This window comes from Gossypium hirsutum, chromosome A13 (genome assembly GCF_007990345.1).
Source record: "Gossypium hirsutum isolate 1008001.06 chromosome A13, Gossypium_hirsutum_v2.1, whole genome shotgun sequence".
In the NCBI taxonomy this organism is placed as follows: Eukaryota; Viridiplantae; Streptophyta; class Magnoliopsida; order Malvales; family Malvaceae; genus Gossypium; species Gossypium hirsutum.
The window spans coordinates 3,500,055-3,560,674 of record NC_053436.1 but is presented as its reverse complement, the minus strand read 5'-3'; the positions used below and the strand labels follow the sequence as shown (position 1 = coordinate 3,560,674).

The following is a 60,620-nucleotide window of genomic DNA, read 5'->3' as shown; positions in this document are numbered from 1 at the left end:
ACAGTAAAGTTAGTTGATTGTATCTTAGTTCGATTAGTATGAATATTGTTATCAGTACAGAAAGATGTTGCTTCAAGTGCATAATCCTTCTGTTTAAAGGATTGGGGAAGGGTTATAAATAGTCGTAGGTACTCTATTAAAAACAGTAGATATAATCAGAACGTATAATAAGATTATTAAAAAAAAATCTAACAAAATTAAAAAATTAAAAGGGAAAAAACCAATATTATTTGATAACGGCGCAAATATCCTTAAGAAATCACTATGTGTTTCATTTATTTATTTGTTTTTTTATTATTTTAAATATCAATTAAAGATATTTCGTAGTCTTTTTTTTAAGACTTAAAAAATTTATCCACCAATGTATAGAGGTGAAACCAAAATTCATTTACATGGGTCGAAATTAAATTATAATTTTTACGATAGAAAAAATATAATTTTACTGTTTTAATAGACTATATCTTTATAATTTTTAAAAAATTAAATCAAATTTTTATATTTCAAGGAGGTTAATATGTAATTTTACTTAAATTTAAATTGATTATATAGAAAAGTTTTTATTTTAAGGTGGAGGTGGGGCCTTGCCAGCGCCCTAATTTTGCAACTACCAATGTATAAAGTAATAACCTTAAATACAAATATAATATATATATATATATATAAAATAATAGAGATAACAATTCAAATTTTAAGTTAAAAAATTATTTAAATTTTATAAAAGTATAAATACTTATCTAAGAATTAAAAAATAAAAACTTTTATTTTTATTTAAAACCTACGTTTTAGTATATTTTTAAATTTTATCCTTCTATTTATTAAAATTAAAAAGTTAATCCTTTTATTTTAATTTCTCAATATTTGATTTTCATATTTTATGAAAATTAGTAATTTATATACAACAAATGAGAAAATACCAACAGTTTGACTTTTCGGTTTTTATAAAATAGAAGAAATTAAAATAGAAAAATTAATAATTAAAATTGAGGGATAAAATTTGGAATTAGACCTTTATTTTCAGATATGATACGGGTAGATCGAAGGCCGTAGCTCAACACGCTTTGCATGCACGAATTTTCTACACGCAATTTTGCTACTCGAATAAAACCCAGCACGTGATTCCACTCGTCACAGGAGCCGTCCGATTTAAATCTTAAGCCCCTAGTTTCCGTCAGATAAAGAAAGCCTGACCCTTGGCGCGTGCTAATAAAACCTTCCAAAATTAGGAAAAAGAAAGAGCGGCAATTTGCGTAAAGGCCAAGATTAACGCGGCAAAGCAAAGCAAAGCAATCCTAATATTGTAAATAACCTTAAATTCGTGTGCTAAGTTCGGAAATTTCAAACCTCCCAAGAAAAATCAAAATGACGGCGGTTTCGAGGATAGTTCATTATACCTTTTTTAGTGTTTTGAACTTATCTTAGCGCCAGTAATCGCCTGTCACAATCTCCCGCTCACAGACCAATCATCAACAGCAAATTAACCAACTTCGACCATAAATCAAAAAGGCTTAATTCTGGTTTTAGTCCCTCTACCATGCTGAAATTTTAGTTTAATTCTTCTATTTTAATTTGACAAAATTCGATCTTTTATTTTTATAATATTATTATCAGTAGGTCTAAGTTGATAAAATCAATAGTTGTTTTCATTAAAATAATGACATTTAAACATTCAGTTGATGGCTTTAATTGTATGATTGAATAGTAGTAAAAAATTCAAATAATTGAATTGTTAATTATTAAAGGTGGTTGCTTGATATAATAAAAGTAAAAGGACTAAATAATTAAATTTCAGTGAAAGAGGGAGTAAAATGAAAAATAGACCTAAGTAGAAATTTTGATGGAGAGACATAAAAAAGGATAAACCCATTAACTCCAGCATTAGTTTCGCCCACGAACAAGCCTTCAACCATTTGCTCACCTTTTCCATCAGTTTAGTCTTCGTTCCTACATTTGTTCTTTATTTTCTTTACCAGGTAAATCATACTTTCATATAATATATATAATTTATGGGGTTTAACTGAAAATTGATGTTGAATTTGATTTGGTTTTTGGGAATAGAAACGGATTGTTGCATGGATTTGAGAGCTTTGAAATCGAGTGTAAGAGAACTGACCATGCAAAACACCCACCACGTTTTCGATGATTTCTTGGTCATGAATGTTATGAACGGCGCCGTTGCGGGTGAAGATTTCTCCATCGATTGCTTCCTTGATTTCAATAACGGAGAATTTGATGAAGGTTCCGTTGAAGAAGAAGAAAAAAACTCCGTTTCTACTTCATATCAACAACGTGTTGCAGATGATGGTAGTAACTCTAATTCCACCAGTTTTACACTCTCCGTACCGGTAATTTTTCATTAATTAGAAGTAATTTAAAAAAAATCCCTCCTCTTTTTGAATTCAAAATTTTGAATTTTTTGTTTTTGTTTTCTTTAGGATGATGAAATAGCAGGGCTTGAATGGGTGTCTCAGTTTGTGGACGATTCGGTACCGGAGATTCCTTTGCCATGCCCTGTTTTTAAGCAGGAAACTGATAACCATGCAGGAACTCGGTTTGAAGCGGAAACCGGCCCGGTTTTTGTGAAAACGCCGTCTCTTTCATCGTCGGTTCCAAGTAAAGCGAGGAGCAAGAGGTCTAAACCGACAGTCCCGACATGGTCGGTTGGGTCACTGCCTACTTCCGAGTCATCGTCTTCGACAGCATCATCTTCGAGTACTTGCTCGGGGTCTTCCATGACTTCTACGGAGTTGGCTAATGGTTTCGGAGTACCGCCGACAAAGAAACAGAAGAAAAAACCGGTGGCGGTTCAAGGTAGTGGGTTGTCAAGTGGGAACCCTTTCCAACGGCGATGCAGTCATTGCCAAGTTCAGAAGACTCCACAGTGGCGAACCGGTCCTCTTGGTGCCAAAACCTTGTGCAACGCTTGTGGGGTTCGTTACAAGTCCGGTCGACTTTTTCCTGAATATAGACCGGCTTGTAGTCCCACATTTTCCGGTGATTTGCACTCCAATAGCCATAGGAAAGTTTTGGAAATGAGGAAAGGAAAGAACTGGCAGTGAACGATTCAGTCGAGTCAACCCGGTTGGTTCCGAGTTTTTGAAGTTAGGTATACTAGGATAGGTTTGAGGTTGAACCGGGTTTAATTGTTATTGGATTAAATATTTTTAGGGTTTGTTATACTCTTAGTTTTAGATTTTTTTGTCAATTTATTTACGAGTCTGAATTTTATGTTTTTGATATTTTTTTCATTCAAAATGATTCACTTGGCTTGAGAATTGATTTTCAAAATTGTTTATGCCGTAAATACATATATGTTATGATATTTCTCATTATTGATTCGAAACTTGAATACAACTTGAAATGTCAACTCGCGAATACATTAAGGGCTTGTAGGGAAGGTTTGCAAGTCAAGTTTGCATGTTTTTGAGTGTTTGCAGGTAGAGAATATGAAGTTAAACGACACGTGTTAAGTATAGAATAGTATACATGTCTATTTGCGTGGAATTTACCTAAGATGTCATTTTGATCAACAATAACTATATCTTATAAATATTGAATCTCCCCCATCATTAGAACACAATAAAAACAGTTAACAATATATAATAACGTTTTATGTTATATTCAAGTAAATATTTAATGTTTAAAATGAAGTTAAAATCCACCAAAAAAATTTATTGATTAATATTTTGAAATTTTAATTAGATTATTATTAAAATTTAGAGATTAATTTAAAATGTTGGATGAAATTAATTTTTTTTTTATTTTTTAAAAAGGTACGAAAACTTTGAAAAATAATAGAGATGTGATTTTTTGAGAGGGAGAAATGAAAGGTGGCCAAGTGGTTGGAATTTATGGAATAAAAAGGAAGAAAAATGGGGAAGGGGTGGGGTCGGAGGCAGAGTGGCCTGAAGAAGAAGCAAGAGGCCAAGACCATGTGTCTGCAAAGTCCTAACAACATTGAACTGGACCACTTTTATGATTACAAAATGGTACATCTGGTAGGCCCAACTACTCTATCTACATTTCATTCTGATTGGGAATTCTAAATTACCCCTTGTTTGGTTTTGATATATATATATATAATCTCGTTATAGGCTTAGATTATATTTTTTTTTGACATAATATCTAGAACTAAGGGTAAACATTCGATCGAGTTGAGTCAAAAAATTTTGAGTTAATCGAGTTGACAAGTCTTATTTTATCATCCTAACTCGATTTGAATTTTTTTCGAATCAAGGGAAATTGTTTGAGTTAAATTAAAAAAAAATTAAACATTGTCAAATTAAAATATTGTTACAATGTAACTAATTTCATGTTAGAACACATAAATTTGAAATTTTTTTCAAAGCAAAATAATAAAAAAATACTTTAGTATGATAAACTTGAATCATTAATTAACTTATTTAGGTCCCCAAAATTATTATTCTAGAAATTTTTTAATTTTCTTTATATATATTTTATTTATTTTTGAAATTTTTTAATTTTTTCAAAATATTAATTTAAGAATTTTTATAAATATTTTTAATTTTAAAAAATATTTTTGATTTTAAAAAATATTTTTGATTTTTTTTTGTAAGTTTTGTTGAGAAAGAGACAAACTTATTCATTTTCAAACTTGACAAGGACCAAAAAGGTATTTACACAAATCTGTTGTTCGAATTATAAAATTCAACTCGATTTGAACTCGAAACTCGAATTACTTATTCAAGTTGACTTGAATAATTCGAATAACTCGATTCGATTAATTCAAACGAACTAAGATTCAATCGACTTGATTTAGATATTTGTTTTAAATAAATGTTGAAATTTCTCCCTTTCTTCTAAGAATTTGATTATAAACTCTTCTTCTCCTTTTTACGTCTCAATCCAATTGGTTGGACTTCTTGATTTGATTATAAACTTTTCATTTCTTGTTTTCATGTCTCGATTCAATTGGTTGGAATTCTTGATTTGATTATAAAAAGTTTACCAGTTATATTCTGTACTTCCAATAATATATTTTTAGTTCTAATCATGATACTCGTTATTGATAACAAAGACAAATCTTTTCTTATTAGTACATTTTAAAGAGATAATAATTAATCATAAAATATATTTCATTCCTATGAGCGAGAATCGAAATCTGTATTGAAAACATAAATAATTAAAATTATCAAAAATCGAATTTCAATAATAAAAAATTACACGATTTTAGTAAGATTGTTTTTTTTTTCTATCTTTTTTTGGGTATAAAAAGAAATATTGGTCGAAATATGACAAGAGAGTAAATACTTGAGCTGTAGACTTCCCTTGTTTATACGCATTTACTAAATATATCCTTAATATTAAGTAATTAAGTTACTAAATCTTAATAGTAATTAAGTTACCATAAACCATAAAGATTTACCATCAATGGTAAGAATGAAATTAACAATATTAATTGCGGATTGAGTCTTAACACGATTGGTATGAGTATTGTTGTCAGTGTAAGAGGACGTGGGTTCGAGTGCGCTGAAGCATATTATTAAAAATAACAGATATGATTAGAACCTATAATAATATTATTAAAAAAAATTATATATTTAGAGCTTTGTGTTAAAATAATTTAAACTGAATTATTAAGGATTAAAAAAAATTAAATTAAATTCTTATTAAGATTAATTTTTTTTTAATTATTTAACCAATGGGTCAAAGCTCTTGTCAACTTTCGGCTTTTCTTCTACACAATTATATTAATGATGCCAATGGAGTGAGACGGAGGTGAGTGTTGTCAAAGTCACCACTGTTCTACAGTTGACATGCTCTACTTCACCACCTGTCCCGCTACACTATGGATGTTGGATACATTTATCTACGTCCCATTGCTCTCTGCTTCAATTTAATTTTTGTTACTTATCTTTAATATTTTCAACCTTTTTAAGTCATATTTTTTTATAATATGTTATTACATTTTTATCCTTTTAATAATTATATGTATAAAGATAAAATTGTAATTTCATATAGTGGATTTGGGTAGGATGGCTAAGCAATTACGATTATTGCTCCATACCCATTGTCCAAAAAAAATAATCCACCCCACCTTGTTCCGCATCCACTTCTTAAAAAAAAAAATTTCTCTAAATTTAAAATTTATTGAGCAGTTCGAGTTTTGCCATTCTAGATAATATTCTTAATTTACTTTTTATAAAATAAATAGTGCCTAATCACTGTTGTTTTATAATAGGTTAAATTGTAAAGATTGTCCACAAACTTATCAATTTATACGGATTCAATCCTTTTATTTTTATTTGTTCAAAATTGATATTTCTATTTTTCAAATTGTACATTTTCACCTATTTGGTTAACTTTTTTTTTTCCTTTTACTTCATTTAAAAATTAAGCATAATCACAAATTTAATCTTCAATCCTTATAACTATTGTCAATTTGACCCCTATTTTTCTTTTTATTATATTTGACTTTCAGACTTTTATTTTGTCAAATTGGACAATTTTTGTTACAATGAACCATTAAAAAAATTATACTAGCTACTAATATGACAGTTTACGTGGTAATTCACATTATTGATGTTAGGTCATAATAAAAAGAAAATTCTAAAAAAAATTGAATTAATTAAAAAATATTTTTTTTACTAAAATAATAATAATGTAACCATTATTTTTGCAGATGTAGATAAATCTCTTAACCCCAATTTGTGCTTACTGCTGTAATGAACAGTTATAGGACCAAAATGATATTAAAGATTAGGTTTTTAACAACAAAACGAAATACGTAGATTTTATTATAGCTCAAAAATTTTCGAATCTAAATAATTAAAATTTCCTCCCTTTATAAAAAAAAAATTGAATACAAGAGAAAAACAATAAACTCATTCATTTAAAACAAATGACAATTGTCGATTGAGTCATAGTTCAGTTAGCATCGGTATTGTTGCCGGTGTAAGAGGACGTGGGTTCGAGTGCATTGAAACACATTATCCTCTTATTTAAGGGTTGGAGAATAACTAAGAGTTAGAAAGCATAATACTTAATCAAAGAAAATGAAAATTTGAATATATCAACACATAATTAATTCATGTTGTTAATTGAAAAACAATAGTTTGGTAAGAATTTTACATCTACCACCTCAGGTGTGGTTTGGGTTTGAGTCGCATTAGTCGCGTTACTATTAGGGTTTTACCCTCCTCTTGTAATTAAAAAAAAAAATATTTTAAGCAATTATTATTAGCACAACAAATTCAATATAGTATATGAATTTATTTTATATCTGGTATTGGAAAATTCACTCTTGGGTACTTAAAAATACCTAAAATTGGTTTTATCCTATGCTATATTTTGGGAAGAAAATTATCACATTTTATTTTTACCATAAAAATTATGAAAAAAATACAATGTTCTATTAATGAAATTTATTAACTTTCCATTCATGATATTTGGCTAGAAGGAAAAGGAAAAAATGATTAATCAATTACCTAGTAGAGACTAAAAGTTCTAGTTTTAGTGCCTAATTTTTGTATTCTAAATCGGTCGCATGATTGGAGCTATTTGCAAATTTAATTAACCCTGTTTAACAAATAATAAATTTATATGTCAACAATATGTTTTAGATTAATTCAAAAAAGTTCTACATTATCGGTTTAATGACAAGTAACATTGTTATCAATTTGAACCTATTGATAACATTATAAAAATAAAAAAGTCAAATTATATCAAGTTAAATATTTCTTTCCAATATGCAAAAAAGAATAATTAATATTATACTAAAAAAATCATGGTTAAAAATGCTCGTTCGGTTGCTACAATAGACACGAGTATATGTATGGGTATGGGTCAATTTAATTAATTCTGAAATTCGGCTTTAAAGTCCGTATTGGGCCTCTAAGCTTAGTCTTTCAAGGCCCATCACACATTAATATTTGATTATTATTAAAGTTAAATAATTAAAAACTGAAAAATACTTTATTAATATAAAGTATAACCTTATGGCTTAAGGGGGCGAATTATATAAAATACAATTTGACCAAAAGGGGCTAATGTTATACAATATGGGCACCAAATCTAAAATATATGATAATTTATATATAAAATTTAAAAATCTGAAAATTTCAAAGGGGCGGTCCATCCCTAAGTAGAAAGATTAAACTAACAAGTTTTGGCTGTAATAGTATTGCACTCATAAAGAAAGAATTCATATGTGAACCCTAGAAACAATATTTTTGGGAGTAGTAGCCATAAGCCTCGAAAGAATTAGTCTTTATAAATCGTAAAATTGACATAAAAGATATTGTAATTTGTACTAAATTAATTATAATTGGAATATTGTAATTATTTTATTATAATTACAAAAAAAATTAGAAATGAGAAAATCACACTAGGATATTTAATTATGACTTTTAAATTAATTTTCTATTTAAAAAACTTAAAATTTCTTGTCATTACGTAATTATTATTTTAGTGTAATATTATATGTTATTGCAATTATTTCATGGTGTCGAAACACATTTTAAATCCCAAAAGGACTAAATTAATAATTATACCGAAATCAAATTATGAAGAAAAAAACAACCCTCCAAATATAGAAGTAAAATGTAGCATTAGCTGTCACCTCCTTAGAAGCCCTCAACCCTTTGAGTCTTATGTCTTGAACTATTAGAGTGTTTAGACTTTAGCCCTCTGTTAAGGCTACCCCTCTCAAGCTCTTAAATAAACCAGCGATTATCTGTATCTAAATTTCATGAATAATCTAATGGATTCTTTGCAAACTCTGTTATCTCCTCAATCACCCCCCATCTTCTTCCTTGTTTCAGCACTGTTGGTTTCCTTTGTTTTCATGTTCGGGCTCCCCAGGAAAACCCCATACCCACCAGGTCCCAAAGGCTACCCCATCATCGGCAACATGATGATGATGGACCAATTGACTCACCGGGGCCTAGCTCACCTATCTCGACAGTACGGTCACGCCGGTCTCCTCCACCTAACCATGGGGAAGCTCCACATAGTGGCTGTATCGACGCCGGAGATGGCGAGAGAGGTCCTACTCACCCAAGACAGCATATACTCGAACCGACCCGCAAATGATGCGATAGTGTATTTAACTTACGATAGAGCTGATATGGCCTTTGCCAACTACGGTCCATTTTGGCGTCAAATGCGTAAAATCTGTGTCATGAAAGTGTTCAGCAGGAAACGGGCGGAGTCATGGGCCTCCGTCCGTGAAGAAGTCGGCTCGACGGTTCGAACAGTGATGAAAAGCCTGGGTTCGCCTCTCAACGTCGGGGAGTTGGTGTTCGCTTTGACGAGAAACATTACTTACAGAGCAGCGTTCGGGTCGTTTTCGCGTGACGGGCAAGAGGAGCTCGTGAAGATATTGCAGGAGTTTTCGAAGCTATTTGGGGCATTCAACATAGCGGATTTTTTTCCATGGATGGGATGGATCCATGGGGGAGAGTTTCAGAAGAGGTTGGTGAAGGCTCGGGCATCGCTGGATGGGTTCATCGATCATATTATCGATGAACATTTGGTGACGAGGGAGAGGAGGAAGACGGGTGATGATGCAGCAGCCAAATACGATGACGACATGGTGGATGAATTAATGGCGTTTTGCAGCGAAAATGTTTTCAAAGGAGATTATAATGAGTCCTCCAATTCTTCCATTCAGCTCACCAAAGATAACATCAAAGCTATCATCATGGTAACATCTTTACACCTACATATACATATAAACACACAAACATAGAGATACAACAATGACTTGAATCCCATTGATATATTCAAACTATAGATGTATATCTCTATAAAAATCGTTAATTTAATACGTAATTTTATATGATATAATCTAAAATAAAAATTTTACTTTATTTTTAGTTTTCACTTTTTAAAAGTTATGTCGCAATATTTTATTTGAAAAAAATTATTTTAAATTTAGTTACATAAGGTTTAACGTTTCATTTAACGGTTTAATAAAAAAATTACTTGATTGATATAATTTAGATAGTTTAAGATGTACTTAAAATATTTTAAAGTTTAGGGACTAATTTAGAATGATGATCATAAATTAGAACATTTAACTCTTTTTTAATTATATTTTTGTTTATTTTAACCACTAGTTTATTACAATATTGAGGAAGCGAGATAGAAAGATTTATAAACTCCGTATTATCTAGATATTAGATAAAACAAAAATTTTAATCACTACTTTAAAATTAGAATTTTAAATAAAAAAAGGACTCAAGATGAGGTTGGGGCGGGATATACAAAAATCGAGCTGAAGATGGCACGGCAAAAAACCTTCTCATTACGTTGCAATCCCTACAAAGATTCATGCATGTGGTGAAGAATGATGTTTTTATTTGGTGAATTTTAATTTTGGTTTCTCTATTATATTAAAATTTAAAATTTAATTCTTATATCAAAATTATAATTTAATACTTTTAATTTGGTAAATTTATCAATTAACTCCTTCAAAATTTATGAAATTATAAGTTAATATAATAATTTGGTCTATGATTAAAACAATTTTTTAACTTTTGCCCCTCTGTAGGACGTAATGTTTGGTGGAACTGAAACTGTGGCGTCGGCAATAGAATGGGCAATGGCGGAGCTAATGAACAGTCCGGAAGAGCTCAAGAAAGTTCAACAAGAACTTAGTGACGTGGTTGGATTGGAGCGGGTCGTCCATGAATCGGATCTTGAAAAGTTAACCTACCTAAAATGTGCCATTAAAGAAACCCTACGTCTACATCCACCTATCCCTCTCCTCCTCCATGAGACAGCCGTGGACTCCGTCCTTGGCAGGTATTGGGTACCCGGGAAATCGCGAATAATGATCAATGCATGGGCTATTGGGCGTGACCCGTCATCATGGAAGGACCCGAATGTGTTTAAACCTAGTAGGTTTTTGGATGAGGGTGCACCTGATTTTAAGGGCAATAACTTTGAATTCATTCCATTTGGGTCGGGTCGAAGGTCCTGCCCAGGAACGCAACTCGGGTTATATGGGTTGGAGTTAAGTGTGGCTCATTTGCTTCATTGCTTTAACTGGGAGTTACCTAATGGAATGAAGGCCACGGAGCTTGACATGAGCGATTCGTTTGGACTCACTGCTCCACGAGCGACTCGACTCGTCGCTGTGCCGAGTTACAGACTGAGTTGCGCATTTCCTCCGGAGTGGAAAATGAATGGGATTGAAAAGGCAGAAATAGAAAGCAAAGCAAATTAATGGAGTTAACTGTTGTTCTGTTGGGTTTTTTAAAATAAAATAGAACCCATGTTTTAAATATATTTTTTTAAATAAATTATAATTACATTAAATTTATATTTATTTATTACGAAATTTATTAATTTTGTAGTTATAATGTCATATTGATTTAAAATAGTGTATATAATTTATATTTATTGAACAATTTAATTTTTTTCATATAAAATAAGTTGTTTTCAATTTTTAATTCACATAAAATTTAACATGTATAATCTATATCAATAAAATATAACAGTTGAATTGTTAGAATTTTAATCTACAAAAATATATAAAATCGGTGTAAATGAATATTTTCCCTACACTAAATATTAAATTTATAATTATCTTAATTCTATAATATGTTTTCAAATTAGATTTGTTAATGGACCGGGTCACTCAAAGGCTTGACTGAAAAGTGAGAGGATTTGCGCAAAAATATAAATCCAAAAAATGAGTTTGGGCAAAAAAAAGACTTATTTTTTAAACAGGTTAGACTACGAATAAACTTTTTTGACCCAGACCGGCTCGAATTTATAAAAAAATCTACTATATCTTTGTTGTTCTGTCATTGTTTTTCATTGTTTTACTATTATTTCGCTATTAAATTATTATTATTTTATTATTAATTTTGCTACTATTTTAAAAGTATTTGCTCACCAAATTGCATTTATCTTAGTGTTATTTAGTATATTTTTTAATTTTTTTAATTTGTTTAAAAATATTTTTATTTTAATGTTTTTAGTATATTTGAAGTATTATATTTTTTTAAATTTATTTTTATATACAAAATAATATATATTTTTTAATACGGTATTTTTTTAATACGGACAGGCCGAGCTGAACTTAAATTTTAGCATTTTTATCCAGTCCAAACTTAATCAAAATTTTAAACTCATTTTTCGAACTAATCTAGCATAAAAACAAACCAAAATTTTTACTTTATCCAACCCATGAACAACTCTAATAAAATTTAACAGTCTATATAAAAAAAACGATATAGCATGAGAGGAAATATGAGTTAAAAATATACAAAATCGTGCACCTTTATATATAACATAAATATAACATATAATCATAAATAGTAAAAACTAAAACCAACATTCTCAGTTAAATCTTCAGCTCAAGTCAGTAGTGAACGAAGAGAACCAGTATATAAAATTTACTGTACCGTTTGACATAGTAAAATATTCTTATTCTTTAAAAAAAAAAGAACCTAATAGAATAAAAAAGAAATAATACGAATCATGCTTTTGCAATAATCAAACAGTAAAAACAAAAAGAGGCCAAACAAATCATGTATAAATTATAATGAATTAATCATAATTTCACATATTTCTCTTCTTTTTTTTTATTCTATATCCACGTATATCAGCTAGCACAAAAGGCAAAATCATCAGTTCGATAAAAAGAAAAACCAACTTAGAAGCATAACACAATTGCACCATTGCCTGGGGTAGCTATGTTGGATGATTATCTCTTTGCCTTTCCTAGAATACAATAACAGAACATACGGAGTAAATCGAATAAGTCGTGCTTAATCCTAAAAGAAGCACAAATAATTGTTCCGATCAACTGGGATTTGTCATTCCTTGCCAATTATACGAAAAATCTTGTAACCATTAAGTAATTCCCACCCTTTTTACTCCCAAAGCAATCCAGTTGCCAGAAAAAAAAGAATGATGATATTGGAGGTTCAAGTTGGAATAGTTGGCACAACTTAAAGCAGATGCGAGACTACATCAAGATGCGCAGTACAGCTAGCCCAACGGCAGATATGGAGACGAGGGTACCTATGCAGTACTTAATTACATCATATTTCGCAGCTTCTAACTGGGCTCTTAATGCATGAATTTCCTGCAGATGATTCATAACATCATGTTTATGCTGCATGTCAAAGTATCTAAATATAGACTTTCAAATGATATAAGCAACCAAACGCTCACCCTATCTAGCTTGTTTGTCAGGTTGGTAGTTTCTGCATTCTGATTGGCCAGTTCATCACGTATGCGCCTAGAATCAGTTAGGAGTTAAGAAAATAAAGCAAGCAAGTGCAATCATGAAAAGAAACAACTGAAAATAAAGTCTACCTACCCTCTTTCAAGATTTAAATCCAGACGCTGCCCTGCAGTGACCTTATCAATTTCATACCTGTTAGAGAGATCAGTTTTACAAAATCAAGCTATCAAATTTTTTGGAGAAGTATTAAACAGTTCAACTCTAATCCAGAGAACATACCTTAGTTCACTTCGCATCTTCTCAATGTCACCTCGAAGTTTCTCAGTTTCACGTTGCAACATAGAAAAATGATGCTCCTGCATTACAAGGAAATAGCCATTAAGAAAGAATAAACGAGTATGAACTAAAGAGAACATTAAGAATCATTTATTCCAAGAAAGACATTTACATGAGAAAAAGAGAACAAAAAAAAAAAAAATTGGCCATCAAAGAACACTAAGCAAGGAAGAGGCATGATGTAGCTCAGATTGCAATGAACACAACTATATTTCAACTGAACAAATCACTAGTTCTGGTTTCACCAGAATGACATCGCAGTAAACCCAAAGAACTACATATTTTAGCCAAAGTAAGATGGAAAGGAGTAAAAGTACATACAAGGGCAAAAATATTTGTGTATTTTTTATATGGATGAAGTTGTTAATTGACTGCAGAAGTTAAAATATACAGTGAACTCTGCAAATGAAATCTATTCACATGAAAAATCTTTCCACAAAGGGTTCAGTATGATAATTTCAACATTGATCCGATTAAAGATCTACCAAGAGAGTATCTCCATTCTACACAGGCACTCCATCTTAGGATAACTTTTGAACTTAAAACTTAATATGTTGTCAATAGTTAAGCTTAGTTTAGTTCCAAAACCTCATGGTTTTCTTTTGCCGAAGCATCGTCACCTGAACTTCAAATATCCATCTAATGCTACCCCAACTTGTAGTGTTCTCTAGCCTACATTTCACCATTAATACAAGATTTGTCATTCCCACTTCCATCTTCTTCACCTCTTTCTTTATCTACATCTGAGAAAGGGAAAAGGAAAAAGTGCTAGGAAAAAAGGGGCACTAAAAAGCACATAGTATCTGGATAACCCCGAGCCTACCCAGCCTCACAAACAGCAATATTGAGTTGACACACAAGAAAGGAACAAAATGAAACAAACACTTATGCAGTGTTACATCATTAGTTCAAATTGAACTAGGTACGAGATTTCAGCGTCTGCCACTAATGAAATTTCTAAAGAATCCCAAATAATAGAGTCAATAAGAGACAGATTGAAGTGATCACTTCGTCAAATGGCAAGTTCCAAATAATGATATTAGCACATAACATAAATTTCCTCCTTCTTCTTTGCCACTTAGTTTTTTGTTAAACGTATAAATTTGTACCTGGGAACTTTTTACTTCCGATTTAAACTTGGACAAATTGGCTTCTTGAAGCATCTCAGACTACAAGAGGTAAAATAAAGCAAAATTTAGTATCAACACACTCGCAATGAACACAAATGATCTAGAAAACATGGTAACAATTACAAAAACATCACCAAACTTACTTTCTGCATTTCTGCCTTTGAAACAAAGGACTGGGACACATTCTCCAAGCTGTCGTTCAATACTTCCGTGATTGCTGATGTTATTGCCTCCGCTTGTTTTGATGGCACGCCTTGCGCTTCCAAACTCCGAACCTATTAGTATAAAAACAACTGAAAGTTAACAGAGGAAACCCAAATCCAAGAGTTCCATTACTAACTTTTTTCGTAAAATAATCAAAATAAATGCCGAATCGTTAAGCAAAAAACGATTCCAGTCGAATTAACCAGGAAACAGATTCAAATTTACTTTCCTAATCGAAAGAGATTAAATTCGTCGTTATTCCTAGGTTTTCTCGACAACCAAACAGGAAATTGAAACGAAATAAAGTAAGGAAAAGGGAAATGACGTACCAGAGCCAATGTATCGACGAGAAATGCACGCTTTCCATTGGATTTCACGAGTTGAGAAATCTGCCGGTGCCCGACCCTGTTCACAGTGGAACTCGAATACGCATTGAACCCTAACTGTACCACGCGCTTATACGCGCTCATTTTTGCTTCGAATCAAAAGAAAAAGGAAATGAAAAAAAGAAAAAACGAAATTGGCCAGGAGGAAAAGGAGAAAAACTCAATGATTCCAATCGCGGAATGAAGAAGAGAAAAAATATAAAAAAGAAAAAGACAATTTTATAGAGACGCCATGATCGATTGAAAAGAATCTTTTCTCTTCCTTTGCAAGAGGCGGAGAAAGACGCGGCTTATGGGGGAAAATGGTTAGTTGAGAAATAGGGAAGGAAATGGAACTTAATTGTTGAAATATGTTGGGAATTTAGGATTATAATTAAAAGGCATTATCCTCTTTATTTTTTGTTCCTCTAGTCTTTCACATATTTTCAGTTTAGTCTCTTTTATATTGGATCATATTGAGTATTTATGCGTGTATCATCTCCAAATGGGTTAAACTATGTATTTATATTATACGGTTATTAGTCATAGATGTGATATAATAGGTAGGTTAACATGCACATCGACACATATCTTATTATAATGTTAACATGTGTTTATACGATGTGGGTTTGCCCTATATGATGGTGTGGACCCAAATCGTGCCATCTCATAAAAGGGTGCGAACACTTTACACATGAACTCAATGTACGAACCGTGTAGAATGCGGGTCAGAACCCAATCAAATAGCGGGCCAATAATAATAAATATCATAACTGATTATATGACATTTTATTAAAAAAAAATCCTCATGTAACCAATGTTGCATGGGTGAAATGCGGAATAAGCAAATAAAATATTGAATTTGAGATTATAAAGCTTTCGATTCTAAATTCAATATCGCTATTATTGAAACATAGAATAAAAGTAAATACTTCTCTTTTGCTTACATGGCTTCCACACGGTTATATGATCAAACTTTTTTTAGAAAGAAAAAACTGCATAATTTAATTTAATGAAATTATTTTAATGGTACTATCAATTGGATTTCAATGATTAAATCTAAACAATAAGATAATGAATTCCTGCAATTACAAATAAAAGGACTAAATTTCAAATACTTGAAAAGTAAAGAGATTGAAAGCAAAATTAGACCTAGACTGACGTATGGGGAATAGTTTTGCTTCGTCCCAACAAAAGGAATTCCGTCTAGTCCATTTCCGATTTCCTTGTCCCTCAAGTAAAAATTTGTAAAAGCTAAATTATTAAATAATCTTATATTTACTTTTAAAAATTAAAAAAATAAAAATTTTAATTACTCTTAGATATATATTTGGTAATAATTAACCTAAGTATTATTTTTCTTTCAAAATTACTTAAAATATTATTTCTTTTATCTAAGCATTGATAGTAAAAAATTGTTTAATGGTTTTTTTATCAATATATATAAACCATATATAACTGATATTTAAAATGATTTTATGAAAACTTAAAAGTAATTATTTATTAAAAAATAAAAATGTTGATATAATTGATATTTTTAGTACTTCTATAATTTTACAAATGAATTTTATGTTTGGAATTTACTTGTAAATAGAAAAATTAATCCCTTTACTTAAATTTCTTCAAATTCAGTCCTCATAGTTTATAAAATTAAATAGTTTGTCTAATTATTGATAAATATTAATGTTGTTAGAATCGAATCGATTAATCTATTTGATTGGTGCCTGAAAAGATTTAGAACCGTTGTTAATTGGTAATTAAAAATCGAAACAAAAGAATAGCTAAAAACGTATGTACCGATTTTAAAATATGTTTTTGGTTATTTATTTATTTATTTTGGTTTATATGTATTATCCAAAATATAGAATTTCTTTTTATTAATTTTTCATTTTTTTATTCTTTTGTACTAATTGAGTCAAAAATTGATGGACTAATTGATTTGATTACTTGTTTGATTCTTACAACGTTCATAAATATATGAACTTCAACTATTGATTTGATGATCAGTGCCATTGTCTTAGGGGTAAGCAAAATCCGATTCGATTAGAAAAACTCGATAAATTTTCAAATTTTGAATTAAATAGTTCGAGTTATTTGAGTTAATCAAGTTATTTGGATAAACTCGAATAAAAAAAATTAAGTTTTTCGGTTTAACTCGAATATGAATTACAAAATTTTGAGTTATCCAAAAATCCGAATACGAAAATGTAAAACTACACTATTTTGATAAATGTTTACCTTTTCTAAAGTTAAAAGGCAAAACTATGTTGTTTTTTATAAATGTTTACTCATTAAGTTAAAAGGTAAAACCATTATATTGTTTATGTAGTTAAATAATTTTATACTTCGTTTACTAGTTAAATAATTGGTACATGTAAACGCAACATTGAGTATAAATAATAGGATTCGTTAACTAGACTCGACTTGACTCGAAATTTTTTGACTCAATTCAATCCGATTCGAAAAAAATTCAAATTGAGTTCGGTTGCTAAAATATGATTCATCAACTCGACTAACTCAAAAAATTTTTCTCGATTCAACTCGACTCGATCGATCAAATACTCACCCCTAAATTGCTCCCAAAATGATAAATTTTAAGTGCTCAACATTAAAAATAATAATAATAAATTTGATATTTTTCCAATTGAGTTAAATGATTAATTCGTAACACCAACCTAGTGAAAGAATTTATAAGTAGAATAACTATCTTTATCTATTTAGAGAGTGTTTAGATGAAGAATTTAGAAATTCGAAGATTTTTAAAATGTTTGCATTTTAGATTTCATCAATTCAAAATGCTAACGATTATAATTATTATTTTTAAATAAATAATAATTTTAAAAATTGTTAGGGTATTAGATTTTAATGAATTAAAGAATAATAATTATATTAAACATAATATAAAACATATTCAAAATGTATATCATTATAACTATAAAAAATTATAATTAATTTTAATAAAATAATTTTTTTAAATATATATTAAAATTAAATAAAAATGATTTTTGAAGTTTTAGTATTTATTAGAGGCCATGTTTATTAAATGCAATAAAATTAGAAAAATTAAGTGGAATTTGAATAGGGAAATTGAGATATTAAAATTCCCTCTAATTTTGAAATTTTTCAAAAATTTTACCTAAATAAGTAAATTTATTTTTACAATTTTAAAAACTTTGATACAAATAAAATTATTTCTTTAAATCCCTCATCTAAACACACCCTTAAAAATTTATTTAACACATACCTAATAAATAAAATAAGTATTAAAAATGGGCATTTGGCAATATTTTAACTTTGTTTATGAAATTAATATATTTTATTATCAGTCTATCAAATGCTATTTTTTTTAACATTCAAATTAAAGTTAGATGGTTATTCTATTATTTCTATATGTGAGTGAAATAAAAACAATTTCATAAATAAATTTAAGATAGGGTTAATATTCGGTACATTAATAGTGTATTTTTTTATTCTACAAATCGTTTTAAAAAATTATCATGTGTCATTTTTTTAAAATATTTATTTATTTTAAATATTTTAGTGTACCCCCAAGACATATGATAATCCCTTGACTTATAGTCTAAAAATTTCACTAACAATATACTGAATATTTTCCTTGTTAAGATATTACCATATGCTTTTCATAAAAATAAAGGGTAATCTACAAAAATAGTCAATTTTGTTTGCCTCAGGTTACATTTTAGTCACTTATGTTTGAAATGTTACGTTTTAGTCACTTATGTTACTATTTTGTTACGAAGTGATCACTCTACCGTTAAGTTCCATTATCTCTCTAACGGTAATCCTACGTGACAGTCCAACTAGATTTTAGATGCCAACTTGGATTTCTAAATGGGATGAAAAAAGATTTTTAATTACAAAAATTAATTAATTAAAAATTTTAAACCTAAACCTTAACTAAAAAATTTGTTCATCTCCTCTTTTTAATTTTTCTTCAGTCTCTTCTTTTTTTCAATGGTTTTTTTTTCATTTGATTGGAAAAACTTTATTAAGATTAAAATAGTTGAAATCAAATTGACTACTTCATAAAGATGGATTCAATGGAGGGTTCAGGTATGTCTTCTTTGCATTCCTCTATCTCTTTTATTCAATACTGAAAAACAAAAGATTTGATTTTTTTATTGTTTAATGAAAACCCTAAATTAAAATTCTTAATATGAATATTAACAACTAAAAGAATTTCAAATCAGAAAAAAAAGGGATACCCACAAAGGGATTGTGAACAAACAAGTCGATTCAGATAAAAAAAATCGGATTGAGAAACTAATTATTCAAGAACGTGAAGAATTGGAAAATACAATGATTAGGAACAAAAATGATTACCATATTCTTATTTGTCGACAACCACTTCATTTTAAGTTTTAGAACATAAATTTGTCGGTGAAGAAGACATACTTGGACCTTCCATTGAATCCTCTTTTGTTTTCATACGTGAATAAATTTTTTTGATGATAATAGCTTTTTTAGTCAATCGAAAAAGAAAACTAAAAAAAAGGGAGATGAACGGTTTTTTAACTAAGATTTAGGGTTTAAAATTTTAATTAATTAAATTTATTTAATAAAAAATCTATTCTCATCTCATTAGGAAATTCAAGTTGGCACTTAAAATCTAGTTGGACTGCCAAGTAGGATTACTGTTAGGGAGATAACGGAACTTAATGGAAGAGTGATCATTTCGTAACAAAATAATAGCATAAGTGACTAAAACGTAACATTTCAAACATAAGTGACTAAAACGTAACCTAAAACAAACAAAAGTGATTATTTTTGCAGTTTACCCAAAAATAAAATAAAAAAAAGACAAGTAATAAAGTGACACTTGTAAAACTCCCAACCCACTTCTAAAGTATAAAAAAAAACTCTACTAACATAATATCAAATAATTATCCTAATATCTCAAATAAAAATTTTTATTTCGTTGTAAGTAATTATTCTTTTTTTTTAAATTTATTTCTCAAGATATTTATCGAAACAAACTCAATAACTATTTTTTTACATCCTTTAAGCTTGTTAAGGAAACAGATGCTGATCACAAAATTTAAAACTACTCGTAATTAATTATTTTTTATTTATGTATTATAAAAGCATAAAGCAGCAGCACCGCCCCTTTTGGCCATGTTGGGGTATGGGATAAGAATATATTGCAGCTCTTTGTCCTCACCCTTAAAATGTTACCTACATTCTTGGATACCCCATTTGCTTATCAAATTTCAAGACAAAACCTCCAACATTTCTTTTTGTTGAAATATATTATAATATAACATTCTACACTCTCACTTAATCCTTATATGCAGAGAAATTTAATCCTTATCTGTAAATATTACATCTAAAATCTCAATACGAAACAATACCTTAACTTTGTTAAGAGTAATCGATTAATTATTTGAGGGATAACACTTTAAATTTTTTTTAAAGGAATCAATATCGTCACATTAATTATATATATATACTTTCAGTGATTTAACCCTGTGATTTAATAACAATCTACTAAATAGATATAAAGTCAGAATTCGATTACATATTATATATGTTCAGGCATTCTCTTCTTAATTAGTTCATAATAACCCTAAAACTACCTCAAAAAAAAATATGCTATCTATGGATGTTTGCTTAAGAGTTGCTTCCTACAATAGGCAAGTTATCTCGGGGACACTTAGCAGCCTCGAATAGATGCTCGTGTTATGGTTCAACAATTGAAACCCTAATGCACAGTTTCTGAGACTGCTTAAAGGCCAGGGTAGTTTGGGTTCGACTGACAACAACAAAATAACCTAATTCATTTTCTATACATCTGTTACTGAGGTTTATTAGAATGTAATGGTAGTTTTGAGCGAATCACTATAATAGCAATTTGGGTCATTTGGTTAACCGTAATCTGTAATGCTGTCCCTCGTTCTGCTCTTATGAGTAGAGTGATGGAGCCAGCAAGCCAGAACTATTGAACATACGACTTTGCAGTCCATATAAGCAAATAGCATTCGAATTTGGGTATCCAAAGAGCAAAAGCCAAATGGTCTCCTAGTCCTCCACCTACACTCCATTGTCTGCTTTGGCCGTATTTGTTTTACTTACCAGCAAATTGTGCATTCACGTTTCGCGATGCATGTGAACTCCTTCACTGACAAATATAAAAACCCCAAATAAGTGTCGGCGCTTTCGCTTTCCCCACTCCTACTCACATTATAAGCAAAGTCTTTCCACTCTCCCTCGTGACTTCTCGTCCCCCCCTTAATCTAATATATAATAAACCAGGCATTAAAGCAAAAGACCCAGACACCCCAAATCCTATTCCTCAAAACAAACCCCATGAAATTCCATTATGTTCTTCTTTTTCTTCTTCACCATCATCATCGTCAGCAGTTTTTTCTTTTCGTTTCCCTTGTTTTTTCCCCTTTGGTTCGTTGCGGTCACCATGATTACTCCGATGCATTGTCGAAATCGATTCTGTTTTTCGAGGGGCAGCGTTCTGGTGTTCTGCCCCGGGACCAACGTATGAAATGGAGGGAGGATTCGGGATTGAGCGATGGCCGTTCCATGTACAGCATGGACTTAACTGGCGGATATTTCGACGCCGGCGACAATGTTAAGTTCGGTTTCCCGATGGCTTTCACGACGACGATGTTGGCTTGGAGCGTGATTGAGTTTGGAGAATTAATGCCGCCAAGTGAACTTAGAAATGCCCTTGTGGCCATCCGTTGGGGTACTGATTATTTGCTTAAAACTGTCTCTCAGCCTAACCGGATTTTCGTTCAGGTATTTAGTAAACTCCATTGCAGTTTAAGTCTAACTTCGGATTTTGCTCATCTCGGTTGAGTTAAAATTGTTCATTTCTTCTACACTGTACTCTTTAGTGCTCTGCCAGTAGCAGCAATGGTAATGGCCCTTTCATTTCAGTGGTTTGAGTGGGTAAAAACGTGATTATCGGCTATGGTTCTAGTGCATGGTTGTCGTTTACTAACAAAATTTTCCCGGAAAATCCTACTTTTTTTTTCTTCCATTCTTGGGATACGCATTTGACAGTAGCCACCTGCTCTTGAAATTTTTGTCTGGGAGTTGTTGCTAGCTAATAGCAATATCATCTGAAGAAAAGAAACAGAACCCAAAGTGAAAATGACATGAAATACTGTTAGAATTGTGTGACCCAAATTCTAAGAGATTGCTTACAAGTCAAGTTAAACAAAAATATATTTTCTTTCTAGAAGATTTAGTATTTATTAGTATAATATATTTAGCATTTATTAGTATAGTTTATTTGACTTACTAATTTAGCCTATAAATAGGCTCCTTTACAATCTTAAAACGAGAGACACCCATTAGATTAGAACTCATAACACATTCAGAGAATTTTGTGTTTACGTTTGAAGGTTCTTTGTTTTTCGGATTTTCGAGGTTTAGTTTTTATCTCCATCTTTTGTACTCTTCATTCTTTTGTCATTATAGTAAAATTATCTTTGCCCGTGGTTTTTTATCCTCTTTTGAGGGGTTTTTCACGTTAAATTTGTGTGTTCATCTTCTCAATTTCTTCTACTATTTTTACTTATTCGTTGCTTAATCGGGACGATCCTAACAAGTGGTATCAGAGCTAGTTTAACTTTCATAGATCTGCCCGGTCAGAGATGGCAGCAACAAGGTTTGAAATTGAGAAGTTCGATGGTGAGACAAATTTCAATCTGTGGCAAGTTCGGATGATGACAATTCTAGTTCAAAATGGCTTGAAAAAGGTTGTTACAGGGAAAAAGCCTGAGAATCTAAATCAAACAGAATGGGAAGAGCTTGATGAAAAGGCCTTGTCTGCAATCCAGTTGTGCCTCGCGAATACAGTATTGCAGGAGGTATTGATGGAGAAGACATCATTCGCCTTGTGGAAAAGGTTAGAAACTCTTTATGCGACTAAGTCTCTGGCTAACCGTTTAGTGTTGAAACAACGTCTATTTACGTTTCGCATGAACGAATGTGAGCTTCTTAAAGATCACATCAGTCAATTCATTACTCTTTTAAATGATTTAAAGAACGTTGAGGTTAATATTGACGATGAAGATCAAGCTATGCTATTATTGTGCTCTTTACCTTCTTCATACAAGTCTTTCAGGGAGACCCTGATTTATGGCAGAGACAAACTCTCGTTCGAAGATGTGAAGGGTCATTTGTTGAGTAGAGACAAACTCGACAATGAGTTTGATTTGAATAGCAAAGCAGATAGACAAGCTTCCGTTTTGATAGCATCAAAGAAACGAGACAAAAGGTGTCGCTATTGCAAAAAGTTAGGTCACGTCAAAGCAGATTGTTATAAACTGCGAAATAAAAGAGCTGCTGAGAGTAACGAGGAAGATGTAGCTGGTGCTAATTTGGTCGATAAAGGCGGTGATGATTTCTTGTTAGTGTCAACGAGCGATAACTCCAAGCTTACGTCTGAGTGGATCCTAGATTCAGGATGTTCTTTCCACATGTGTCCCAATAGAGAATGGTTCTCCACATACAGTTCGGTTGAAGGTGGAGTTGTGCACATGGGAAACGATTCATCTAGTAAAATAATCGGTATTGGTACTGTTAAAATTAGGATACACGATGGGACAATTAGGACACTCTCAGATGTCAGGTATGTACCTGATTTACGAAAGAATCTCATCTCCTTGAGTATTTTAGACTTGAAAGGATGCAGAATCAACATCGAGTCGAGCGACATTAAAGTATCTCGTGGAGCTCTCGTTTTGTTAAAAGGTAAAAGAACCGGCAGTCTTTATATTCTGGAAGGTTCTACAGTGACCGGTGAAATCGGACGTCCCTCGTCCGTTACGGAGTCAAAGTCAACTCATTTGAAGCGGAGGCAACTTGGTCATAGGAGGGAAAAAGGTATGACCGTTTCGTTGAAGAGAGGTTCTCTTTTGGATGCAGGTTTTGAAAAGTTAGGGCACTGTATTCGTAAAAATCAGACCCGGGTTAGTTTTGATTTGGCAGTGCACAAGTCGAAGGCTAGAAGTCTTCCAGCTTCTAAGCATAGATTCGACTCAGTTGATTCCCTGCATAGTTCAAGATAGGCCCGTGGTGGGTTTTGGCAAAGATGGCATTGAAAGAATTCGTGTCAAGGTGGAGATTGTTAGAATTGTGTGACCCAAATTCTAAGAGATTGCTTGCAAGTCAAGTTAAACAAAAATATATTTTCTTTCTAGAAGATTTAGTATTTATTAGTATAATATATTTAGCATTTATTAGTATAGTTTATTTGACTTACTAATTTAGCCTATAAATAGGCTCCTTTACAATCTTAAAACGAGAGACACCCATTAGATTAGAACTCATAACACATTCAGAGAATTTTGTGTTTACGTTTGAGGGTTCTTTGTTTTTCGGGTTTTCGGGGTTTAGTTTTTATCTCCATCTTTTGTACTCTTAATTCTTTTGCCATTATAGTAAAATTATCTTTGCCCGTGGTTTTTTATCCTCTTTTGAGGGGTTTTTCACGTTAAATTTGTGTGTTCATCTTCTCAATTTCTTCTACTATTTTTACTTGTTCGTTGCTTAATCGGGACGATCCTAACAAATACTAATCTAAGTAAATCAATTTTTCTTGTGAATTTAGGTTGGAGATCCATATAAGGACCATAACTGTTGGGAAAGACCCGAAGATATGGATACTGCGAGGACGGTTTATGCAGTGGATGCACCGAACCCGGCTTCCGAAGTGGCGGCAGAGACAGCGGCCGCTCTTGCAGCTTCATCCATGGCGTTCAGATCAGTGGACCCAGGGTATGCCCAGACATTGTTACGGAATTCTGTTCGGGTTTTTCAATATGCTGACAACTTTAGAGGTGCTTATAGTGACAATTCTAATGTTCGAGACGGCGCCTGCCCATTTTACTGCGATTTTAGCGGCTATCAAGTAAGTGAAAAATTAACTAAACTCAGTGGCGGCCCACTGGCAGTTGCCGGCCACCCTAACATGGAAAATAAAACTTTTATAATTTATAAAATTTTTAATCAGGATGAATTACTATGGGGAGCAGCATGGTTAAGGAGGGCCTCGCAAGACAACTCTTACCTTAATTACATCGAAATCAATGGCAAAACCCTTGGTGCCGATGACAACATCAATGAATTTGGATGGGACAATAAGCATGCTGGTCTAAACGTTCTTGTCTCCAAGGTCAAGCCTCCTCTAATTTAACTTCTTTTATTTCGGTCTAATTAGGTCAAATGAAAGTAAATGTATCAAATCGCAAATTGTAACATAGTAGAAGGACTAAAATCATAATTTAGAGATTTTCTTTGGGACATCACATGGGTCCCCTTGTTTTTCAGGAAGCTTTAGAAGGAAACATGTACTCCCTGCAATCATACAAGGTGTCAGCAGATAGCTTTATGTGCACACTAATCCCCGATTCATCGTCGTCCCACATCGACTACACTCCCGGCGGCCTCATCTACAAGCCCGGAGGCAGCAACTTGCAGCATGCGACCACGACTTCGTTCCTTCTGCTCGTTTACGCTAATTACCTCGATCGTACTTCACAAACAGTCAACTGCGGTAACCTAATTGCCTCCCCGTTATCTCTTCGAACTATAGCAAAGAACCAAGCCGATTACATTTTAGGTGATAACCCAATGGGGTTATCGTACATGGTTGGTTACGGAAACCGTTTCCCGCAACGGATTCATCACCGAGGGTCTTCTTTACCGTCGGTGAAAGATCATCCTCAGTTTATAGCTTGCAAGGAAGGTTCCACTTATTTTAATTCAACTAATCCTAACCCAAATGTTTTGGTTGGTGCAATTGTTGGAGGGCCTGGAGAAGATGATGTTTATGATGATGACAGAGCTGATTTTAGGAAATCAGAGCCTACTACTTACATTAATGCACCATTCGTGGGTGTATTAGCCTATTTTGCAGGTAATCCCAACTAGCTTAACCCCAAACTCTAAAAACATAATCACTGGTTTCCCCTTTTTATTAAAATCCCTTTGTTTTTGGGGGCTTTTGATAGTGAGAAAAGAAGGTTTTTCTCACCTGGAGTGTGAGCAAAGGAGGGAAGAGAGCAGTAGTTGTTGATTTTTTTTAGGGATAAATTTGAAAATTATATATCAATTTTGATTTAATGTAATTGTATATATAAATTTTAATTTGGTGCGCAACTATACAGATGAAACTTTAATTGTAATTTAAATGTATATTTAAAACTTTAATTTTGAATTAATAATTAAACCGATTTTAGAGAAAGAAGGCAAAAACGCGTCCAGTTGAACGCTTTTTAACTGAAAATGCAGGGCACGTTTTATGGCCACCACTTGACTTTTTTAACAAATCATCTCATTTGGCTAGATAGTTAAATATTAATGTTTTTATCCCTGAGTTTCGAGTTTGATTTCTCTCCTACTGATATTTATATTTTTTATTTCATGTTGCTTCAATTTTTTTATAATTTTTAATTAATATTTTAACATATTAGCTCATTTAATTAGATAATTATTTAAATAATAAAAAAGCTTGAAACAATATAAAATAAAAAATATATTAATATGTTTATAAAAATAATAGAACCGGGGACATAAAAATGTAATTGTAATTATCTAACCGTTTGATTAAAAGAGTTAATATGTTAAAAATATTAAATTAAAAATATTAAAAGGTTGAAGCAATATGAAATAAAAAATATAAATGTGAATAGAAGAGAAATTGAACCCGAGACTTAAGAAAAAAATACTAATATTTAACCATCTCATTGAAAGCTCTGCTGAACACATTTTCGTATTTTCTTTCCAAAATCGAGCTAAATATCACATAAATCAGCCTAAATATTTAAAAATTTAAAAACAAACCGCATTTTTACAAAATTTAGAGGTAGGTTCACCTTTTTTTATGTAATATTTATTGATAAAGTCCTCACTATTTTGACACATTTGTCATCTTAGTATTTCTTAAATTCTTTTTATAGGCAAATATTAGAGTTTGAGATTAGAAATTACGACACATTGGTGTACATCTAACTTTACAAACCGGTAAGTGTTTGAAAAATGAAAATTAATATATATTTGGCTTAAAAGTGTATATTTCACCTTATTTATTTATTTATTATGTCCGTTTTACAAATCATGTTAGAAGTTTGTGGTTACTCTTTCCAACATGTTAGAAGTTTGTGGTTACTCTTTCCAAAAATGTGATCTCTAAGGTTCGAACATGCATTTCTAAGGTTCCAACTTTATAAAAAAAAATCATTTTATCCCTCCATTTAATTTTTCGTTTCTTTTAGCCTTTGACTTATATTTTTTGTCAAATCACTCTAAAATAGATAGAAAAATTAATGTTTGTTAACCTTATTGACGTGACATCCATGTGGCAGTTCAAGTATATGTCACATCATTAATTAATTATTTTTTAAAAAATTAATTTTTTCATAATTTAATAATTTTAATAGTTTTAAATTTTTTAAAATAAATTTTATAATTTTATAAATTTTAAAAAAAATTAATTAATTGCTGATGTGGTATCCATATGGCAATCTACATGCATGTCACACTAACAAAGTTAAAAAAACCTTAACCTTTCTATCTATTTTAGGGTGATTTAACAAATAATGCAATTTTAAAAATTAAAAGGAGCGAAAAATTAAATCAATAATTAAAATGATTTTTTTTATAAAATTAAAATGTTAGATAAGCAAATATTCCTTTCTAAATTAATATTTCTCTTGTGAAAAGAATTTTGATACCATAATACTATATTACAATTAGAGGTGTTCATGAGCCGGGTCGGGCCGATCTTAAGCATGATATTAATATATTTTATACTTACCCCAGCTCGACCCGACCTAAAATATGGGCTTAAAATTTTGTCTAAATTAGTCCATATTTGTAAAAGACTAGTTCAAACCCATTTTAGGCCTGTCCATATTTTTTTAAAAATATTTATATTATATTATTTTAATATTTAATAATTTTATACATTTTTTATTTATTGAAATTTTTTATATAGTCGTCTTAACTTTATTTTAATATTCACATTAGAGTAATATTATATATTTAGTATATGATTATTTTTTTTAAATGTGTTCTAAATTACATCATATAAGAAAATAATATAATATAAAGTATTATAAACTTAAAAATAGGTCGGGTCGGGCCTTGAATGTTCAAACTTAAGTCCAACCTTTATTTTAAACGGGTCTCATTTTTTTGCTCAAGCCCATTTCCAGACCTAATATTTTTACTGAAACTCTCCCAAGTTTCACACGGGCCTTTGGGCCTAAACGAGTAACCTGTGAACAAGTCTATTTACAATTCAAATCTGTTTGATATTAATTAAATTTGTTTTTTTTTTCCTTAAATTTTTTGTGTCCTTTATATTATTCATTAAGAGCGAGGTGTTGATTGATAAACATAAAAATTAAGTGCCAAAATTTTTAATACTAAATTTATATTAGAAAATTATTTGGTATATTGATAAAAATAAATAAAGAAAATAAATATTATCTAATAAAATTATTTTTTTAAAATTAGGGTAAACTACATAGATTCTCATTTTATTATAAAAAATTTTCATTTTAAGCACAAAAAATAAAAAGTTTACAATTTAAACACTCATGTTATATAGTTCTGTCATTTTGGTCAATTTCGTTAAAATCACAAGCGACAAGCTAACTGATAGTTAAAAAAATCAGTATAACAATAAATTTAGCCCTTAACTTTTACATATTATATCAATTAAATCATAATTTTTAAAAATTAACCCTAAAAAATTTACAAATGATATCAATTTAATCCTAATTCTAAAAAATTCAAAAAAATATAAAAATACACAAATATTTTAAAACGATGTAATAATAAATTTATGTATTTTATATATTTTTTATTTTATGTATTTTTAGAATTAGGATCAAATTGAAATTATTTGTAAATTTAGATATCTAAAAAAGAAGACAATATAATTCATTTTTAAAACAAAGTCAATTTAACACTTTCAACATTAGGGATAAGTTGCTATTTACCTACTTATCTTACTCACAACTTTTTTGTTGAAAATTTTGTATTAATTAAAAAAAATCCTCAAACATTAAAAACACATCAATTAAGCCTATTGATTAACAATTTTTGTCTTTGACTATTACTATATGGATGTGGTCATTAATGGCCGCTGAGTCAACCGTTGTGATGCTAACATGGCTATCCACATAGGAAAAAATTTCAAAAAACTCCAAATATATATATATATATATATATAAACATTCAAGTCCATAATGAATAGATGTCCAAATATGTATATAAACATTCAAAGTCCATAATGAATAGATGTCCAAATTCATTTGAAGTTCGGCATTGTCTAAGTTTATTTTAGATGTAATTTTTAAATTATAAAAAATTTAAAAATGAAAACTTTTAAAAATTGTAAAACATTATAAAAGTTATAATAAAATGAAAAAAAGTATTTCTTTCTTTTTTTTTTCTTTTTTTGTTATCTCACAATAAGTAAATCTCGTTCTTTTTGTAAGTTTTTTTTAATTTGCTAATTGTGGTATTAGTGTTTGATATACTTTCAGAGTCATTTTCTTGATCAACTGTTAATTTTAATGTAGGATGTAAAATTAGAATGTCAAAAACACACTTATTGATACGATTATAATAATAATTTTGTTTCATATAGATGTTAAACTATAAGGTTTTCAATCATATGGTTGTGGGTTCGAATTTTATAATCAACGTTTATTTATTTATTTATTTCATTAGTTCCATTAAAAATTCAACTCATTCCGATTGAAAGTATAAAGACTAATATTTTAGATTCAAATCTTATTATATATATGTATTTTAATAGGAAACCGATTTTTCAAATCTTATTTTAACATTTTTTTTCAATAAATTAAATTCAATCTTACTATTTAACATTTTGTTTTCCTATTGTTAAATGGTGAATTTATTTATAAGAAAAATCGAAAGGGTAATTGAAAAGCTACCTCAAATGTCACTTTTGATCTACTCTTTCTTAATGCTTTCAGGGCCAACTTCGTCGCACTGTTGATTTGTACTCTATGGTTGATTCTTGCATTCCTAATTATTATCACGTTTCTTTTAATGGTAGTGTTGAGGTTTGTTTTTCAGCCTTTTTCAGGAGCGGTTTTTTCTTATTTATACGATACGGTTCTTTTAATTAGACATGTTAGAGGTGGTTAGGTGTTATGCATAAAACTCAAAATGATACGTCCTTCTTTTAAGTTTAACATGTATTTTAGATGTGACTTTTTGACAAGATTTATATCCAAGTATCATCATACCTATTTGCATGTCTTGCCTAACAAGATTGGGAAAAATATTCGCATGTCTCCCTCGTGAGGCATTCCATCGTGTTGACTTTGCGAGATTGCAAAGGTATCAATTATAGATCGGATTCAAGATCACAAAGTCAGATAAAATTTCGAGTTATGAGATTTTCTATAATAGATAACTTTTTTTTTAAAAAAAATTATAAGTAGTTAGATAATTAACTATGGGTCGATGACCTGTGACAGTGAAACTTACTTTTCTTATATAGTGAGATGAAGTCCCTAAATTATCCTATTAAGTCACTACTAATCTCTATTTTTCTTCTTTACAATTTTTATATATGTAATAACCTCAAAAACTTCAAATTAAAGGGTATTATGCACTGTACTTTTCGTGCCCTTAAAATATTTAAAATTCAACAATTTTGTTTAAGTAGTATTGTTATTATTGTAGTAATCAGAAGGACGTAGATTTAAATATCCGTAATTGAATTAATAAATAAATGATCAAAATATTATGATTATTTTATAATTTTTTATAGTTGAGTGATAAAAAAAACTACTAATTAAGTAACTAATCGTACGTTTGACAAATATTGATTTAACGACCCATCATTAGCAACTTAATGAATGGAATACTTAAATTATTAATCTTTAGGTTATAATGTAACACCTTTTACTTATCTCTGTCGTCGGGAACAAATTACGGTGTGCTACTGTACGAAACAAAACTATAACAAACAATTCACAGTAAAACATGACAAATTTTTATCATATCAATCATTCAATATAATATAGAGCCATATCCAAGCCTCAATTAAGCTTAGGAAAATTTAATAGAAAGCATGAAAATTTCAGTAAAAAATAATCACACGGCTGTATGAAAAACTGTAACCATGTGAAAAGGGAGTCGCACGACCAACTCCAACTACATGGTTTCAATTTTTAACACAATCTAGGCACACGACTATATGGTCCTATTTTATGATTTTCCCTAATTGTTTAAAATTTCTAACTTAATCCTTATTTATACTCGGGTTAACTTAAGAACTTTCATAAATTCGATTATAACTCGGATTTGTTTGGAAATCATATTAACCATGAATTATGACTTGTGTTTGTTGAATTATTGAATGTTATTGATGTTAAATGTATGTGATTGATCCGTTAATTGTTGTAGCATTCTTTAGCTCGGATCCGACGATCAGACCAAGTAAGGGTTGTTATATTTTATTAAAATTTGTTTAAGTGATTAGGATACTTGGTTATTACCCGACAGAGCCGGGTTCAAGTACCGGCAATGGGAACTGTTTTTTTCATTTTCTTTTTCCGATCGTCTTTGATTGAAAAATTCGGCGGTCATTATCATGAATCAGGGGTTTTCGAGAATTTATTTTTGTGTTTGGTTAATTCTTATAGGCGTTGCAGTTGGCCACAAATGCAAACAGAAGCCCAGTTTCCATGAATCTTAGCCATGCGTCATATCATATGTTTTCGGCTCCATTCTCCAATGTCCTCATGAAAGAAAAATCTCAAGGGATGGCATTCTGTCAACCGTCCTATGTAGGGGCTTAACTTCAAGACCCTGTACTTAAAACCACAGCCATTAATCTGCACAAATTTTAGAACCTCATGTTTGTTTAGTTTCAGAAGGAATCTCTCTAACACCTCTAATTTACACGCACTGCAAACTGCATTGTGAATATGATGTTCTTGTACTCTTACTACATTACAAGGAAAGAAAAAATCTGTTTTTTTTTGTATATATATGCTTTATTATTTATGTGGACTATGCCTTGTATTTCATACCAAAATAAAGAGTGATGTCATAATGAGGGAACACGAGGTCGCAACAAGCAACTGTCATCACGCCGAGATATGAAAATATGTAGCTAATTCATTGGATGATAATTTTTGGATTATTTCCTAATTAGACTCTAAGTATTTAATAGTATATTGTATTAATTAATAGCTAAAGTGTATCTAAGGTAAGTAGACACCAAGTAACATGTACACTATATAAGTCACCTTAGAGCCACTGAGATTAGTGTGTGAATTAGATCTAGATGCAAAAAGTAACATAGTTAAGAGAGAATTATGTGTTTTAGTCCAAATGATTTTTCTTTTGAGGTTTCAGATTTTCTTTATTTTGACTCTCTCAATTTTATATTTTTGTCTTATTAGTGAAATCTTCTTTTGCTCGTAATTTTTTATCTCTTTAGAGAAATTTTTTCACATAAAATTTATGTATTCAATCTTTTTAATTTCTTCATTAATTTACTTGTTTGTTACTTACACAAGTTTATCCACTACAATTTCAAATGTTTTATATCCTAAATCTTTATACTCTTCGAATTAGGAGTAAGCAAAAAATAACTATAAATTTATAAGTAGTTTAACTGACCAACCGATTCATCTAATCAAATCATAGATAATTAGGTGTGTCATTGTTTCTTTTTGAATGTAGTGTTTTATTGTTTTAATTTATTATGGTCTTAATTAAATATTAAAACAATATATATTTAAGTTTAATAGAAATCTATTAACAATGTTATCAATTACATTTTAATTTTACTAAAGAGTGTTAAATTTAGTGATAAATTATATTGCACGAGATAATTGAAGTTCAAATACGATATTATTAAGAGAAATAATCATGAATTTATGATCAAAATGACTATGTAAATTTTTTTATTTTAAATAAAAAAGAGATGATAAAGTAAAATGACTAACGCATGTGAAACAATGTTTTTATCAACCACGAATGCATCCCGGCCAAGTGTGCAAAATTATCATCCACATGGCATGACGGCATTGGTCAAAGCACGACAGCCTCAAATGTGACATCTTATGATATGGTGATATAGACAAACACAAGTATAAAATCCAGTGAGTGAGACTTGCATGTGTGGTGAAGGAAGGCCAACATTGAAGAGATAAGATTATGGTGAAAAACTAAACATAATAAAGTCCCTCATAACATTCTTCGACTTGCTTCATTGATTAGCCCAAAGATAAACATAACCAAAAAGAAAAATGGCTTCTGCTTCCGCTACTCTCCTCAAGTCTTCACCTATTATCGACAAGTCCGAGTGGATTAAGGGCCAAAACCTCCGCCACCCTTCGGTTTGTTTTGTACGGTCACACCCTACATCGGCCGCCTTTACCGTCCGTGCTAGTTCATATGCCGATGAGCTTGTTAAGACCGCGGTATGTCTTAGAATTAATGTAGTCTTGAATCGTATTTTTATCTCATGCATGCTCAAATATTATTTCTTTGTTTGGATGTAGAAAACTGTTGCATCTCCAGGTCGTGGTATTTTGGCCATGGATGAATCAAATGCTACATGTGGGAAGCGGCTTGCCTCGATTGGTCTCGAGAATACCGAGGCAAACCGGCAAGCTTACCGTACCCTTCTCGTGTCTGCCCCTGGCCTCGGTAACTACATCTCGGGAGCTATCCTTTTCGAGGAGACTCTCTACCAATCTACCATCGATGGGAAAAAGATGGTCGATGTTCTTGTTGAGCAAAATATTGTCCCTGGTATCAAAGTTGACAAGGTATAAAGCTTAACCAAAAAGCATCCACAAATTCATATTTTTAGAGAGGATACTTGGAACTGAATGATTTGGTAAACAAAATAACAGGGTTTGGTTCCACTCCCTGGTTCCAACAACGAGTCATGGTGCCAAGGTCTTGACGGTCTTTCATCCCGCACAGCTGCCTACTACCAGCAGGGTGCTCGTTTCGCCAAATGGTAATCCCATGTTCGATGACTTCTCAACCAGATTATGCAGTGTTGAAGTAAAGGATTCTTGTATAACACTATTAGCTCTTTTTGATCGGACAGGCGTACCGTTGTGAGCATTCCAAATGGTCCATCAGCCTTGGCAGTTAAAGAAGCAGCTTGGGGACTTGCTCGCTATGCCGCCATTTCTCAAGTAAGTTGATAGATGAAGCTGAGGAGTAATCATTATGTGTGTGCTACTTGTTGTTGAGAAGTGATTTTTGTGGCCATTGTGTTGCAGGACAGTGGATTGGTCCCGATTGTGGAGCCGGAAATCTTGCTTGATGGTGACCATGGAATTGATAGGACTTTCGAAGTAGCGCAGAAGGTTTGGGCTGAGGTTTTCTTCTACCTTGCTGAGAACAATGTCATGTTTGAGGGCATCCTTCTCAAGCCCAGTATGGTCACTCCTGGTGCTGAATGCAAAGACAAGGCCACCCCACAGCAAGTTGCGGATTACACCCTCAAGCTCCTCCACAGGAGAATCCCCCCAGCTGTTCCTGGAATCATGGTACATTTTCTATACGAAAGCATTGTGAAATAATACAATGAACCGTACTAACGGATTGGACAAACCGTTTCTGTTGTGCAGTTCTTGTCTGGTGGACAATCAGAGGTTGAAGCAACCCTGAACTTGAACGCAATGAACCAATCTCCAAACCCATGGCACGTCTCGTTCTCGTATGCCAGAGCTCTCCAGAACACTTGCTTGAAGACATGGGGAGGCAGACCCGAGAACGTTAAGGCTGCTCAGGATGCACTCCTTGTCCGTGCCAAGGCCAACTCACTTGCTCAGCTCGGCAAATACACCGGCGAGGGAGAATCAGAAGAGGCCAAGAAAGGAATGTTCGTAAAGGGATATGTCTACTAAGCTGCTGCAAACAAAGCTTAGCTGAGATGATGGAGATTTCATGATATGGTTTCTGATCTCTTTCATTCTCATTGTGTTTAATGTTCTATAGACCCTGGAGACTAGTTTTTGTTCTGGATTGCAATGTACTGTTAGTTAATAAACTTCTTGCCGATGAGGTTACTTATAAATGGCATCATCATAAATACTAAAACATGCTTGAATCTGCATTTTCGTGATAAAAAAAATTAGAGTAGACTGATATGATTAACTTCCGGATTATCATTTCTCAATCTTGCTCGACGTTGTTCTAAACTGTCTGCTTGGAAATGTTGGACTGGAAAAACAAGTTCAAGCAAAAATATTAGGTGAATTGGACGTGAGATGTTCTCTTTTACTATCCATTTTCCGAGGAGTTAAACCAATTGTTTAGCTTAGGATCCTTAAGCATAAAAATTGAAATAGACTTACACTTGCCTGAGTGCTTGACTGAATCCGACCCAACCTGTAGAGAGATCTACTTACACAATTAAACTGTATTTTTCACAACATTCCTCCATCTTATTATTGGATTCCATCCAAAAAATTTCAGCTGCTATTTGAGTGTGGCAAAAATAGAAGAAACACCATAATGGAACTTAAGCAAAGGTAAAATGGATGCCACTAAGAAGAGGTGGAAGAGCAACATGATTCATACTCTCCCACTGCTTGTTCTGCTTTCAGGCCCAAAATTCTACCAGATAAAGGAAAGACATTTTCTGGAGAAACAAGCAGGGGAATTTTTTCCGTTCAAAAGTTAAAATTTCCCCACCATTATTCTTCTATTTCCCACTTACAATTTGATGCCAACTAGTCATTCTAATTCACCGGCAATAATGACTAATCCATGGGGAAGGAAGACATATCTAACAAAGGCAATCGCTTCACTCGATAAATACATAGATGTGCGAGAACTGATTCAGCTGTATCTGCAGCCAAACATTGATGGACAACATTATCTGATAAGAAACCTCATTCAATTATCAAAGGAGTAGAAAGAATGGTTAGCTGTTCGTGTGCGCATGTGTGTGTGTGTGCATATTTTGAGGGGAACGTAAGAGTAACCTTAGAACCAGCCGGATAGTTTTGTTCTACACGAGACTAAAGTAAGAGAGAGAAATCATGAGATAGATAGGCAAGCAGAAGCCGCCATGTTTACCATCTTTTGGGATCAAAAGTTATTTAGCTGTCTAGCCATATGCAAGAAGATTAAAGGTTACTTGCACCGGATACCATTTCTCTCAAAAACTTTAGCAGAACTTGCCCCTAATACAAAAGCCTAGACATTCTTACTCTATAGTTTAATGATTCATAAACAACTAGATGTCGATCCATCTGTTTCTCATACGACTATGGGAGTCAGGAACTGCTTGGCAGGTCAAGCTCTACTTTGAAAAACCAGACATGTCTTTTAAAATGCTATCTAAGCACCAATGTCATGTGAAAGGAAGCCTACCTGCTTGGGAAATCCTATTAATCACTTGTACACTTTACTAATTTGATATCAAATACGTAACGAGCATCTATAATGAAGTATCAGGAAATGAACATAAAAACAGAAAAATCTTAGAGCCAAATGGTTGCAATGCTCTTAAAAGAAGTAAACAGTATAAGTAGGTGATAATAGTTATACCTAGCTCATTTTTCAGGCTCTCGTCTGAAGGATCCAACAGGGACCACATTTGTAGAGTCATGATTATTGCCACTCGAAACATCCATGGCTTGCTCCTTAAACACGAAACAGTCACCTCGTTAATTAAGTTCTAAAAGAACATCTTACTACACTGCTTAGCATTCAAGTTTAAGAACGAAAAAAGCCAGTCAAACGACAATACCTGATTGATTGAAGCTTGCACCTGCACCCGTTGTGGCTTGGCATTTAGATCAATCAACTCATTTCCAACCTTTCTATCACCCTTAGCATTATCATCAAGCAATTGAACACAAGAGACTCCATGGTTTTGCCGGTTCTCTCTGGCTGCAAGCTTCGGCCGCTGATTCAGATCCTTCCTTACTTCATTCGGACCAAGTCGTTGCAGTCCCGCTTCCCTCCAAACGACCAGGCTTATCCCCTGGAAACTACAAGCAAAGGAAAGAATTTTAGTAGGCTTTCCAAAATTACAAACAAACATAAAATTTTGCCTACTAAAGAGTGACAAACCTCAACTCTCTGCCTCAACAAGAGATACCTCCCATGGGTCGTATTACCTCCAACATGTACAATCATAACTTCAGGGAAGTATGAAATTAATATTTTAGTTATAGTTTAAGGACCAAATTAGCTATTAAGCCTATCCATGTCATCAGTCCGTTATCGAGTCAAGAGACAAGTGGCCAAAACGTTAAAAATTGATAAATTTACTGATTCTTTTGTAATTTTTTATATTTGGGTGAGAAAAAAAAAACTAAAAATCGGAATACTGTATGATGAAGTTCAATAGCAACTTAATCGATAAATGACTTAATAAATTTATTCAAATTGTTAAACAGAATTCCGTTGTAGTCTAGGTGGTTAGGATACTCGGCTCTCACCCGAGAGACCCGGGTTCAAGTCCCGGCAACGGAAGTTTTTAAATTTTTTCCGATCGTATTTTGTTTGAAAATTTTCGGCAGCCATTATCATGAATCTGGGGTTTTTGGTTAATTCTTATAGGAGTTGCAGTTGGCCACAAATGCAAACAGAAGCCCAGTTTGCATGAATCTCAGCCACACATCATATCATATGCTTTTGGCTCCATTCTCCAAGGTCCTCATGAAAGAAAAATCTCAAGGGATGGCATTCTGTCAACCGTCTGATGTGGGGGCTTAACTTCAAAACCACAGCCATTAATCTGCACAAATTTAGAACCTCATATTTGGTTACTTTCAGTTGAGAAGGAATCTCTCTTTTACACACTCTATACTCCTTTCTCAATATCATGCATTTGTACTCTTTAATATGCCGTATTATTTGAAAGGTCTAATTATCCCTCAATTTGGTTAAATTTCCATATAGTCCCTGTACTTTCAAAAACTTAGGAATTTAGTCATTGTACTTGTATTTCTAGGAATTTAATCATCTACTTTTCAGATTTTAAAATTTAGATCTAACTGTTAATACTTTTTTTTTTGTTAAATTCAAGTTAATTACAACATGTTGTTTTACGTACATGGCTATCAAGTGATTATTTTTTTAAAATTTTAAAATGTCATTGCAACAAATTTAACAAAAAAAGTTAACAATATTAATTAGACTTGATCATAGGTTGAACCATCCGTTTAGACCCGAAGACCCATTCGAAAAATGTGAGGGTTTAAATAAAAATATAAAACTAAAAAACAAACTTGAATAAAAATTAAAACCCGTTTTCTAGAAAAAGAAACGACGATATTTGATTAATATTTTTTTGAGCGATGCCTTGACGAGGTTAGTGTGTAAAAATAACCTAACTAACAAATTAATATTTAAGATTAGGTATTCATTTTTAAAGGCTAATTTTGTTACTAGTCAATGTAAGAAACTTAACACCACATCCTTTTTGTTGCTATAAATTGATGAATTTTGTAACCCCAAAACTTTACGATCAAATGTCTAATTTCGATTGTTATTTTTTAGATTTTAATATTTTTAGTGAATTTGGTATATTATATTTTTTAATATAAAAAAATAATCTAAATTTTTTAATAAGATAAGTTGTGCTGGGCTTAGGTTTAGCATATTTAATTCGGGTTAGACTTGAATAAAATTTTAGGTCCATTTTTCGGGTCAAGTCCAAGCCTAAATTTCTACATCGACTTGGCCCGAACCTAGCTTGACCAATGATCAAGTCTAGTGTTAATAGTTGGACTTAAATTTTAAAATTTGAAAGATAGAGGATTTAATTTTTTAAAAATACAAGTACAAAGATTAAATTCCTAATTTTCAAAAAGTACAGAAACTATATTTTAACCCCTCAATTTTTATACTTTTTAAATTTTTATCCAATTAAGTTTATTATCAATTTAATCAACTCAATCATCCCGTTTAAAATGCCACATATTCTAGTTTAATAGAAACCTGTTAATATTATTCAAAAAAAGAAAAAGAAACCTGTTAATAATATTATTAATTACATTTTCACATTATGAACAAATATTAAATGTAATAGTAAGGCATATTATATTTTTAGAGAAAGTTTACAATTAAGCTTTAAAGATATATTGTTGAAAAAAGTAGCTACAACACAAAATGAATGATATTTTAATTTCGCCTTAATATAACATTTGAAACTTAAACTTTACACTTTTTCTTAATTTGGTACCTAAATTTTTTTCGGGCCCAATTTGATACCTGAACCTGGCATTTTTTCCTAATTTGGTACCTAAGTTATTTTTAGGTTCAGTTTGGTACTTAAATTTATTAAATGTTATACAAATTATGCAAAGCACTAACGGTGTTAAATTTTTTTTATTGTTAGTGTTATAGGAAATTCATGTTAAAAAAATAGATATTTGACTATGGTTAATGAATTAGTATTAAATAAAAAAAATATTTAAAAAACTCCAAATTAAAAGAAATTCATTATTTTTAATTAATAAAATAATTAATTAAATAAAACTAAAAGTAATTGAACATATAAAATACATTGATTATTTTTGCTACCTTGTAAAAGAATAACATTGTTAGATATTGGAGTAATTTGTAAAACGTTTGACAAGTACCAAGCCAAATAAAAAAAATATTAGGTATCAAATTAGAAAAAAGAGTCAAGTTGAGTTACCAAATTGGACTCCCAAAAAGTTTAGATACCAACTTAAGAAAAGTGTCAAGTTTAGGTATCAAATTAGGAAAAAGTGTCAAGTTTGAGTATTAAATTGAACAAAAAAAATTAAGTACCAAATTAGGAAAAAGTGTCATGTTTAGTTAACAAATGTTATAGTAAACCTTTACTTTTTTTAAAATTAAATAAAAAAATAAAAGTAAATTGAAAAAATGAGAAAAAAAAATAAACCTATTTGAAACAATGTTTTACGAGGTGAGTATAGAATCATCCATATCAATCACGGAATGCATCCCGGCCAAATGTACAAAATTATCATCCACATGGCACAAGGGCATTGGTCGGAGCACGACAGCCTCAAATGTGACATCTTCTGGTATAGTGATAGTATAGACAAACGCAAGTATAAAATCCAGTGAGCGAGACTTGCATGTGTGGTGAAGGAAGGCCGGTATTGAAGAGATAAGATTATAGTGTAAATTTAGACATAATAAAGCCCCTCATAACATCCTTCGACTTGCTTCATTGATTAGCCCTCTGAAAGCCCAAGAAAAATGGCTTCTGCTTCCGCTACTCTCCTCAAGTCTTCACCTATTATCGACAAGTCCGAGTGGATTAAGGGCCAAAACCTCCGCCACCCTTCGGTTTGTTTTGTACGGTCACACCCTACATCGGCCGCCTTTACCGTCCGTGCTAGTTCATATGCCGATGAGCTTGTTAAGACCGCGGTATGTCTTAGAATTAATGTAGTCTTGAATCGTATTTTTATCTCATGCATGCTCAAATATTATTTCTTTGTTTGGATGTAGAAAACTGTTGCATCTCCAGGTCGTGGTATTTTGGCCATGGATGAATCAAATGCTACATGTGGGAAGCGGCTTGCCTCGATTGGTCTCGAGAATACCGAGGCAAACCGGCAAGCTTACCGTACCCTTCTCGTGTCTGCCCCTGGCCTCGGTAACTACATCTCGGGAGCTATCCTTTTCGAGGAGACTCTCTACCAATCTACCATCGATGGGAAAAAGATGGTCGATGTTCTTGTTGAGCAAAATATTGTCCCTGGTATCAAAGTTGACAAGGTATAAAGCTTAACCAAAAAGCATCCACAAATTCATATTTTTAAAGAGGATACTTGGAACTGAATGATTTGGTAAACAAAATAACAGGGTTTGGTTCCACTCCCTGGTTCCAACAACGAGTCATGGTGCCAAGGTCTTGACGGTCTTTCATCCCGCACAGCTGCCTACTACCAGCAGGGTGCTCGTTTCGCCAAATGGTAATCCCATGTTCGATGACTTCTCAACCAGATTATGCAGTGTTGAAGTAAAGGATTCTTGTATAACACTATTAGCTCTTTTTGATCGGACAGGCGTACCGTTGTGAGCATTCCAAATGGTCCATCTGCCTTGGCAGTTAAAGAAGCAGCTTGGGGACTTGCTCGCTATGCCGCCATTTCTCAAGTAAGTTGATAGATGAAGCTGAGGAATAATCATTATGTGTGTGCTACTTATTGAGAAGTGATTTTTGTGGCCATTGTGTTGCAGGACAGTGGATTGGTCCCGATTGTGGAGCCGGAAATCTTGCTTGATGGTGACCATGGAATTGATAGGACTTTCGAAGTAGCGCAGAAGGTTTGGGCTGAGGTTTTCTTCTACCTTGCTGAGAACAATGTAATGTTTGAGGGCATCCTTCTTAAGCCCAGCATGGTCACTCCTGGTGCTGAATGCAAAGACAAGGCCACCCCACAGCAAGTTGCTGATTACACCCTCAAGCTTCTCCACAGGAGAATCCCCCCAGCTGTTCCTGGAATCATGGTACATTTTCTATACGAAAGCATTGTGAAATAATAAAATGAACCGTACTAACGGATTGGACAAACTGTTTCTGTTGTGCAGTTCTTGTCTGGTGGACAATCCGAGGTTGAAGCAACCCTCAACTTGAACGCAATGAACCAATCTCCAAACCCATGGCACGTCTCGTTCTCGTATGCCAGAGCTCTCCAGAACACTTGCTTGAAGACATGGGGAGGCAGACCCGAGAACGTTAAGGCTGCTCAGGATACGCTCCTTGTCCGTGCCAAAGCCAACTCACTCGCTCAGCTCGGGAAATACACCGGCGAGGGAGAATCAGAAGAGGCCAAGAAAGGAATGTTCGTTAAGGGCTACGTCTACTAAGCTGCTGCAAGCAAAGCTTTAGCTGAGATGATGGAGATTTCATGATATGGTTTCTTTCCCTTTGTGTTGATTGTTTTATAGGCTCTGGAGACTACTTTTTGTTCTGGATTGCAATGTACTGTTAAATAAACTTCTTGCTGATGAGATTACTTATAAATGCATCATCATAAATACTAAACGAAAAATTAGGGTAAACTGATCTGATTAACTTCCGGATTACCATTTCTCGATCCTGCTCGAAGATGTCTGCTTGGAAATGTTGGACTAAAAAAAATCCGTTCAAAAATGAATCAAGAATTGGACATGTAATGATTTGCTCAAATTATAAGAGAAACAGATTCTCTTTTAATTATCGATCCATTTTCCGAGGAATTTTTAACTTTAAGAGGATGGATCATTATGCATAAAAATTGAAATAGACTTACACGTGCCTAAGTGCACCCAATCCATTGACGGATCTACTTAGACAATTAAACTGTGTTTTTCATAATATTTCTCCATCTTATTATTGGATTCCATCAAAAAAAATTCAGCTGCTATTGGAGTGTGGCAAAAGTAGAAGAAACGCCATAATGGAAGTTAAACAAAGGTAAAATTGGATGCCACTAAGAAGGGGTGTAAGAGCAACATGATTCATAGTCTCCCACTGCTTGTTCTGCTTTCGGCCCCAAAATTCGAACCAAAAAAGAAAAGAAATTTTCCGGAAAAACAAGCAGGGGAATTTTTCCTTTCAAAAGTGAAAATTCCCCCTCCATTACTCTTCTATTTCCCACTTACAATTTAATGGCAACTAGTCATTGTAATCACCAGCAATAATGTTCAAGAAATTTAAATGAATGGTCATTCACAAAGGATGTGTAGTTGGCAATTCGAACAAACATATATGTCACAACTATTTTCGGTTAAGCAAGAATGTTGATTTGGTACATGGGTAAAAGTTACCTTCAAAAGTTTTCATTTGTGTAAAGGAATTGAATAGACAGAGACTAATCCATGGGGAAGGAAGACATATCTAACAAAGGCAAGCGCTTTACTCAATAAATACATAGATGTGAGAAAACTGATCCAGCTATATCTGCAGCAGCCAAAAATTTGGACAACATTATTTGAAAAGAAACCTCATTCAATTATCAAAGGAGTAGAAAGAAAGGTTTGTGTGTGTGCATATGTGTGTGCATGTTTTGAGGGAACGTAAGAGAAATCATAGAACTAGCAACAATTACTACTTGGTTAAGCGACTATATTTCCCAGTTGTTTGTCTTACTCTTAATTGTCATAGACTTGAATCAAAGCAAATGCCCTGATAAAATGTGCTAACAAACATGGTAGTTGTGTGATTTATTAAGAAAATCTCAGACATGATAGCAACAAAACTTGAGTTGTAAAATTGATCCAATATCTGGACTTAAAAGAAAGGAAGCTTTAGCCATGGGAAGTTCATCACAAACAAAGGACCAATCAACTTCAGTAACAAAACATTATTCCTTTTTCATCAAAATTATATCCTTTTGCCAGTGGAAAATAATAGCACTATAGTTTTTGTATAACCCTATAACAAGCCGGACTAGTTTTGTTCGACACGAGCCTAAATAAGAGAAACAAACCATGAGATAGATAGGCCAGGAGAAGCTGACTTTCCACGTGCATGAAGATTAAAGATTACTTGCACAAGATACCATTTCTCTCAAAAACATTAGCAGAACTTGCCCCTAATAGAAAAGCCTAGACATTCTTACTCTGTAGTTTAATAATTCATAAATAACTAGATGCCAATCCATCTGTTTCTCATATGACTATGAGAATCAGGAATTGCTCAGCAGGTCAAGCTCTACTTTGAAAAACCAGACAAGTCTTTTAAAATACTATCTAAGCACCAATGTCGTGTGAAAGGAAGCCAACCAGCTTGGGAAATCCTATTAATTATTTGTAAACTTCATTAATTTGATATCACACAGATTCAAATACATAATGAGCATCTATAATGAATTATCAAGAAATGCACATAAAAACAGAAAAATCATAGAGCCACATGATTGCAATGCTCTTAAACAAAGTCAACAGTATAAGTAGGGGATAATAGTTATACCTAGCTCATTTTTCAGGCTCTTGTTTGAAGGATCCACCAGGGATCCCACTTGTAGAGTCATGATTATTGCCACTCGAAACATCCATGGCTTGCTCCTTAAAAAACAAAACAGTCACCTCATCAATTAAGTTCTAAAAGGACATCTTATTACACTTAAGAACGAAAAAAGCTAGTCAATCGAAGATACCTGATTGATAGAAGCTTGCCCCTGCACCTGTTGTGGCCTGGCATTTAGATCAATCAACTCATTTCCTACCTCTCCATCACCCTTAGCATTATCATCAAGCAATGGAACATGAGAGACTCCACGGTTTTGCCGGTTCTCTCTCACTGCAAGCTTTGACTGCTGATTCAGATCCTTCCTTACTTCATCCGGACTGAGCGGTTGTAAACCTGGTTCCTCCAAACGACCAGGCTTATCCCCTGGAAACTACAAGCAAGGGAAAGAATTTTAGCAGGCTTTCCAAATTTTACATGAAAACATAAAATGTTGCCTACTAAAGAGTGACAAACCTCAACTCTCTGCCTCAACAAGAGATACCTCCCATGGGTCCTTTTACCTCCAACATGTACAATCATATCACATTGCAGGCAAAGGGAACTACCATCCACTTCACAGTAAAAGAAAGCTACGTACAAAAATATCAACAAATGAACAAATTTCCAAAAAACTGTAGTTTACACAATAATTATACAATTAAAAAGGAAATATATATACCAGGTGCATTTTCACATATATCACAGCGTGGGACATTGCTGGGGTCGGCTAAACCAACTCTGACATGTCTGTTGGCAAGCTTGTTACACATGTGAACCTAAAAACTCCCAATAAAAAGTTTCCTTATTGATTTAATTTAGCAAAATAAAACCAATTTCAGAAATAATTATATATATATACGGCTAATTTAGGAATATACAGAATTTGGAGATCATCAACTATACATATATACGTAGACGTGTATAAATATGCGGATATCAATTAATTGTACTAAAATGGCAATGAAATGATAAAATAGACCTTTTCGTCGCAGGAACGGCAGAGAGCAGCCTCGTCGGCGGCACAGAATATGATCGCGGCGGCCCTGTCGCAGACGTCGCAAATGGTTCGCATTCTAGTTTTATCCGTTTTCTTTCCGTTTTACTAATTCTTTCGTGGCGACGGCCGCATTCTTCAACGGAGCGACGAAACACCGATCAGAAATTTTCACAGAGGAATTCAACGATTCGGAAAAATGATTACTGCTTCAAATCCAACAAGAAAATTGAAAGGACCAAATTGAAAAGGAAAAGAAAAATCGTTACAAGGAGTAGCTGAAGCAGAGAAGTAATGAACTCCTTTTTTCTTTTTCAAATGAAAGTCTCGAAGGAAACTGCGAGATAGAAAATTACTGACTCGCTGCAGGTATGTAAATCCCCGTACAGTTTTCTAGCTTGATTTCCTTTATCAGTTTGGTCTAATTCTATATTAGGTCCCTGTATTATATGTTTTCAGAGATTTTAGTTCTTGTCATATAATTTGATCGGAAGCTAGAGTTGACAATGGTTCTCTTCAGGGCGAAACCAGGGGTGATAGGCCCAATCCTCTAAAATTGAAAATTTGATTTAGACGTTTATTTTAAATTAATAAACATAAAATTACATTTTAATCTTTTTAAAATTATAAAAATTAAATTTATTTATTTAAAAATAATAAAATTATAGGCTATTATAATGATAAAATTATATTTTTTATCATTGTTACAAAATTTTCTGATTTCGCCCTTAATTCTATTCATCGGTTTTGAAAATAATTTAAAATAACATTTTTTTACACCTCGATATTTTTATACATTTAAAAGATAAAAAAGGAGAAAAATATATCATATTTGTTCAACTATTAAAAAAAAATACAAAGATGCATATGTAATATCAAATCATTATTATCAAGATATTTTATTTTTTTATTAATTTAACTAAAGCTTCGTTTTAATCTTATACGAATTTTGTATAAATATATTCACCTATATTAAACATGCCATTATCTAATAATTTTATAAAATTAAAGGAAAAATTCACACCAGAAGTAAAAATACATTTTTTAAAAAAGTAAATAACTTAAAATAGTCAACTAACTTATTAAGACCAAGGCTTTCCAAGACTAATGACTTGGCTCTTGTTCAAACAAACGTGTTTAAATAACTACTTAAACACTTGTTCAGACAAGACCTTTGATCGACTGGATCCTTTACACATGATTTTACCATAAGCAAATGGATTCCAAGATGTATTGTAATCCATCTCAAACCATGATAATCGAAATTGGTGGCTTATGGAAGATTTGGTCGACTTGCCTTATTGGATAAAGTTTATATTTATCTTTATCCTTTAAGCTATTTATTTGATGGTTAAACTAATGATTTTACTTAATGATAAGGTTGTATTTTGGGATAATTTTTGGAGGCTTTTATCTTGGATTATTATGCATCAAATTGAAGTATTTATCTCTACAAAATCTAATCTTGAAGGTTGCCTTATTTGGCCTATAACTAGGCATCAATTTGCATGTTGAAGAGGAGGCTAGGAGATTGCTTGTGCTGATTTAGTTTATTTTTCCTTTTACTTTTGCACTCATTTCGTGGGCTTATTGGAGAGTTTTTCTTGTTGTATTGTGAGGTTTTTGAGGTGAATGATTTGTAACAAGTTGGGATTAGTTATTGGGACTACAATCACTTCTTTGTGTAAGGGTAGATTGAGATTTAACCAATAAGTTCTTGGAGCAATTGTTGAATGAAATTATTTACTAAGCAAGGTTTCGCGAAGTAGGATTGGTAAATCTGAATTGTGTTAACAAATTTCTTATGTTTATTTCTCTCATTCTCTTATTTGCATACTGCCTATGTTCTATTCCAACATTTGTTTGAACATATTGTCTAAACATACTATCTGAATATCGAATTGAACACAGAACAAATCGAGATTATTACAATTGGTATCAGAGCTTGACTTCAAACATACTTGAAGGGAATCTTAAACTACGGTTTGCAATAATGAAGTCCAAGAAGAAAGGTGATTCTATCACACATGCATTCGGTGATTAAAGCATTAAATTAAAAAATGACAATGATATTTTTTTCAACCTAAAAGATGCGTTTAGCCAAATAATAGAGACTTGAAACAGTGGTCAAAGAGAAAGATGATATGATTGTTGATTTAAAAAAAGCTAATGAAATGCTTGAAAAAAAAGATGCTACTTTGAAAGCAAATGAGTAAGAGTTAAATGATGTCGAAGCTACTATCAAGAAATGTGAATGCAAAAGTGATGAGATATTTGTTGTTAAGAGATTCGAACCTAGTCATAATGAACTTGGTAACAAACCTATATCTCCTAAGAATTTTACTAAATATAAAAGATGGTTGTTATTTCTTCTTTTAAGGCAAGTAAAAAGAATAATAGAAAATATGCTTGTTATTGTTGTGGAAAGGCCAAACATATTAGATCTCATTATTACAAACTGATGAAAGATCAACGGTGGAGAAAAATAAGGTCTGTTCCAATACTGAACAGAACACCATTTAGACAACAACATGTTTGCAACGATATGAAATGGAAGAATAAAACAAGGAGAATGGTTTTCCATTATCGGAGGAAGGCTAGTTATATTAGGCCTTACTATTTCAAGTTGAAAAATGACTTGTAGAAAGTTAAATATGGCGCAATAGTTGTTCACACAGATGTTTAGATAGGCAAAAGAATAAGTTGAAAAATTATATTTCAATATAATTTTTATATCACATATCACAATTTAAGTATTTCATATCATTTCCCATTTTATTCATTTTAATTCTCTAATCTCGATATTTCATATCAAATTCAATCAAAACATTTCATATTATCATAATAAACTCACCTCAATGATTCAACAACCAATAAACATGCATATGAAATCAAATATTTCTATCATGAATCATAAAAGTACAAATCAAGGTTACATATGTCACTCGTCAACGATTTTTACTTTTCCTTTCCCTCTCGGCTATTCGGTGTTGTCATTATGTACAAATAATTATAAAACATATTATACAATCAATTTCTAGCCTAATCAGAATCAAATACCAAATTACACAGATTTTGTAATTTATTCAATTTAGTCCCTAAAACAATGATAAACATAACTTTCAATTTAGGGCCCCAGATTAGAATCTAATTTCACCAAAACTCATCAGGGACCTTCTATATTCTATCCCTACTAACATTTCATGACATATTTGCATTTTATTCAATTTGGTACCTAATGTACGAAACTAACAATTAAGCTTTACAATTTAGTCCTTTTTTTGAATATACCAAGCTTAATTTCTAACAATTTCACACCAATTTCATCTAATTCTCAACAATGGTAACTTTCAAAACTTTAACAGTTTTACAAATTGGTACATGAGCTAGCTAAATCAAGCTCCAAAATCTCATATTGCAAATTGGTTTATTTACTATTTTGATCCTTTACATTATTGCTATCTAAGTCCCCAAGCATTTTCTTAATAAAAAATCTATAGCAATTAATCTTCTACAATTTAGTCCCTAGGTATAATTAATCACAATTTCGGCTAAATTACTTATCCAAATTTCAATTAATCTATACACTAACTCCATAAATATCCCTATTTAATATTTACAAACTCGGGTTACGCAAATGGGGTCCCAAAATCGCATTTTTCGATACCACTAAAAATTGAGTCGTTACATTAATAATATCACAGTGTTGTCATCAATATTGAGCTAGTGTTGCTTTGACTTGTGACACTAACTCTCTTAACAATATTATCAATATATACAATTGATGGGAAAATAATATGCATAGTACAATTAAAATATAAAAATTATATTACAATAAAGCTTTGATTTAGATGTAAAGTTAATGTTTTGTTGATGTAAGGGTTAATATGTAGTTTACCCATTAAACTTGTCCAAAAGTACATAGTTGGTACTTGAACTTAGTTGATACCTAAACTTGTATTCTGTCATCTAAGTTGATACCTCTACAATAATACCGTTAGTTTATGCTAACGTGGCATTGATAGCCAATCTATTGGTGACGCATGACAACTTTTCAATATGACACGTGGTAGATATAAATTTAAAATTTTAAAAACTTTAAAAATATATAAATTAATAAAAAATATAATTTTATTCATATCAAGGATGAACCTAGATAAAAATTTATACTTTTTTATTAATTAATTTAATTTTAAAGTTTTTTTTTATTTTTTTAATTTATGCTCATCATATGCCATATTGAGAAGCTGCCACGTGTCATACCATATTGGCTATCAGTGCATGTCAGCACAAACTAACAGTGTTAGTAAGGAGGTACCAACTTGGGTGACAGAATACAAGTTTAAGTACCAACTATGTAAAAAAAATTCAAGTACCAACTAGATACTTCTGAACAAGTTCAGAGAGGCAAACTAAATGTTAACCTTTTTATGTAAATAACGTGAGTTCAAATCTAACGACATGTAAATTTTTATTTGTTTTTTAAAATTAAAAAGACAAATACTTTCGAATAATATGACTTATTTTAATTACGAACAGATATCTTTATAGTTTCACTAATTAAATGGGTACCTAGTTTACTCATGACCTCAATTACAAGATTAAATAATAGTATAAATGATTTTATCAAATTTTAACCGATTTTTCAGTTCTATTTTTTTGACATAATGACTTATTTAGCCCCCTGTCTTTACAAAGAAAAAAGAAGTTATTTTAGTCCACTATTTATTTTTTTTACCTCTTTTAGCTCTTAAATTTGTATTATTTGTCAAATCACTCAAAAATGAATGAAAAGTTACGTTTATTAACTTTGCTGACGTGGTATAAATGTAAATTGCCACGTGTTAACAATTAATTAATTTTCTAAAAATTTAAAAAATATTTTTATACTTTTTTAACAATTTTAATACTTCATAAATTTTTAATACTTGAATTTTTTAAAATTTTTAAAATTATTTAATTACTGATATAAAACGTGTATGACATATCAACAAAGTTAACAAACATTAATTTTTCTATTTATTTGGGAGTGATTTGACAAACAACGTAAGTTTAAAGACTAAAGAGGTGAAAAATAAATGGAGAGCTAAAATCAATACATCAATTAATATGCTGCAAATTATTTAAATATTTCGTATAAAAAAGTATATAAAAACTTCAAAACTAAAAATATATAATAAAAAAAATGAAAATTTATTTTTATTTTTCTAATTGAATTAGATATATATTCTAAAAATCAACTTGTTTCAAATATACATCATTTAAAAGAAATTAGAAAATTCTGGAGTATGTTACATATATATAGTCAAAATGGATTCTAAACTTAATATATAAACATTTTATAAATTAATTAAAATAAAATAAAATCTTACGAAACCAATGCCTCAAAGTTGGGGCAATCCCAGATTTCAATGACTTCCAAATGGGTAAGAGCAACCCAGACAGAGATCCCTCACTTAGCAATTTCCTCTAATTTCAGACTTGTACAGCAACTCAGCCAGGAATCTAAGAGACGAGAGGTTTTGCATCCCTTTAACCAAAATATTTCAATGCCTTAGCAACCAAAGAAGTGCGAGAACTGAAGCGAATTCCAATTACCAGGTTGAATTTCCTCTACGAATATGAGGTTGATCAGACAGGCACTTGAAGCTTTGAAACATCAAATAATCTCTAAATGTCAGTAAGCTTTGAAGCTTATGGATAGACTTTGGAAATCTACTCAAATTCCGCCACCTAATCATACAACATTCATACTCTCACTTGCATTCTTACCATATGTTCCTATAATGCACAAACTAAACTGAACCAAGGATCAATTGAACCATAACACTTCACCTTTTAGATTTGTTAGACAATTGTGTTGTGTAATATAATGAATTCCCATTATCAAGGTATTGACATACTCATGATGACAAGAAATGTAAAAGGAGAAAGAACAGGGAAATGAAAGTGGGTGATCTAACATGTAATACTAATATAAACAAGAAGATACAGCTTTAACAAATGAAGAAACTAAATGAGGAAATTGGTGTCTAGAAACAGAGCAAGGGGGAGAGAGAGTTTATCCCCAATCCACAAAAGGAAGAGGTGGATATCCAGCCTCAGGTGGGGGCTTTAAGGATGGAGGCAGATTACCCCACGATATTGCCATACCATTTCCATTTCCAACTACACCACCTATAACAATATAAATAAAACCCATCCTTACTTGCATTGCACTGCATAAACAAATATGAATTGATAAAACAGAGGGAGAAAAAAAAAGACCTGCTGGTGCAGTTGAAAGTGGAGGATTTGGGGTCCGAGAATCATTGTTGGGATGGAAGTATTTACAGTTATCTCCGTACTGGCAAAATCCCTAAAACAGGAAAACCAAGTGCACTTGAATATTATATGATTGAAGTAAAAAAGAAACAAAAATGGCACTCCAAGAGGAGAAGATAGGGATATTTACTGTATTAAGGAAGCGATTGCAGACGCCTTTTGAAAAGGGTGGTACCGAAGTTTGATAAAGATCTGCAATCACAAAAATTTGAATAAAAAAGCAGGAAGTAGGGGAGTTGGGAGAAAAGCAGTGAGTGAGAGTACCTTGGGCGTTTTGGGAGTGGAACCATTGAGCTTTGGCACGGAGGTGCTGGAGGCCCTGCAAGTGGCGTTTTCGAGCAGCAGGTGTGTCTTGAAATTGCTTATCGCAATAGTCGCAGTAATACTTCCCTAGCGGCATTCCTCTCTCTCTCTCTCTCTCTCTCTCTCTCTGATACTTTTTCTATTACTAATACTTGTCCATAACCGGAAGCCAAATCAGAGTAAAAGGGGAAAGGTTTCGGTTGTTTTCAGTGACAGCAAAGGGATGGAAAACTTTGTATTGGGGCTTTTATAGGGTAGAATATTTTTGGGAGTACTTTGATTTTTATATTTTAAAAGGATATAGAATCCATGGTTATACAGTTCTAAGAGAAGAAGAGGGCGTAAAGGGTAGGCTTGCGGCGTGAGATAGAAGATGGAGATTTTTTTTCCGTGCAAGATCAAAATAATTTCTTAGGGATTTTCTCTGTAAAAGCGTAGGCTTGCTGGGGGGAAGAAATTTTCTTTTCTGTTTCGGGATATTTCCAATATAATTCCTTCTTAGTTTGAACTTCTTATAAATTCGTCCTTAGCTTGTTCTAATTCATTCCTCAAGTCTTGATCCAAATTGTTTCAATTTTCTAGTAAAACCCTTCAAAACCCATCTATGTGACTATGTCACCTATCCAGGCTCTCTCTTTCTCTCTATTCTTTTTTTTTGGGGGGGGGAGGGTAAGAAAGAGAAGTGGGACTGTTGAGAAAACATCATTGGCATCGAATTCAGCCTCTTCAATGTTTGGAGAGTAAAACACTAAAAATCCAATTATCCTCATTCATAACTATTATAGTTTCGCTTATTATCTTTGTCAGGTTTGATTGCATCTTAAAAACTACGTGTCTTTGTTGCAAGGTGATTTTGAAAGAAGAAATTTAAGAAAATAGAAGGTGAGAAAGAGAGAAACGAGAGAGAAGAAAATTGAATCTGGTTTTCAAATTTCATAACTACCTCTGCTCTCTCTAATTGGCTATTAAGAGAAGCAGAATAAAGAATTGTAACAGTTGGCGGAATAACCATTACAAAACTACAATGTTTCATTAAACTGCGTTTTTCCCAAAACGAAACATTTAAGTAATCGTTGATTCCCCATCAAATACAAAACGCACCATACTACAAAAACAATACTAAAACATAGCATATTACAATAAAAAGAACTAATAGTAATTAACAGAAATATGAAATGACAGTTACAATTGCATTCCATAACAAATACCCCTCCCCTCGAAGCAGATCCTTGTCTTCAAGGATCAAAAGCAGGAAACCTATGTTGGATCTCCTTCAAGTTCTCCCAAGTAGCATCTTTCGGAAATGTGTTAGCCCACTCAATCAAGACTTTAGTAGTTGCTTGATTCCCCATCTTTGAGAACTGCACCATTAGATCCCACTAATGGCAACACTGGAGAGCTCACTGCAGATCTGATATGCTTCTTCAACTAAGAAACATGAAAAATGGGATGGATACGAGCAGTTGGTTAAAGTTGCAACTGATAAGCAATTTACCCCACCCTAGCTTCCACTGGAAAGTGACCAAAATATCGAAGTGACAGCTTCTGGTTTCGAAATTTCCTCAAAGGATGTTGTCGATATGGTTGAAGTTTCAGGTAAGCTAAATCACCTACTGTAAACTCCCTGCTTGATCTCCTTCTGTTGGCTAGTTACCTCATCCTCTCATGAGCTCGCTTCAAATGGAAGTGGAGTACATTTCTCATAGTCTCTCAGTGCTACAAGGTTCGATCCACTGTGGCAACCTGAGAGGCTACAACCATATAAGGAAGATGAATAGGAGGGTCTTAACCATATAAGGCTTTATATAGAGTAGTTTTGATGATTGAGTGGTGAGTTGTATTATATTATCATTCTGCCAATGGTAACCAAGTAACCCAATCAGATGGTCACTAGTCATGCATCGTAGGTAACCTTCCAAGCACTTGTTGAGGATGTCTGACTACCTATTTGTTTGAAGATGATAGGCAGTGGATAATTGGAGTTTGGTACCTAAATCTCTAAAGAACTCCTGCAAAAAATTGCTAAGGAACATTCAATCTTTGTCAGAAACAATTGATTTTGGTAAGCCATGGAATTTGTAAATTTGATTAAAATATTCATGTGCCACTGTAATAGCAATAAAAGGATGGACTAATGCAATAAAGTGGCCATTTTTTGTAAGCATATCCACTACCAACAAAATTGTAGATTTCCCTTTTGAAACAGGTAAGCCCTCTACAAAATCCATACTAATAGCTGACCATGCTTGATCAAGTATAGGAAGTGGCTGCAATAACCCTAGAGAAGCAAAATTGTCCACCTTGCATCTCTGACAAGTCACACATTCATGAACCTATGTTTTAACATCTTGTGAAAGGCCCTTTCAGTACAATAAGCTCGAAATTCTATGATTTGATCCAAATTCCTTCTTAGTTTGAAATTCTTATAAATTCATCCTTAGCTTGTTCTAATTCATTCCTCGGGCCCTGATCCAAATTGTTTCAATTCTCTGGTAAAACCCTTCAAAACCCATCTATGTGACATGTCACTTATCCAGGCTCTCTCTTTCTCTTTCTCTTTATTATTTTTTTTTTGTTTTATGTATAGTGTAATTAAAGAAAGGTTCTTTTTGTGTTGTTTTGTAGTAGTTGGTTTTTTGGTAATAAAGAGAAGTGGGACTGTTGAGAAAACATCATTAGTATCGGATTCAGCCTCTTCAGTGTTTGAAAAGTAAGTAAAATACTAAGAATCCCATTATCCTCATTTATAACTATTATAGTTTTGCTTATTATCTTTTTCAGGTTTGATTGCATCTTTAAAACTACGTGTCTTTGTTGCAAGGTGATTTTGAAAGAAGAAACTTAAGAAAATAGAAGGTGAGAAAGAGAGAAATGAGAGAGAATGTAACACCCCTAACCCGTATCCATCGTCGAAGCAGGGTTTTGGAGCATTACTAGAATTTACAGATCACCTAAAAAAAATTTAAATACTTACCGATTCAATGCATCATATAAATAAATATATTACCATTCAATCAACAGTTTGGCACTTGTATAAGCATCGAATAGCAACATTGTTAGTATACTTGCACATATCTTATATAAATTCAACATTGATATATCTATTTTCTCAACATATCGCACTTGAGTTTAATAATAGTCTCAACTTACATAATTTCCTTGTATCAACATATCAAAGATAATCATATATGTACATGTCATGAAACATATCATGCTCTTACCGTTTCTTTATAAGCATATATCATTCATTTCATTATATCAATATTTCATGCTCCAACATTTCCATATATTTAATGTATATTTATTCCGGTAATAGTTTATATCAAACTTAACATAAATTATATTCCATGTACTTATACTTATTTCGTTTATCTATCTTCATAATTATTTCATACAACTATTTTGTACATATATTTCCATATGGCTAGTTCTTGTAAACATTTCACACAACCATTTCATATAACCATTCGTCATCTGATACATATTACCTGAATATCAATTGTTCAACAGATGTCATAGTGTCTCCCATCCACGGTCTTATTTATCTTTGACATGATGCCATAGTGTCTTTCAACTATGGTCTTACTCATTTTCTGTCATGTTGCCATGGTGTCTTTCAACTATGGTCTTGTTCATTTCATATCACGTTGCAATGGTATCTTTCAACCATGGTCTTACATATTTCATATCACGTTGCCATGATATCTTTCAACCATGGTCTTACACATTTCATATCAGGTTGCCATGGTATCTTTCAACCATGGTCTTACACATTTCATATCAGGTTGCCATGGTATCTTTCAACCATGGTCTTACACATTTCATATCAGAGAGCACACTCCCGTGAACCTCATCCTTACAGTGGGATTACCATTCCAGGCTAAATCCCCTGTAATATAAACTCATAGAGTATTGTCGGGATTACCAGTCCAAGCTAAATCCCCTGCAACGACAATTACTCTAATGAGCTTGGATCTGAATTACCAGCCCAGGCTAAATTCAGATCCTAATTCGGATTACCCGTCCGGGCTAAATCCATTTTCCACATATTCTTCGGGAGGGCTATATCAGGATAGGATCACCCGTCCGGGCTAGATCCTTTTTACCGTCAATTTCTTTTCAGAGATCTATCAAATTTTCCTTCCATTCAACAGTGATTTCTTCCCCTTTTTATCAAATATATCAATGTTTCATAATTTTTCATATAATGAACATTCAAATCATATTCATATCAAAAACATACATTTAAAGCATTTAAGAATATAATTCAAGTTACATGAACTTACCTCATTGCTTGTTTGTGTTTATAATTTCATTAATCTGATATCTTTTCTTTTCCACGATCAAATCTCATATTTGAGTGGCCCGGATCTTTATAAATAAATTTGTTCATCATTTTCATTCATTTCATATTCTAATGCATTTAATTAATGCTCTAGGTAAAATTACCATTTTGCCCCTAAACTTTTAATTAGTGACTATTTCATCCTTAGGGTCAGGAAAATAAAATTCTTGCAATTTAATCCTTATTTCCAGCTATTATTCTCATATATATTGATAACAGTCCATGAATTCTATAAAATATCATAATTTTCCATAATTTCAACACTTTTCAATTTAATCCCTAAAACATGTTTTCTCCCGATCTTGAACTAAATTAATAATTTCATTCAATTTTGTATTTAAATAATAAAATAATCCATTTCATACAATTTGGTCATTTTTGAATTTTTTACAAAATTGTCCATAAAGTTTTACTTTTATTCAATTTAGTCTCTGAGCCTAAAATATACAAATTAGCCATGCTAGATGAATATTCATACATATTTTTCCTCCTCCTCCTCTCCATTCCACATCCTTAATGTAGATAACACACTTGTAAGTAACATTATCCGTAATTTTTATTATTTACTTTTATGAATATTCAAGCTGTCTATCTGCGTCATAGTCACTAAATCATTTATATCTGGAGCTATAGAACTCCAAATTAAGATCCTATAATTTTCCTTGAAACTAGACTCATATATATTCTTACCATAAAATTTTCATAATTTTTGGTTTATCCAATAAGTACAGTTTATTCTTTAAAGTTACCCCTATTCTGCTATCTGACAGTTCTGACCCTTCTTCACTAAAAATTAATTATCTCGTACAGAATTCGAATGATGTTCCTGTTTATTTATATTGAAAATAGACTCATTCAGAATTATAAACATATAAATTTAAACCCAGGATTATTTTTATCCAATTTTTTATGATTTTTCAAAGTCAGAACAGGGGGACCCAAAATTATTCTGACCTTGTCTCACTAAATTTATTATATCTCATGATTTACAATTCCATTTCTCACATAATTTATTCTATAAGAAACTAGGCTCAATAAGATTTAATTTAACATTTTATTCATCCTATAATTAGATTTCTAAAATTTTTGGTGATTTTTCAAAATTAGACTACAGCTGCTGTCCAGAACTGTTTTAGTGCAAGATATTAATTACCATGTTTATAACACCATTATTTTCTTTTTCTACACTATTTCTCATCACTTTCTCTTATTTTCTCTTCACTAACATGACAAGAACATGAGACCATATATAAGAAAATTCTAAATCAACATCAATTCCATACTTTTTCAACAATATTAAACTTAAAAATATATTGAAATCCTGATGTTCTTACCTTTTCTTATTGACTTCAATCTTTAACTTGATTTTTCTCTCTCCTTCAGCTTCTATTTCTTGAATCCAACTTGATATTCACTCCCCATCATCTCCTTGCTATCTTTCTCTCTTGATGGCTATGGAAATTCTTTCAATTTTTAGGTAAAAATAATGAATTTTTGGTGGAAAGACTAAATTGTAAAGAAAGAAAACTTCTTTTCTTCTTCTTCTCTTACGTTGGTTTGCATGGGAAAGGAAAGATGATGATTCTTCATCTTTCTTTCCTTATATATACTAAATAAAATGATAATAAAATAATAAAATATCATTTAAAAATTAAATTAAAATATTAATAAACTATTATTTATTTATTTATTTAATCTAAAATATCTCCAACATCATCATTGCTTTCTAGATTTCTCTCTCTTCCAATTGACTATTTTTCCCTTTATTATCTTTTAAAATTCCATCATTGAGTCATCATTTAATTTGATAAAATTACAATTTACTCCCTCATAGTTCTTCACCTATTCAATTTGGTCCTAATTCATCCATTTTCCTTAGTTTCTAGATCATTCCACTCTTAAAATATTTACACTATTGGTCCTTCAAATTTTTCATATTTACACTTTAACCCCTCAAATTTTGAGTATTTACTCTTTTGCAACAAAACTTTTTTCACTTTTACAATTTAGTCATTTCTTGAATTAATATATCATAATATACTTCTCAATTTTGACATAACTCAAAATTTCTCTTTTTTGTCACTTTATTTCCTTATTTTACTATATCAAGGATAATATCTTACTATAAAAACTTTCGGGGTATTACATTTAAGAAAATTGAATCTGGTTTTCAAATTTCATAACTATCTCTGCTCTCTCTAATTGGCTATTAAGAGAAACAGAATAACAAATTGTAACAGTTGGCAGAATAACCATTGCCAAAACTAAATGTTTCATTAAACGACGTTTTTTCCCAAAACGAAACATTTAAGTAATCGTTGATTCCCCTTCAAATACAAAACGCACCATACTACAAAAATAATACTAAAACATAGCATATTACAATAAAAAAAACTAATAGTAATTAACAGAAATATGAAATGACAGTTACAATTGCATTCCATAACAACTACCCCTCCCCTCGAAGCAAATCTTTGTCCTCAAAGATCAAAAGCAGGAAACATATGTTGGATCTCCTTCAAGTTCTCCTAAGTAGCATCTTTTAGAAATGTGTTACCCACTCAATCAAGACTTCAGTAGTTGCTTGATTCCCCTTCTTGACTATGCATCTATCTAACACCTTGATGGGTTCTTTGAGAACTGCATCATTAGATCCCACTGGTGGCAACACTGGAGAGCTCAATATAGATCTGATATGCTTCTTCAACTGAGAAACATGAAAAGTGGACTGAATATAAGCAGTTGGTGGAAGTTGCAACCGATAAGCAACTAGCCCCACCCTAGCTTCTATTGGAAAGTAACCAAAATATCGAGGTGACAGCTTCTGGTTTCGAAATTTCCTCAAAGAATGCTGTCGATATGGTTGAATTTTTAGGTAAACTAAATCACCTACTGCAAACTCCCTATTTGATCTCCTCTTATTGGCTAGTTGCTTCATCCTCTCATGAGTTCGCTTTAAATGAAAGTGGAGTACCTTCCTCATTCGATCCACTATGGCAACCTGAGAGGCTCCAACCATATAAGAAAGATGAATATAAGGGGGTTGACCATATAAGGCTTCATATGGAGTAGTTTTGATGCTTGAGTGGTGAGTTGTGTTATACCATTATTCTGCCAATGGTAACCAAGTAACCAAATCAGATGGTTTTTCACTAGTCATACATTATAGGTAACCTTCCAAGCAATTGTTGAGGATTTTTTACTACCTATCTGTTTGAGGGTGATAGGCAGTGGACAATTGGAGTTTGGTGCCTAAATGTCTAAAGAGCTCCTGCCAAAAATTGCTAAAGAACACTCGATCTCTATTAGAAACTATTGATTTTGGTAAGCCATGGAGTTTGTAAATTTGATTGAGATATTCATGTGCCACTGTAATAGCAGTAAAAGAGTGGACCAATGCAATAAAGTGGCCATATTTTGTAAGCATATCCACTACCACCAAAATTGTAGATTTCCCTTTTGAAACAGGTAACCCCTCCATAAAATCCATGCTAATAGCTGACCAAGCTTGATCAGGTATAGGAAGTGGCTGTAACAACCCTAAAGAAGTAGAATTGTCCACCTTCCATCTCTGACAAGTCACACATTCATGAACCCATTTTTTAACATCCTGTGAAAGGCTATTCCTATACAATAAGCTCGAAATTCTATGCCTAGTAGCATGGACACCCAAGTGACCCCCTACTAACCCTCCATGAAAGAGATAAAAAATATGCTTCCTAAGCTGCTCATTATGGCCTACCACAACCTTCCTTAACCTTTAAATCATTCTGCCATCCTAAGAATACTTAAGGTGAAGCTTAGGTTGGTCTTGAATTTCCTAACACAATTTTTGGATCTTAGCATCAACTCTATAAGAATCCACAATCTGATCCCATAGCTTGGACCAAGAAAGACTAATAGCACCCACACATTGAAAAATCTGAGGGTCTTGCTCATAAAGAATCCTGGACAAAGCATCTGCAACAGTGTTTTGAGTTCCTTTCTTATAAAGAATTGAGTAATCATAACCCAACATTTTAGCAACCCATTGTTGTTGATAGGGGGTTATTGCCTGTTGTTCAATAAAAAATCTTATGCTTTGATGGTCTGTTTTTAATTTGAAAATGTCTTTCAATCAAGTAGGGATGCTACTTTTTTACTGCTAGGAGTACAACCAACATTTCTTTATCATATGTGAAGGAGCCTAGTGTTTGACTCCCAGAGCTTTACTAAAAAATGCTACAAGCTTACCCTTTTGCTTTAAGACTGCTCTTATCCATTGCCTACTTGCATCAGTCTTTACACAAAATGGTGCTTGGAATCAGGTAAAACCAACACTAGTGCTTGACACATGGCTTCTTTGAGCTATTGAAATGTTGTTTGTGTGTGTTTAGTCTACTGCCACCTAGTATCCTTCTTCAATAGGGCAGTGAGAGGTTTAAGTAACCCTCCATATCCTCGTATAAATCTTCTGTAATACTCGAATAATCT

At 32.1% G+C, this 60,620-nt stretch overlaps 9 protein-coding genes, 1 long non-coding RNA gene and 1 other non-coding gene across 15 annotated transcripts; 7 read left to right on the top strand and 4 right to left on the bottom strand.

The window, feature by feature from the left end:
• Positions 1 to 1,811: 1,811 nt before the first annotated feature.
• Positions 1,812 to 3,319, top strand: LOC107913534 (GATA transcription factor 5). The gene is made up of 3 exons (XM_016842146.2): positions 1,812 to 1,970; positions 2,056 to 2,342; positions 2,433 to 3,319. Exons 2-3 carry the CDS (start codon positions 2,070 to 2,072, stop codon positions 3,054 to 3,056), a joined length of 897 nt encoding a protein of 298 aa, XP_016697635.2. The 5' UTR covers positions 1,812 to 1,970; positions 2,056 to 2,069; the 3' UTR covers positions 3,057 to 3,319.
• Positions 3,320 to 8,597: 5,278 nt separating this feature from the next.
• Positions 8,598 to 11,366, top strand: LOC107913532 (cytochrome P450 84A1). The gene is made up of 2 exons (XM_016842145.2): positions 8,598 to 9,664; positions 10,514 to 11,366. The coding sequence occupies exons 1-2, from the start codon at positions 8,708 to 8,710 to the stop codon at positions 11,189 to 11,191; spliced, it is 1,635 nt and encodes a 544-aa protein (XP_016697634.1). The 5' UTR covers positions 8,598 to 8,707; the 3' UTR covers positions 11,192 to 11,366.
• A 1,124-nt stretch (positions 11,367 to 12,490) lies between these two features.
• Positions 12,491 to 15,635, bottom strand: LOC107913531 (protein FMP32, mitochondrial). The gene is made up of 7 exons (XM_016842144.2): positions 15,165 to 15,635; positions 14,775 to 14,906; positions 14,611 to 14,670; positions 13,445 to 13,521; positions 13,301 to 13,357; positions 13,153 to 13,219; positions 12,491 to 13,063 (listed from the first exon to the last, which is right to left on the bottom strand). Exons 1-7 carry the CDS (start codon positions 15,303 to 15,305, stop codon positions 12,944 to 12,946), a joined length of 654 nt encoding a protein of 217 aa, XP_016697633.1. The 5' UTR covers positions 15,306 to 15,635; the 3' UTR covers positions 12,491 to 12,943.
• Positions 15,636 to 21,379: 5,744 nt separating this feature from the next.
• LOC107913530 (endoglucanase 24) lies at positions 21,380 to 26,317 on the top strand. The gene is made up of 4 exons (XM_016842143.2): positions 21,380 to 21,974; positions 24,799 to 25,098; positions 25,201 to 25,362; positions 25,518 to 26,317. Exons 1-4 carry the CDS (start codon positions 21,528 to 21,530, stop codon positions 26,118 to 26,120), a joined length of 1,512 nt encoding a protein of 503 aa, XP_016697632.1. The 5' UTR covers positions 21,380 to 21,527; the 3' UTR covers positions 26,121 to 26,317.
• Positions 26,318 to 33,341: 7,024 nt separating this feature from the next.
• On the top strand, positions 33,342 to 35,295 carry LOC107913529 (fructose-bisphosphate aldolase 1, chloroplastic). Its single transcript, XM_016842142.2, has 6 exons — positions 33,342 to 33,676; positions 33,758 to 34,027; positions 34,115 to 34,224; positions 34,318 to 34,408; positions 34,496 to 34,765; positions 34,847 to 35,295. Exons 1-6 carry the CDS (start codon positions 33,503 to 33,505, stop codon positions 35,123 to 35,125), a joined length of 1,194 nt encoding a protein of 397 aa, XP_016697631.1. The 5' UTR covers positions 33,342 to 33,502; the 3' UTR covers positions 35,126 to 35,295.
• A 1,486-nt stretch (positions 35,296 to 36,781) lies between these two features.
• LOC107913528 (B-box zinc finger protein 19) lies at positions 36,782 to 45,442 on the bottom strand. Of its 2 annotated transcripts, XM_016842141.2 has the most exons (7): positions 45,161 to 45,442; positions 44,861 to 44,957; positions 44,656 to 44,771; positions 44,554 to 44,572; positions 41,522 to 41,533; positions 36,979 to 37,121; positions 36,782 to 36,868 (listed from the first exon to the last, which is right to left on the bottom strand). In XM_016842141.2, the coding sequence occupies exons 1-7, from the start codon at positions 45,251 to 45,253 to the stop codon at positions 36,782 to 36,784; spliced, it is 567 nt and encodes a 188-aa protein (XP_016697630.1). In that variant the 5' UTR covers positions 45,254 to 45,442. The 2 variants fall into 2 exon arrangements, with proteins under 2 accessions (XP_016697630.1, XP_016697629.1); XM_016842140.2 differs by lacking the exons at positions 36,782 to 36,868; positions 36,979 to 37,121; positions 41,522 to 41,533 and adding exons at positions 42,873 to 43,131; positions 44,143 to 44,237 and having other exon boundaries at positions 44,330 to 44,572.
• TRNAE-CUC (transfer RNA glutamic acid (anticodon CUC)) lies at positions 37,637 to 37,709 on the top strand. Its single transcript has one exon. It is a non-coding gene; the product is annotated as a tRNA-Glu (tRNA).
• LOC107913527 (fructose-bisphosphate aldolase 1, chloroplastic-like) lies at positions 40,435 to 42,200 on the top strand. The gene is given in 6 exon segments (NM_001327086.1): positions 40,435 to 40,610; positions 40,692 to 40,961; positions 41,049 to 41,158; positions 41,252 to 41,342; positions 41,427 to 41,696; positions 41,778 to 42,200. Coding segments are annotated over 6 exon segments (1,194 nt in total). The 5' UTR covers positions 40,435 to 40,436; the 3' UTR covers positions 42,057 to 42,200.
• LOC121212175 (uncharacterized) lies at positions 45,408 to 46,940 on the top strand. Its single transcript, XR_005907368.1, has 2 exons — positions 45,408 to 45,544; positions 46,647 to 46,940. It is a non-coding gene; the product is annotated as an uncharacterized lncRNA (long non-coding RNA).
• A 3,423-nt stretch (positions 46,941 to 50,363) lies between these two features.
• On the bottom strand, positions 50,364 to 52,259 carry LOC121212173 (zinc finger CCCH domain-containing protein 3). 4 transcript variants are annotated; one of them, XM_041084492.1, is made up of 4 exons: positions 51,764 to 52,252; positions 51,630 to 51,691; positions 51,443 to 51,533; positions 50,364 to 50,824 (listed from the first exon to the last, which is right to left on the bottom strand). In XM_041084492.1, the coding sequence occupies exons 1-4, from the start codon at positions 51,897 to 51,899 to the stop codon at positions 50,730 to 50,732; spliced, it is 384 nt and encodes a 127-aa protein (XP_040940426.1). In that variant the 5' UTR covers positions 51,900 to 52,252; the 3' UTR covers positions 50,364 to 50,729. The 4 variants fall into 4 exon arrangements, with proteins under 4 accessions (XP_040940426.1, XP_040940427.1, XP_040940425.1 ...); XM_041084493.1 differs by having other exon boundaries at positions 50,364 to 50,908; positions 51,764 to 52,249; XM_041084491.1 differs by lacking the exon at positions 50,364 to 50,824 and adding an exon at positions 50,977 to 51,352 and having other exon boundaries at positions 51,764 to 52,259.
• Positions 52,260 to 53,037: 778 nt separating this feature from the next.
• Positions 53,038 to 60,165, bottom strand: LOC121212753 (uncharacterized). The gene is made up of 5 exons (XM_041086165.1): positions 59,998 to 60,165; positions 59,354 to 59,718; positions 59,252 to 59,258; positions 58,705 to 59,148; positions 53,038 to 53,163 (listed from the first exon to the last, which is right to left on the bottom strand). Exons 1-5 carry the CDS (start codon positions 60,163 to 60,165, stop codon positions 53,038 to 53,040), a joined length of 1,110 nt encoding a protein of 369 aa, XP_040942099.1.
• Positions 60,166 to 60,620: the final 455 nt, after the last annotated feature.

Bases quoted from the DNA above. Each gene is read 5' to 3' on its own strand.
- LOC107913534 (XM_016842146.2), top strand. From the start codon at position 2,070: ATGGATTTGAGAGCTTTGAAATCGAGTGTAAGAGAACTGACCATGCAA. The intron at 2,343-2,432 runs GTAATTTTTCAT...TGTTTTCTTTAG, and splicing joins GTTTTACACTCTCCGTACCG to GATGATGAAATAGCAGGGCT.
- LOC107913531 (XM_016842144.2), bottom strand. From the start codon at position 15,305: ATGAGCGCGTATAAGCGCGTGGTACAGTTAGGGTTCAATGCGTATTCG. The intron at 14,907-15,164 runs GTACGTCATTTC...TTATACTAATAG, and splicing joins TCGTCGATACATTGGCTCTG to GTTCGGAGTTTGGAAGCGCA. The intron at 13,064-13,152 runs GTGAGCGTTTGG...AATCATCTGCAG, and splicing joins TGACAAACAAGCTAGATAGG to GAAATTCATGCATTAAGAGC.
- LOC107913529 (XM_016842142.2), top strand. From the start codon at position 33,503: ATGGCTTCTGCTTCCGCTACTCTCCTCAAGTCTTCACCTATTATCGAC. The intron at 34,225-34,317 runs GTAATCCCATGT...TTGATCGGACAG, and splicing joins GGTGCTCGTTTCGCCAAATG to GCGTACCGTTGTGAGCATTC. The intron at 34,766-34,846 runs GTACATTTTCTA...TCTGTTGTGCAG, and splicing joins CAGCTGTTCCTGGAATCATG to TTCTTGTCTGGTGGACAATC.
- LOC107913528 (XM_016842140.2), bottom strand. From the start codon at position 45,253: ATGCGAACCATTTGCGACGTCTGCGACAGGGCCGCCGCGATCATATTC. The intron at 44,772-44,860 runs GTATATATATTT...TTTTGTACGTAG, and splicing joins TATATGTGAAAATGCACCTG to CTTTCTTTTACTGTGAAGTG. The intron at 44,238-44,329 runs GTATCTTCGATT...TTGTTTTTTAAG, and splicing joins GGCAAGCTTCTATCAATCAG to GAGCAAGCCATGGATGTTTC.
- LOC107913532 (XM_016842145.2), top strand. From the start codon at position 8,708: ATGAATAATCTAATGGATTCTTTGCAAACTCTGTTATCTCCTCAATCA. The intron at 9,665-10,513 runs GTAACATCTTTA...GCCCCTCTGTAG, and splicing joins ACATCAAAGCTATCATCATG to GACGTAATGTTTGGTGGAAC.
- LOC121212753 (XM_041086165.1), bottom strand. From the start codon at position 60,165: ATGTTGGGTTATGATTACTCAATTCTTTATAAGAAAGGAACTCAAAAC. The intron at 59,719-59,997 runs GTTGATGCTAAG...GTGACTTGTCAG, and splicing joins AGATTGTGGATTCTTATAGA to AGATGGAAGGTGGACAATTC. The intron at 53,164-58,704 runs GTAACACATTTC...CTAATGGTGCAG, and splicing joins CTGAAGTCTTGATTGAGTGG to TTCTCAAAGATGGGGAATCA.
- LOC107913530 (XM_016842143.2), top strand. From the start codon at position 21,528: ATGAAATTCCATTATGTTCTTCTTTTTCTTCTTCACCATCATCATCGT. The intron at 21,975-24,798 runs GTATTTAGTAAA...TTGTGAATTTAG, and splicing joins CTAACCGGATTTTCGTTCAG to GTTGGAGATCCATATAAGGA. The intron at 25,363-25,517 runs GTCAAGCCTCCT...CTTGTTTTTCAG, and splicing joins TAAACGTTCTTGTCTCCAAG to GAAGCTTTAGAAGGAAACAT.
- LOC121212173 (XM_041084490.1), bottom strand. From the start codon at position 51,899: ATGCCGCTAGGGAAGTATTACTGCGACTATTGCGATAAGCAATTTCAA. The intron at 51,692-51,763 runs GTACTCTCACTC...TTGTGATTGCAG, and splicing joins CCACTCCCAAAACGCCCAAG to ATCTTTATCAAACTTCGGTA. The intron at 51,534-51,629 runs GTAAATATCCCT...TTCCTGTTTTAG, and splicing joins GCAATCGCTTCCTTAATACA to GGATTTTGCCAGTACGGAGA.